Below are 72,089 nucleotides of genomic sequence, written 5' to 3'. Positions count from 1 at the left end.
GGAGATTTCACCTTCAGTTATTATCTGCCAAAGTACGCAAGTAATTTCTTGGTTTATTAAGGAAAAATGCATCAAGGTTTGTCACTTCCTTGCCCTTTTATTATGACTTGACCTTTCTGAATGTTAGAATTATACTTGTGTTTCTCAAATAATCTAGACAAATATAGAGGACACAAATTATTTATTGTTAGAATCATTGGAATTAAAATACTTCTGCCAAGGTCAAGGGATATGTATTCTCCCTTTTACTACTCTATTTTATTTCTCTTTTATTCTTGCTATGTAGCCCCCTATCTTCACATGCTATTTGATGAACTTAGCTCTACAGCATTCAAGCACCAGATTGCCTTGTTCACTGCATTGATTGGTAATTCCTTGTTTTCTAAAATTGATGAACAGCTTTAGCAAAAGTGAAAGGTTTAAAATGCATTCAGAGCAGTGGTGGGTTTCAAATTTTTTTAGAACCTCTTCTGTAGGTGTGGCCTATTTCGTGGGAGTGCCTTGCTGGCCATGTGACTGGGTGGGCATGGCCAACTTATAAAATGTGGTGAAACTCACTTAACAACGCTCTTGCTTAACAACCAAAATGTTGGCTCAGAAACTCTGGCATTGAAGTGTGCAAGTCTTAAAGCTGTCAAGTTACAAGACCCTTGTACCCCCTAACCCTTTAGGAAAAAACCCCCAGGGGTGTTCCAACTTGGCAGCTTTAAGACTTGTGGACTTCAACTCCCAGAATTCCTCCTCTCGCTCTTCATCTTGAAGATGTGCGGATGGGTGGTGGGGAGGGAGCTGGAACTGGTTCTAAACGGCACTGTAGATTTGTGGAACCTCTTCTATAGAAGAGGTTAGAACTGGCAGGAACCCACCCCTGATTCAGAGGAAGGAATAACAGGAATTTGAGCAGATATTCGTTGGTCCTTGTTGGAAACTTTTGTTGTCTTATTAAATTCATATTCTATTTCCTAATTGGACCTAAAATGCAGAGGGTTTGAAAGCCAGAAGTGATGAGTTCTGTCAAATTAACTTTGCTTTAGTATAAAGAAGACGTTCTTCTCAGTTCAGGGAACAGATAACAAATGAAGCAGTATTCAGAGGAATGCGCTGGGCTGCCTGTGTAAGAACTAGCCTTTGGATTAATGGAGGAATGTTGCTTTTAAGCTTTCTTAAGAATGGTGATGATGCCTCATGTCTCTTGTATTGTTACTTGTGTCTGTGAACCATACAAACCATAGGTCACTTTATATGCTTTCCGGTTTTTCATGATCTATGTTGCAACTAGTCTTACAATTGTGCATTGATTGTTTATGCTCTCCAATTAGAAAGGAAAAGTATTAATGAAAATATACACTGCTGATAGACTGGACCAATATCCTAATCTGTTATTCTGACTTTGCTATAATTTTGAACAACTCATTTAGATTAGTATTGTCAACATTCCGTTACCAAATATCAGTGTAAAAATGAGTCCCTTCAAAATTCCTTTAAACCTGCAATGTCAGTGGTGGGTTTCAAATTTTTTTAGGACCTCTTCTGTAGGTGTGGCCTGCTTTGTGAGAATGGCTTGCCGGCCATGTGGGTGGGAATGGCTTGCCGGCCATGTGATTGGGTGGGAGTGGCTTACCAGCCATGTGACTGGGTGGGTGTGGCCAACTTGTAAAATGTGGTGAAACTCACTTAACAATGCTCTTGCTTAGCAACCAAAATGTTGGCTCACAAACTCTAGCATATGAAACACAAAAGTCTTAAAGCTGTCAAGTTACAATACTCTTGCACCCCTAACCCTTTAGAAAAAAAAACTCAGGGGTGTTCAAATTTGACAGCTTTAAGACTTGTGGACTTCAACTCCCAAAATTCCTCCTCCAGTCATGTTGGCTCAGGAACTCTGGCATTGAAGTGTGCAAGTCTTAAAGCTGTCAAGTTACAAGACTCTTGCACCCCTAACCCTTTATAAAAGAAACCCTATGGGTGTTCAAACTTGTGGACTTCAACTCCCAGAATTCCTCCTCTTGCTCTTCATCTTGATGATGTGCAGATGGGCGGGGGGGGGGGAGGGAGCTGGAACTGGTTCTAAATGGCACTGTAGATTTGTGGAACCTCTTCCATAGAAGACGTTAGAACTGGCAGGAACCCACCCCTGCGTGATGTGGTTAGATCTGACCCATGGGGCTGCCTTGGAGACAGTAAGAAGCTGCCCCCCACTACCTCAGCCTCTCCCCAGCCTGGCCAGGCAGAGGAGGAGGCAAGGGTGGGGGAGACTGGTGTCCTAGTGAAAGGGAAGTGCTCACCACAAAGTTGTTGTAGATTGGCATGTAGAGCCCCAGGAGCAGCACTGGACATGCCATCAATGCCTCTGCTGCCTCCATAGCCCACAGCCAGCAAATGCTCCCCTTTCAATGGGATGGCCCCCACCCTTACATGACTAAGCCATAGTCACCGGCAACACTGCCATCCTCTTCCCCTTCCCTCGTTTCTTCTTGGGTGTGGAGAGAGGGAGGAAGGAATGGAAGGAGGGAAGAAGGGAGGAAGGAGATGGGAATGATGAGGAGGGAGAAAAGGAAGGTGGGAGAGAGGATCTGAGGGAAATTCTGTCTTAGCACTTGGCCACCCAAAATCCTGCTGCCCTATTGCCATCCCCTTGCCCCCTCCTCCTGGCCTCTCCTGGTGGTCTCCCTGTCAACTCTGAACCAAACCTGGCTGAAGCTGTTTTTTGCCTTTCACTTTGCTGCTTCATAGTTGCCAAATATTCTGAGTGGAGGGAGGGAATAGATGGAATGTTTTGTAGACATAACAAAGGGGATCTTACATGGGAATCAAGGTAATCCCCACAGGTAATATTTAAAGGAGGAGGAGAGTGACTAAGGAGAATGCCAACTACTTTAATTGGGCAATCTGACCTGTGATATCTGGGGATGGAAACATTTTCTCTTTTAATTATGCTACAACTTCAGGAAACGTTAGAGTTGGTCTTCACTGAGCCATGCCAATACGATGTATCCAATAAACATGTTCTTTGATGACCCTGACTGCCTCTGGGTTCTGCTTTCTTTGGATGCATTACTTGGAAGACTGACACTCCCATCTTATCGCTGAAGATGCTTTTCTTATAAAGCTGGGTCTCCTTGCATGGAAAGAGGGTGGTCCTCCCTCTGACCCATGCACTTTGCACTACTACACCCATCATGAGGAACCTGGCCAAGGAGAGTGAGCACAGCAGCAGCAACCTCAAAGAGGTTATGCACAGCTGGGCACCTCCTTGGGGAAGTGGGACTGGGGTGTGGGGGTCTCCAATGCCCTGTGAGCTCAAGGTTTGGGCTGAGTGCTTGCCCTCCACTGCTTGGGGCTCCGGGCAACCCATGCCACTGTCTGGGGTCCTCCACATGGCCTGAGAGTGAAGGCAAGGCTCCTATGGTGGATGAGACTTTGACGCCTCTGGATCCCCCCTCCCATCCTTACCTGGCCCTCCACAGGAGGCAGAGGACAACGCTGCTGCATGTGGAAGCAAGGAGTAGGATGTTTGCAGAAGCAATTTCCTTCAAGTCTAACTTCTGCCTTGATAGATCTCTAGAGAGGAGGAGGGGGTGTCAGAGGAGTTGTGTGAGGAAGGCTGCCCTAACAAGCCAGCATCCTTACCACACATGATTGGAAACAGCCATTCCCTTTCAAGAAGGTCCGGCCTCCCTCGTGCCTGTTATTTTATACTACTACACTTTATCATTTGAAATGTGGCTTCATTCTAAACCTTTCAACTAAAATAATTCATTTATGAATTAAAGCTAGCTTCCATAAATTCAATAGTGAACATTTAATTGACTGGCTTTCTAATCAAGCCAACTGAAGTTTGAAATCTCTCCTTGGTTAAAATGAAACAGACACGTTTTATCTTCTATGTACTTTGTATTTCATTATCTCATTAATTTTGGGAATTAACCAATACATAAGCAAGTTGCAACTTTGCATGTTATGCAAATCAGTTACATAACTCTACCCATTGACTACAGTTGCTGATGACTCAGGATGAAGTCCAACCAGATTTTCAGTAAATTGTATCAACTCAAAACACCTAACCACAAAAATTTAAAATTTTAAAAATGCAAAAATTGATATAGACGAATCATTGAAATCAAACATTTATATTAATATGTTCTTATCCATTACTATTAAGAACATCTCATTAACATGCTACCCAGCATCTAACCTCTGTATTTTCCGTTTAATAAATGAAAGGATTTCCTAGTTTTGCTATGGTACCAAAGTGACAGAGGGCATGTGATTGGGGCAATAATTACACAGCCTATCTCAGCCTGTTGTCAAATATCAAGCATGTTTCTAAAAACTAAATGTTGGTACCAATTAATCTTAGACCTTTATTTTCTAAGGCTTTTGCAGGTAGTCCTGATTATTTAATAGCAGCAGTATATTGTAAAAAGAGAAAGCACATAGGTAAGCTATACTTGAACAAAGATATTGTCACATAGAAAAGTGTTAACCAAAAGCATAATTATTCTAAAAATAGATTCTTAAAGCCCAAAATGTGCTTGGGAAAATTTAGATTTTGAATGACAACTTCAAGTCAAAATTAAGCATAATGTAACATAAGTACGAAGGGTGGATATGCTTAAGAAAAGTTATTCCAAAGCATAATAGGTTATATATATGGCTATCTAAACAGATTCTAAGAGAATGGATCAAAATGTGGGTTAGAATGAACATAATGATAAGAATATTGAAGAAATGTGCAACAGTGAGAAAGGCAGTCTTGAAGTCATTGATGGATAGAAAGTAATCAGCCTATTGATACCTACAAAAGCCTGCAGCAGATATTGTATTTCTAACTTAAGTTGAATAGCATTGCTCTCTAAAAGATTCTCTACCAGAGCTATTTTTGTATGGCTTTCTCATTCTGTATTGCAGAAGAACTTTTAAAACTTAGTACCATATCACAGGGCAAAGCAAATATGCCAATTGCCTTGGCATTTTGAGTTTCCGTCTCAACACAGTTGAAGGTTGCTAAGTTGAAGAATGATGAATTAAGTTAAAAAAAATGGGTTAGATCAATGAGCTAGACTAACCAAATCTCTTTTGTCAGACAGATTTTGTTGACAAATTTTCACTATTCCCAGCAATATTTGAAATGATTGCTTTATTAGGGAGAGTGTGAAGTCAAAGGGAGGAAATATTATTGTTAGCCATAAGGATAAAGCAGGAAACCAAATAGTGGGAAATATGCATATGTATGTACGTTATAAATGTGTGACTAGAAAAAAAATCTTAAAATACCAAGTTCTACTTTCTTTACACAAAGCTGCATATTTATTTTGAGATTGATTTGATTTATGCAATATGTATTTGCCAATACATTTCTTTCCCTTCCTGCTTTAAAGCTTCAGTTCCACAACTATGTTTTTAATCCTATTACTGCTAATTGGGTGAGGCCTGAAATCTCTTCTACTTAGGATAAATTCAAATTGTAATTGGGAAAATGTGTTTGTGTTGGTGTGTATGTGTGGAGAGAAAGTAACAAAGCAATTATATTGCTTTGAAATGTTTAAAAATGATTTTATTTTAAAAAATTGAAAATAAAGTTTGGAAATGTGAAACCTTGACAGGAAAGCATGGATTGGATGCATATATCAGGATGGTAAAATGAACCATCATACTTATTTGAAGAGCATATATAATCATAAAGACTCAAAATATCTTTTTCACTATACTCATTTTTTTTTCAAAAGTACAATAGACATTTTAGGTGGTTTTCTTATATGGACCCACTATATCTTAAATTTATTTATAAGCATTTTAAAACTATTTCTATCTTGTGTATATTTTTACATACATTATTAATTCATAGCTTTAAGAGAAAAAACAAAAAACATAGTAGTTTAAGGCCAATTTTGCTGTATATCGTGTCCTAGGGCTCTACTTAAATGCAAGATAAAGCGAATGTAAGCATATTTATTTCCTTTTGGCTTATAGCTGGTATGTCTGGATGGGGACATCTGTTTACAGACCCTAGTAATTCAATATACTTTATTACTCCTAAAATAACCTTAAACTTGATATTAATTGTGTTGCTATTGGAAAATCTAAAACTGATACTACAATTAAAAAAAAAACCTTTTACCTATACATTCAATTAAGAATTTTTAAAAACTTGTATCTCTGTGTCTATTATTTAGTTAAGTAATGGAAAAAGATGGTAACATCCCACAGTGTTGTGCTACATCTCTGTGGTTAATGGCTTTTCTTGCATAACACTACAATTTCTTTTTAAAAATATGACCATTCTCCACATACAAAAGCCACCTTCACTGATTATGCACCATGAGAAGAAGAATGTACAAATAATGCTTGTCTGTGTTGAATTTCTGCCAAGATATTACTCTTTAAAAAAACAAATGCATAAGGAAAATATCCATAGGAAGAAGTAGTCTTTAGCTGCCTGCTCTTGACCATATTCATGTTGACATCATGCAATGTTATGAAATATATCATACAGAGGTAACTCTAAGGGTTGTACACCTACACCTGTCTATATGAACTTATGGATGTTAAGGATTTATTTATTACACTTCCTCAAGTTTCCTCAGTTTATTTTTTTTTAAAAAATGATGATATTCAACTGAGAAATTGTAATGATAATTACATGTAGATCAGGACTGTCAAACTCCCGGCCCACGGGCCCGATGTGTCATGTGCTGGCCACTCCCACGCCCGATTTAGCAAAGAAGAAAAAAGTCCCAATATGTCACTAGAGGCCTTCGTGACAACGTGAGGTTGACACCCCTGTTGAGATGATAGCAGTTCTTCTTCCTCAGAAGTAATCTTCTATGTAGAACCTCCTTTTCTTGCCTCCACACTTAGGAAGAAGAAGGGGCAAAGGAAAAAAAGGAAAAATGCCTTTGTTTTATCTACCCATTTCCTATTCTTTGCTTCATCGTACCCATTGATATAGATGATTGTAGCAGTTTATAATTCTGTGTCTTTTTACTTACTGCTTCTTTATTTATTACATTTATGTTTCAGCTTTCATTCATTAACAGACCACCAGAAAGCAACATGAAAAGGAAGGTGTACTATATCATAAATACAATATAAGCTGAAGGCAATGCTCTTGTGCTTTTTCCTCTCAATTTTTCTCACAAAACATTTGTAAGTCACTAGCTGAGTGTGACTTGTAATCTGGATCTCCTTGCTCCAAGGCCAACATGTTAACCACTGCATTCTACTGGAATTCGTTTAAATTGATGTTTACTTGTGCTTGAAATGTTGAAGGATTCCAGATATCTGATTGTTTCTTGTTAAGTTTACTGTGCAACTTGTTGACTCGTTCCACTAAATGTTAAAGCTCCTTTAATCGACTTGAATTATTGAATTATTACCATGATTGCTTTTGGGTTGGTGCATATTGGATTTCATGTGCCAAGTTGCAAATGGAAGTTTATAAACTGTGTTAAATAGAAAACCTGTCTTTAAACTTTTGAACATACACTTGTAACATTGCCTATTTTCCTCTCCAATAATTTCTAAGCTTTAGAGTCATTAAATCTGAGCAGGGGATTGGATTCAGTGGTCTAAATAACCCTTTGAATGTATGATTCTAAGTCATGCATCTGTATCTACTGTGAAATACTAGCTGGATATAAGCAAATATTTGTATATGGGAACATTTCCTTGCCATTCTGTCAGCTCTTATTACTCACATAAAATCTATGTTACAGATTATAGAACATTACAAAAGACTCTGGATAGAGTTGCTGATTGAAAATTTACTACTTGATTTAATGGATATGGAATAGGTAGGATATACGTATGTATACATAAATAGTATGTATCAAGTCCCTGCATCAGCTCACATCCAAGAAATCTAGATTCTCATAATTATTAAACATTGAAAAAGTAAAATGGAAAATTGTTATAGGAATTTTGACAATTGGATGTATTCATTTTAGAACCACTTTTATAACTTAAAAAAAAAAAAGAATGATAACTCCTTGCTCTTCTAGCTACCCATTTGTTGATAACTTCATATTTTCCACTAGTTTACATATTTTCCTGATAAAGGAGAGATGTGAGATGTTCTAAACTTGTGATACACAAACAATCCTTTTTTTCTTGTTCTCAGAAATCCATGGCTGGGGCTAAAGGAAGTCGCAGGTTAAGAATGAGTTATGTTCCTAACTCTATCTTCAAATTGAATATGTGTGTAAATTGGAACATGTATCTAAAAACAGACTACCTATTACTGGAAATGTGGATAGTATTATCCTACCTCAAGCCATTGAACTACTGAACCCGTGCAAAGCTTTCAAGAACTACTGAAAACCGCTGATATCAGACTGTATAGGAAAAAGGGCATGGTGGTTCCTGAAAGCATTGCATGTTTCATCAGTTCAAGGAAGGAGACGAATGCCATATGCCATTTTTAGCCATAGGCAGCCCATTTGTATATAAGGGTTGTACTTAAGTCAGACATGTTTAATCTGGGGATTGCCTGCATAGACTTGGCTGGAAAACTGAAAAAGCATTCTGGAAGAAGACAATGCAAACCACTTTCACAATGCTACCAAGAATATTACATGGTTTTGTTTCTGAAGATTTTATGTACAGTGTGTATGTATGTACGTGTGTGTATATATTTGAAGACAAAAGGAATATTTGATTGTGTACCTATTCCTATGATTAAGAAATAGTATTAATTCTCAGATATGTATAAACATATAGCATAAATTTGGAAGGCAATGCCACCAGATGTTTTTGATGAGGATGTTGAAAAAAACTAATCATGTTTTTATATATATAGTAACACACTATTTAATTACTAGTGCCTGAAAGGTCTTTGTAAATAGGTTAATATTTAAATATGATGCATCTCATGATATCTCAATATACACTGGTCTTTTATTGCTAATTCATTTAGGAGCTGAGGTGGCGCAGTGGTTAGGGTGTAGTACTGCAGGCCACTTCAGCTGGCTGTTATCTGCAGTTCAGCGGTTCTAATCTCACCAGCTCAAGGTTGACTCAGCCTTCCATCCTTCCAAGGTGGGTGAAATGAGGACCCAGACTGTGGGGGTGATGGGCTGACTCTGTAAACCGCTTAGAGAGGGCTGAAAGCCCTATGAAGCGGTATATAAGTCTAACTGCTATTGCTATTGCTATTACAGCTCAATATTTAAATATGTGAAAGTGTTATGTAATGATGAACAGTTCATTGATATTTGTATGTATACATAATTTCCAAATCAGAGAAAAATGAACACTGTTAAAACTGTCAATGTATTCAAGATCTTAGAAAATATTGCAGTGTGTAGTTTAGAAGCTGTACTATATTATTTGAATTGTGAATTCCAGAGCTCTAGCCTTTTGGAGCCCAATCAAATCTCCTGAAGTAGTTTGGCATCTTGATGATCCAGTCAATTCTTTAAACATCTTGTCCTTATGATTGGTAAATGAGAAAACATTTTAGGCATAACTTTAAAAGGAACCTGGAAGGTTGTACAAATGCCAGAAATGGGATTAATTGGCATAATACAAGGTAGCTGGGCACAGTTGGGAAAGTGTCAGTGTAAGGAGAATCCCCACCAAGTAAAACTGTTTGAGCAATTAGCTATCTGAACTCTAACCCTTCCAGAATAATTAATGAATAACAGAGAGGATCAAGACAAAGACACAAAGTGATTTGGTGTGTGCTAGCAAGTAATACATCAAAGAATGCTGGTAATTGGCCCTGTGGCTTTCATTCTTTGCCCTATTTCTTTCAATTCATTGACTCAAAATAATGGGTTCAGGTTCATTATCAACAGGTTTTAGCTGTAAGAGTACAACACTTTAACAAAGCTAACATTGTAGCACTCCTGATGGCTTGGTAAAAAAGTTTAGTCTGGAGCACACTCCCTTGATAGGGACAAAAGTGGGGCTGGGAGTAACTTTGCAGTTAATGAAAAAGTGGGTATTCAAAGTTTTTCTGAGTTTTCTCAGGTTTGGCTGTGCTTGCTGTTAGAATGCTGGAATACAACTGGTATGGGCAGGTATGTATAAATCCAATTAAAGCTCTCATATTAGAGCAGTGAGAAAGCCATATCTAGCATGACTTCCAATATATGGTTGAATGCTTGGCGCCAAGTGCCTCAAGGAAAAGCCAGTTTTTGCAGTAAATGTCACTTGATTAGCAGATTTATTGGCTGAAACCACCTTCTGATTATTGAAGGACTCTTTTGCGCTAAACAGATGATTGCAAAATTTCATCCTCATTGTTATTGTGGTACTATTGTTATCATCATCATCATTATCCTATCTAATTAGTGCTGGTTAAGTTTTTTTCCATCTAGCTTTGGGAAATATAAGGAAATATGGCTAGGGTTACAGTTAGCTGCCAAAACATTCTGATTATTGATTGAGTAAAGTTTGAAAAAAAAACAAGGATATGATACATACTTCAAATTTTTTTAACCTGTGTGGAAGGAAATGATTTATCAGCAGTGGTAACATAATATTTTTAGACCTGAATATTTTCTTAATTTTATCTGTTTGCATGATGACTGCATTAAGTGCAATACCGGGCTTGAAAGATGTTTATGATTTTGAGAAAAAAATTGTCCAACATTTGAATGTTAATACAAGAAGGAAAATGGCAATGCAATAATCTTTAGATGTTGACATTTTTGTCAGAATATGTTTTTTTTTTTGTAATTTACAGAAAGGAGGAATTTTGAAATGTGAATGTGTCACATACAAAAGCAGTTATCGTTTACATACTGTGGGATACATAACATTTATATTTAATTAAATTAGTCAAGCTACAATCTTCAGGTATATATTTATTACCCCAAAGAAAACTTCATCACCTATATTTATACTTACTTTTGGATGTCAAAGTCATTAATATTTTATGAGACTGGAGTACAGATATTGAACAAGATTCTTAGTATGTGAATGCTTAATACTCATTCTTAAATAAATAATATCTACTGCTTTTCAATAGATTGGACAGGATAGCTATTAGCACAATGCTTTGCTGTTGAACAACACTGTATTATGCAGATTATGAATGTAAATAATGCCAAAGATTGGCCTCGTTCCAAACCATCTTTGTTATTTTCCTGTGAATTCTGGAATGGTTCAATTATTTTAAAGGATATAAAAACATTAATAAATTTTAATCAGAGTTTTTTAGATGCTCCTCTGAACATCAGTCAATGTTGAATGATAACAAGAAAAATCAATACTTGCAATGGTTATCTTGATCTGGTGAATGTACTGTTTATAATATTTGCTATCTATATTTTAACAATCAACATCATCCTCTTTACTCAGTAATCAATTTTATAATTACATAATTCAGTGTTTATCAGTAGAAGCTAGCAACATCTTGATAATTTGCATGTATAAATATGAGAGTATAAATTTAGATGATCTTATACGCCCCACTGTCTGCTAGCCAAAAGTACTGTAAGTTGTCAGACATTCTGAAATCAGGTAATATATCTTGATTGATCTGTTTAATTTTTAAATTGATTATTTTTCATTTTCTCAAATGTCTGCTTATTGACAATTGTGTGTCAAAGTAATGTCATTATTCTTGTCCCACATATAAGCAACATTGGACATCAAAACAACTGTTTTGTAGCTGCTCTCCTAGGGACAGATATCAAGGTTTTCATTGTAAAATGCATACAATATACAGAATTATATTTCTCTTTGTGTAAAACTTTTGGTTCATCTCAATTCTGGAAATGATTTGACCTTTTAAATTAAATTCTAAGTTTCACATTTATTTTATTTTGTGCTAGGAGCAACAGTAAAAATTTAAAACTAAATTTTCAAGGGTTAAGACTACTTATAGTCTTAAGCCTTGGAAATTTATAGCCTTTAGACTATAAAGTTGGAAAGTTATAGTTTTCTGAAGTATTCATTAAACTTTATGATTAGTTCTGTTTTTCACCTGTACACCTATTGAGTTTGACTATATTTTTATAGTCATGAGAAAAACCTTATGACTAAACTATATGTAATACAAAATACTTAATTAAGATACCATGTTTTTTTTTGTGTGTTAATGTGTGGAAAAAAATCCCTTCTTGCAGAAAGCATTCTTTGTTTTAGAACAAGTGTTTCTGATCAGACAGGCAATTAATTTTTTAAAAGGTTCAAAAGAGATTTCTAATGATATATTTAACACCATATTCAATCTAGACCTTAGTTCTCAAAACCTGGGTGACACAGATGAAACAGATTAAAACTGTGGGGAGCCCTCCTCAATTTACCCTATGGCATTCTGGCATAGCTAGACAGAGAGTGGTCATTCTCCAGAACCACAATCTTTAGGACGCCCCACCATGGCCCCTACTGCCTAGAACTGCTGAGAAATGTCATTTCAACAATAGAGGACCACAGTTTTTCCAACTCTGTGCTAAGATCTTTCTTGACCACTCTTGTATGGGCATGCACATTTACCATTCTCCATAAAAATTTCTTTATGAAAATAGAGGCATTTCAAAGGTATTCAAGAAGTAAGTTAAAATGTGACTATCCCAGAAGGCTTTTAAGTCCTTAGTCATAGGCACCAATTATAGATAGTAAATAATAAATTAATTATTATCAGCGATTGTTTTAAATTGATTGTATATCAGGATTGCTGGTTGCCTGTACTGTAATCCAGACAGCTGGAGGCAGCCAATAAGTACTATTAGCAAATTAAAAAATAAATGTCTACTAAACTCCTTTACGTATCTAAATGTACACAGGAGTACGAGAGACTAGATAATGCCAATAATATTTTAGCATGGTAAAAAATACTTTTATGTTACCTAAATTTAATAGAAGTTTACATTCTGTACTGGATTGAATAGTGTCTTAATTATAACAAATAGGCATAATTTCAGTAATATCATTGTGCATTAAGGACTTTTGCATATATGGGCTTCTTAATCTCAGTCTGAGATAAACATTCCTGCATCACCTAATTGGTTTGCCCTTTTAAATACGCAAAACCTTGATCCATATTCAGGACAGTGATTTTTTTCTACTTTCTTTGAACTTTCCTGCTGTGATGAAAGAGTCATCGCATCCTGTATTGATTTCGTCCATTATCTTGAATATGATTATATTATTACTTCTGAAGACATATTCTCAGCATGCCTCTGAATTTTCTCAATTGAAAGTAATATTTATAATTTATTATTATAATATATTATATTATAATAATGTCTTAAATACAGTGAACCTGCATAGATTTTGATTGTTTTATATTTTAATGAATTTTGGCTCCTAAATTTCAATATTTAATATGCAGGAGTGTGTGTGTGTGTGTGTGTGTGTGTGTGTGTGTGTCTGTCTGTCTGTCTGGATGGATGGATGGATGGATGGATGGATGGATAGATAGATAGATAGATAGATAGATAGATAGATAGATAGATAGATAGATGATAGATGATAGATGATAGATAGATAGATAGATGATAGATGATAGATGATAGATGATAGATGATAGATAGATAGATAGATGATAGATAGATAGATAGATAGATAGATAGATAGATAGATAGATGATAGATAGATAGATGTAGGCAATGAATCTCATTTTCACTCATTTTCTAGTCAGTGAGTTACTTGCGGTAGCCATAAATTATTATTTAATTTTAAGAGTAAAGGAACAATGACATTTCATATCTTGCTCTTTCAAAAAAAAAAGAAAAGTGCCCCCATTAGTTTTTTATTTTGCATTGTAAAAAGTGTGCCTCCTTGAAAGTCGATTACATTATACTTTGAGTGAGAACTCAGAAAGAATTTCAGAAGAAAATGAAAAAGGAGGAAGACTCTTTTCCCCCCTTTCCGCACAATGCACCAATTGTTGGAGGGGGATTAAATTTTTTAGGTCAATTTCTTCTCCTTTAGCTATGTAGGCAATGAAAGGTGGAATTGGCCTCTTTTTATCTATAGTATTTGTTGTCCTGACCTACAGCTGAGGAACCTGCAGCATTCATCCAGGGGCCTGAATTCCTGACAGCATGTAGGAATAAGTTCTTTTAACAGATTTTTCAGGGTTTTTGCAGGGAGGAAAAACAGAATTGCTCTGAGCTCAAGGTGTTTTTTTTCTTTTACATATTTCACAAAAAATGCCAGTCAGGTCTTCCAAGTATCCTCCAATTGTGTTGTTCTGCAAACTTAAATAATATTTATTTACTTGGGTTCATATTTTCTCAGTAACTCTTTAATATGATACTCTTAATGGAAGCATCAATTTAGCGATGGTTGGTCTGGCACCAGAGATTATCTATGAAACTTTTCTTCATGGCTTACCTCCTTTGACCATAAAGTCTGATTTTTCTTGGGTGTACACTGAACTACACTCATGCCTCCAGTGCAACCAATATTTCTAATACTGCTACATTCCACTTTATTACTACTTAACACTTTCTCTCTTCTTCATTTGTTACTATGGGTCACTTCTGCCCATAAACCTGCTTTCTCTCTGCTTTCTGCATCATTTCAAGCCAAAAGTGTCTTCCATAATCAAACAGGCCTGAAGTGTTGGTATCAGTGGAAATCTATGTTTTTGCTCAGAAACCCAATTGATAAATAGATGTGTGATTGTCAATGGGCACTGGTAATGAGGAGTAATTATTGAGTAAGTCTACCATACTCAAGAAAATTGTATTGTAGTAAGGTTGAAAAACAAAATAAGAATGCTCATCTAGAATTCCTTTTGAGTAGCCAACATTATACATTACCTCCATTGGGGAATTCAGCAATCAATTTCATATACATGTTCTTGCCATAATAAAATTTAGAGTTCTTGCTATAAAATATGAAATGATTAATTAATACAACATATTATTACTGAACCAATTAGATAACTACAATTACCACCATTGGTCATGTGCTGACACCCTTGGTTCAATTATTATACTGAACCAATTAGATAACTACAATTATCACTCTTTAAAATTCAACAACTTTCACAGACAATAATTTTTCAGACAGGTATATAAACACTGATAATTTGAAATACATAACAAAGATCACATAATTTGGGAGCATTTCCAAAATTCAGGACTGTTAAGCCCGGTACGAATGCTAAACATAATGAAAAAGATCACACTAACAAATCCCTGATCATATAATATCAAACAGGTTTCAGATGAAAGTCTGAATCAGGGTGCAATACAAAGACAGCATTGGCCATGCATGTTGATGACCTGTGGTGGCATCAGAATAGGATAGTACATAATGGTGCTACTTGAGCTTTCAGTAATGTTGATCATGGTATTTTGTTTGGTGGTTGGGAATTAGAGACATCATTTTGTAGGGGTTCTCATTTGTCTATAGAAATTCAATCTGTATTAATTGGGAAGACAAAAGCTTGTTCCCCGTTATTTGTGAAGTACCATAGGATATGACTCTTTCTCCTCTTGTCTAACATCTAAATGAAATCTCTGGGTGAAGTCATCCTTTGATTTGGGTTTGTAACAGTAGTGGGATTCAGCCAGTTCGCACCTATTCGGGAGAACCGGTTGGTAACTTTCTAAGCAGTTCGGAGAACTGGTTGAAAGAAATCTGGTTGAAAGAAATCTCATTTTGTTTTTTTCCACTTTACAGGGCTAATCCTGTAAGGAAGGCAGGAGGGAAACATTCTGGTGTTGTTTCTAGCCTAATCTTTATTGCCCTGCTTACAGAAACTGCCTCTCTGGTTAACCCTTATTACATTGTAACAGCTAAGACGAAGCACCCATCGACCTGAGTGATGTTGAATTGGCCATGCCCACCCAGTCACATGACTACTGAGCCACACCTAATTAGTTGGTCATTAGGACAGAGAACCTGTTGTTAAATTATTTGAATCCCACCACTGGTTTGTAACAACCAATAAGCTGATGATACCCAGTTATATACCTCTAACCTGAAGCTATCAAGGAGTGCTTTTGAAGGCCCTGTTTAGACTCAGGTTCAATTTTGACAAAATCAAGTGGTTCTGTTTGTTGGATTCCCCAGTTCTGAGAGGGTTACATACAAAACTTATTTGTAATCTGGAATTTTTCTGAACTCACGGCTATTGGTAAATAAACAGGTTGCATGATAGCTGAAGGCCTTTAAACAAGTTCATCTGGTGCAACAGTGGCACCTGTTCCTGAACCAGGAGACTCTTGGAGCAGTAACCTATGACCTGGCTGCTAATTGTATTACTGCAACATTTTCTACATGTGACTATCGTTGAAAACCACCTGGAAGTTATAACTGGTTCAGAATGGTGTAGTATAGGCAGTAATGGATGTGTTACATATGATCATGAGTCCTATTGTTTCATGAGCTGCTCTGGTTACCAATCAGGTTACAGATGCACTTCAAAGTCTTGGTTATCATCTATAAAGTTGTTTATGGCACAAGACCTAGTGATTGAGGAACTGTCTGATTTTTTAAATGTATGTGTCTGGCCTGAAGCCATATTCCTTTTGGATCTTTGGTCTGTCACACTTTCTATTATTCTACTATGCTGTTTCTATTGTGGGAAAATGGGAAGGGGAATGATACGGAGTTAAATGCTATGTAGCCAAAATAAAAAGGGCTCTGCGTGGGGAGCCAAAAAGGGCATACAATCATAGGATTGTTTGGTGCCTTGACAACCCTCTCTTTGCCTTTCTTAACTAATCTGTAACATGAATTAATATTTCTTGCCTTCTTAAAAATATAATTTTTAAAATTATAAATTTTAAAATTTTAACTCTAATTTTAATTTTTACATACTGTTTTATATTGTGAAGTTTTATTGTGCATCACCCACAGTCCCTCACTGAGGAAGATGAGTGGTTCAAAAATGTAAAAAAAAAGCATACTTAACGCTCCTTCTTCCTCATTTCCCCCTCAACAACAATCCTCTGAAGTGCAGGGGTGGGTTCCTGCCAGTTCTAACCTCTTCTATAGAAGACGTTCCACAAATCTACAGTGCCATTTAGAACCGGTTCCAGCTCCCTCCTCCCGCCCATCCGCACATCATCAAGATGAAGAGCAAGAGGAGGAATTCTGGGAGTTGAATTCCACAAGTCTTAAACTGTCAAGTGTGAACACCCCTGGGTTTTTTTCTTCTAAAGGGTTAGGGGTGCAAGGGTCTTGTAACTTGACAGCTTTAAGATGCACATTTCAATGCCAGAGTTCCTAAGCCAACATTTTGGTTGCTAAGCAAGAGCGTTGTTAAGTGAGTTTCACCACATTTTACAAGTTGGCCCCGCCCACCCAATCACATGGCTAGCAAGCCACTCCCACCCAGTCACATGGCTGGCAAGCCGCTCCCACAAAGCAGGCCACACCTACAGAAGAGGTTCTAAAAAAATTGAAACCCACCACTGCTGAGATGGATTAGGTTGAGAGAGAGTGAGGACCCAGACTCACCCAGCTCACCTTCATGCCTAAGGTAGGACAATAACTCACAACCTTCTGGTTTCTAGGCCAGTATCTTAACCACTAAACCAAACTGTTGTCTAGCTTAGGGTTCTATTTTAAAATAACCAGAGGGTGCAGGCTTATATTCTTATTATTAGCAGAGTATAAAAGAGGGATTGCAAAAAAGCCACTGTTAACATCTTCCCATCAGATGGTCCAAGGACTATGAAAGGATTTCCCCCCACACTCCAATAATTTCCATGAAGATACTAAAATAAGTCCATAATAAGAGGTATATTTTATTAATTAGACATAGTCCTATTTGCATTACTAATTAAATATAAAGAAAATATTATGTTATCCTCAGATTTAGAGAAATTCCTTGGAAATAAAAAAATGAGGAAAAATCATTACTGGAGTTTCCTCTTATATACAATTAAATTAAGTAATCTGAAATAATATTGCATACAGTAATGTGGTCATGGCCATAATTCATTCCATAACTTTGGTCGCAACCCGATTTTGTCGTGAACCGAACCTAACCAAAATTAATGCAAAATTAATGCGGTGGCCACAAGAAGTTGCTGTTGTTTGGCGCTTACAAAAAAACTGGTGTGGAAAGGGAAATCAGCCGTGGGCATGTTTAATCACCATAATGTTTAATCACCATCAATGTTCATGACCATTCAAAAATTTTGTGAATTTTTTGGTCACAACCCGATTTGGTTGTGGTCAGAAGCATTCGTGACCAGAGGTTCTACTGTAATTAGGTTAAAGATGTGGAAATGTCTGCTTAATAGTAATGATCATGATTCATTTTTTTTCATTTTGGGGTTAAATTTCATTACAGTTATCTCTAAATTATTTTAATTTATTTATTATATAATATTTAGTTGGGAACTTTACTTAAAAAAGTCTGAATATAGGAATAATATTTATGACTCTGGGCAACTGAAATACACCCAACCTCAAAGCTTAGCATATTTGTCCTAACTCTATAGCTAATAATAAATTCATACACCAAACAAATATTTATCATAACATATTTGTTTTGCTGCAGCTTCCTTTTTTTCAACATCAAAATATGCGGTTCAGTTTATTTATGGTGGAAAAATAAATGTTATTAAAGAAAGATTTTTTCTGCCTGAGCAAGAACAGAAGATATTACTTTCCTTGCTTCCTTCTCTATTCCCCTGGGAACTTTGAGGGATGTGAGGGACTTTGGAAGTTTGGAAGATTAGAAGTTGCAGTTAAGTGCTGGTAAATGAAATAGGTTAGGCAGCACCAAGAGATCTGGAAGTTTTAATGAAACTATTTATGTATGTATTTATTTATCACATTTATATGACTACCCATCTCACACTCTGGACTGTGCAAAATAAATCTATTAAAATGTAAAAACCAGTTAGAACAATTACATCGTTAATATATGTAAAAACAAAATTGTAAGACAGTTAAATTAAGATGCTATATGCTATATACACATGCATTTTATGTTGCCAGGGGTTTCCCAGGCTTGATGAAAAAAAGCATATTTTGAGGCTTTCTGAGAGGCAAAATAAGTTGGGGCTAATCTCAACTCCAGGGGGCTGATGTTAAAGACAACAGGGGCTACAGTAGAAGAGGCTCATCTTCTAGGTCCCATCAGATGAAACTCCTTAGGAGATGGGACCTGCAACATGACTTTCCTACTGGACCTGATGGGAAGGGTAGAAGTAATTGGGGAGAAGAGGTTCCTCATATAACCTGGCCATCAACTAAGATCTAAGGGGGGATATATTTTCAATGGCACCTAAACTATCTGGGGATTCTCTGTTTCAGAGAGACCATTCTCAAACAAGCACCATAATTGTAGACTTCCTTCTTTGTTAAGTTTCACTGGATGCTCAGTTACGGTCTAGTGGTTAAGGCACCAGGCTAGAAAATGGGAGGAAGTGAGTTCAAGTTCCACCTTATCCAATAAAGCCAGCTGGCTAACTTTGGGCCAGAAACTCTCTCTAAACAACAACCTCACAGGGTTGTTGATGTGGGAAAAATAGAAGGAAGATGTATTGAATGAGTTCACTGCCCTGAATTATTTGTAAAATTAACAAAAGTAGGAAATAAATAAATACATAAATGTAAATCTGCCAATTCTATGCATTCAAACTTTTTGTCAGCTATGCTTTTTGCTGTGTCATACAGGTAGTCCTCAATTTATGAAAGTCCATTTTATGACTGTTAGCAGTCACAGTAGTCTTGGATTTCCGTCATAAAACATTGCACTGCTCCGAGTCATATGACCACATTTTGGGTGTTTTGCAATCTGTTTGCCTCTACGTTTGCCAAATGCCCTACAATCATATGATAAGCACTTGCAGTCTTTTCTGATTGGGGTATTGTTTACTTGATTGCTGGTCTGATGTTAACCTTGAAGTTAATCTATGCTAATCTGGGTGCTGATTGCTGGTGGAGGGGTGCTTGGGTCTTTTTGTTCCTTTTTGGGCTGGATCTGTTTTAGGTTGTGAATATTGAAGGCTGATTTCTCTATTGATGGTTGATTTGTCAGAGTGCCAGGCTTCTAGAGATTCCCAAGTATTTTTGGACTTGACTTGATTTAGGATGGTCAAGAGCCGAGGTGGCACAGTGGTTAGGGTGCAGTACTGCAGGCCACTTCAGCTGACTGTTATCTGCAGTTCAGCGGTTCAAATCTCACCGGCTCAAGGTTGACTCAGCCTTCCATCCTTCCGAGGTGGGTGAAATGAGGACCCAGACTGTGGGGGCAATAAGCTGACTCTGTAAACCGCTTAGAGAGGGCTGAAAGCCCTATGAAGCGGTATATAAGTCTAACTGCTATTTTCCCAATTGAAACTATGGTTACATCTGTCTATAGGTTGTGAAATTAAAGAATTTTCCTCATGTCTTCTGACTGGTGGTTGCGTTTGTGGATGTGTTCCGCCAATCTTCTGCCTATTTGTCCTATATAGTGACTGTTGTTTTTTGTTCTGGGATTGTTGGGTCTTTTGGCCTGCTTAGGATGTTTTGAAGGACTTTAGTTGGCTTGTGTGCTATGCTGATTGCATATGGTTGAAGTACTCTGTTGATGCTTTCTGAGATATTCTTGATATATGGCAATGTAATTCCTCCTGGTGGCCAACCAGCCTCTCTGTGCCCTGCTCGGAGTCGGCACCCTGTCCAGGGTCCTCCAAATCCTCCAAAGCCGACTCATAGGGCCCCTCGCTGTCGGAGTCTGGTGGCAGCTTCAACGGCTCCTGCTGAGCCACAACAGGGTAATATTAGGACCACCCCCCAAAAAATTAGGGTTGAGCTTATTATTGGGGTGGGTTGTGTTTTCAGAGAAACGCGGTATATTACATTAGAAGAAAAAATATAATATAAAAAGTGAGCCTTTCCTTCCTCCCTCCCTCCCTCCCTCCCTCCCTCCCTCCTTCCCTCTCTTCCTTCCAGAAGCTGAGTATATAAATGGTCAAGCCTCTATTTTATTCGTCAGAAAAATGAAAACAATATATTTGTTGTACTGGTGTGCCAAAATGATTTCTCTACCATTTCTATATCCTAATGCAAGTTTAATAAATCAAGTGCAATTCAGTTATTTTGCATCATAATCTGAATTCTAATAATCTCTATCTCCCGAGTATGCTTCTCAGGGTTTATTATAGTTGTGAACTAAAATATATTTACAAATATATAACCTAATCCCTTTAATGTATTGATCAAGGCTTTATAGCAAGGGTGAGGAATCAATTTTCCCAAAGAGCCACATGAGAAACAAGAATTGTTATTGTTCTGTCCTCACTACACATTACTCTGTGTGCAGCTGACATGCAGCTAAACCAGTGGTGGGATTCAAATAATTAACAACCGGTTCTCTGCCCTAATTATCAGAGGAGGGGCTCGGTGGTCATGTGACTGGGTGGGCGTGGCCAACTCAAGGTCACTCAGGTCAATGGATGGGTTAACCAGAGAGGCAGTTTCTGTAAGCAGGGCAATAAAGATTAGGCTAGAAACAACACTAGAATGTTTCCTGTTAAGTCCTCAGACTTACAAATGACAGCTCGGCAACAGCCAGGCGCGCCGGAACCAATCAGGTGCGACCTGCCATTGCCAGGCTGTCAAACGCACAGCTATTGGTCTCCCTGCTTGACAGCTCCGTATAAATAGCTGTCAAGCAGGGAGGGGGTGCCAGTCTACTTGCATTTGCTTGTAAAAGCCCTATTAATAAAACAGTTGTGTTTAACTCACCTCAGAGGCCTCCTGCCTCATCCTTCTAGGGGATTTAACATTTCCTTCCTGCCTTCCTTACAGGATTAGCCCTGTGAAGTGGAAAAAAACAAAAGGAGATTTCTTCCAACAATTGGTTCTCTGAACTACTTAGAAAGTTACCAACCGGTTCTCCCGAATAGGTGCGAACTGGCTGAATCCCACCACTGAGCTAAACCCACATAACCTCCAATGAAATAGACTAGGTGCATAAATTCAAATGCTTTATTAAAAGAACAGGGTGGTGAAATTGAGAAAAATAGAAACACATGTTATAAGAACCCAATACAAAATAAGCAATGTTGAGTGAGCATAACAATTAAGAAATACAGATAACTCTAAAACTCACCAGTGATGCTCTGTGTATGAGATGCAGATTTTTGTCCTCAGATGAACAAGTTCCACAGATTAGACTGTATTCTTCCTGGTGCTTCTGTTTCCTCTAAATGCTAAATGAAATTGAGTCTGGCTTCCCAGGATGCACTTGTTTTTTGGAATGAGGAATGCTGGGAAGATTACTCTTAAAGGGCCAGGTCAGATTCCAAACAATACAGATTGGTATTTGTCTCCAGCCACTAGCCAGAGCCAGAGAACAACAACATATACACAAATTATATATGGGGGCATGTCAGTTGTGTAGGACTGCTGTACCCCTCCACCATCCCCCACTGTACCCTTCCAGCCCCCAGTCCCCCATTACTTTGTTTCCATCCTCAATCCCTACATTGCTGTTGCTACCTCCTGCCACTGCTGCTTCCCCCAACAAAGGGTCAAACGTGCCCCATGGGCAGTAAAATGTCCAGGTGTGCATTATAGTGTACCACTCAGCTGAATGTGGTGGAGTTTATGTTGCTCCATTCAGCAAAGCCATCAATCTTGTAGATTTTCTATAGTTAACTAAAATTCTTTTTGGCAGGACAAAGTAAAGTTGTTTTGCCTTCAATCATGTATAATGTAAAATGTGATCTCCAGGGAACATTAACATTTTGGACTATATGATTTAATATGTGTCTTAATCTCATCATGAAGCACTCATGAATCCATCACTTATGAGAATGACCTCAAGATGCATAAGGAAGCTTTAACTAATAACAGCAAGACTGGAAAAGACATTAAAACGAAACCAAGTAAAAATGTTTTACTTGTAGACTTTAAATGTAGACCTTAAAATAGTTATACAAATGGAACATAAGGTTTTTTTTAAAATACAGTTTGTATATAATATTATGACAATGTTTACAAATTGTTGGGGAGACAGCAGGGGAAGCATGTTATCTGTTAATCCTGACTTTAATTCTTCTATTCAATAGCATATACTGGAAATTGTTTTCTTGTGGTTAAATTAAAGATAGATCTTGGAGCAGAATACTTATTGTATAGGAAGAATTAGATTTATATTCCTGCTGTGGCTTGCTTATGAATTATATTCAGGAATGTTACCTTAATACTAAGTTTAGTGCAACCTTTCAACAAAACTAATGCCTGCGATTTAGTGACCTGTAGAAGAAGCCCCAGTAGTTGCACCATAGTAGATTTGAAGGTAGAAATTCATATGCTGTAAATGATAACTACACATTGTCACCTGTCTTATCTTAAAATGATGTTGTCTTTCATGGTCACCATAGCTATCTACAGTTGCTTTTTATTTAAATAAATCTCATTGCTTAGTGCTATCTAGAATTAAGCTGTTATTACTCTTTTTTCTAAACAGAAGATTGTTGACTATTCAAACAAATAGTGACATTATTCCATGAGTGATACTGAAATGTGTATGAATAAATCTTTGAAAAGATTGTCTTGGCCTCTGTTGGATATCTGCACAAAAGCATATAAAAATAGGACTTCCTGGGAGCATTTTAAGTGTGTGTAGGAGGAGATAATTAATGATTCAAGCCTTCCTGTGTTTATTGTTAACTTTCTTAACTCAGTGTGATCTGGTATATGTTTTGTCAAAAGAGAAGATATTTGTGAGATAGAAGCTGGACTGTTTCTTAAGTATATAAATATACATTTTTTTTAAAAAAGGAAAGGAAAAGAAAGAAAAGGAACACCTTAAGCCCTTACTGTAGCTTCATTAAAAACAATTCTTTGATGGATTTGCTCATATTACTGAATTGCACTGTGTGCTGACCATTAGTGACACACTTAACATTACAAAAATGACAGTTGAACTGCAGGGATGGGACACAGATATTTGCATCTTTGAAAGTTGGTTTCACTTCAGCAAGGTTACCTCAATACCCAATTTTGTATTCTTCCCAGCTGATATTCTCAAGTGTCCCTTGTTATTTTTTGTATAAAAACAGTGTGGGTTTATAGGATCCAAAAGCCAGATGGTACAAAAGCCTATACTTATTTATAAAATTTGTTGTTCTAAAAAGGTGACATCAGACTCCTTCTTTTACTGGGCAAACAAATATTAATCCTTATTATATTCTTCATTTTAATTTATATTTTGAACTTTTATATTGCCAGCCCCACTACATGATCAGGAAATCATCTCTATGAGAAAGCTAAAATTACTTTTATTGAGATTGGCTGTGATAACAATCTTGCACGTTGATTGTGCTGTGCTTTTCTGTTCTTATAGTGCAATGAATTAGAGAAGCATCTCTCTGAATCCCATCTTTAAAATCTGGACTTTGAAAAATGCTTCTTTTTGCCAGTCCTGTATATCTCCATCATTCTTACTCTTTACAACCTTCTCTTTTTATTTTAAATGTTGGTTGTCACCATGAGGGCTTCCCAAAGAGACATGTTTTTAAAAATGTTTTTAATGTTTTAATTGTAATATACTTTTGAATCGTAAGCCACCCAGAGTCATTGACTGAAATCAGCAGCAAAATTGAATGAATGAATGATATAAATCAAATAAAATCTAATAAAAATAAATAGCATACCATTTTTAATTAAAATACCCTGTATAGATTTTTTGTTTCATTAACATGATGATGATGATGATGATGATGATGATGATGATGATGATGATATCCATTCAGCTGAGTCTAATTTTTGGTTATTATATGGGCCAGGTCCATCTACACAGCAATAGCACTTAGACTTATATACAGCTTTACAGTGCTTTACAACCCTCTCTAAGTGGTTTACTGAGTCAGCATATTGCCCCCAACAATCTGGATCCTCAATTTACCCATCTGGGAAGGATGGAAGGCTGAGTCAACCTTGAGCCTAGTGAGATTTGAACTGCCATGCTGACCACTGGACCACCACAGGTCATAATCTTGCACATCTTCCAATCTTGCACTATTTCTTTGAATTTTTCTATGTTCTGGCTGGTGTCAGCTTTCATAGTGTCCAGCCACCGTGTTCCTTGATGGCCTTATTTCCTTTTACTGCTCACTCTTCTAAACACTACTCTTAAACTAGCTTAGAAGACTGTCATTTTGCCATTCAATTAGAATGTATATAAAAGTTGCCAATGACAACTTTTTCATATGGGACAGCAACATTTTGAATAGTCCACAAGATTTGTTAAAAAAAAAATCTATTTTATGTGTTCTCCCAATTAGAAATACTGGGCTGGAATAGGCATTGTTTTCTTGCTACAGTATATATATATATATATATATATATATATATATATATATATACTGGAACAGGCATTGTTTTCTTGCTACAGTAAGAAAACAATGCCTGTTCCAGCCCAGTATATTGTATAAAAATAACTGCACTTACCTCTGATATACAGAGTATCAAATCAAATGAATATTTACAGACTTAGGTTTAATGCACTTTTCACATAATGACAAAGCAAGGTCAGGATCTCTTGGTATCCAAGGCAGGAAATACAAATGACATTTCTCTAAGTTGAAAAATATACAGTAGTAAATAAAACAAATGAATATCTGTTGCTCCTTTTGGCATTCTTAAATTTTATTTGATGTTAGGTTAGCCTTATAGCCTCCTTAGTGTTCTAGTTGATCACTGCAGAAAGTAATGTGCTACAAGTAAAACAGATTTATGCTTTGTCTTCTTAAATTCTTAACATGACGGAGCACAAGAAATGTTTACAAAGCAAATGTTGGTTTTACATCCATGTTTTAATTCAAAAATAAGCTTGTTCAGAGAAGTGGGAGATCTGTCTTCTTGCTTGGTTTCAGAGATGACCATCAGTCATTTCTCCTGTGCTTATCAAAAACCCTTCCTAATTTTTACCTCAGTTTTATAATATTTCTATTAACTTCCCATGCTTTCTAGCATTTGGGGCCTCTGATCTCAAAACTGAATACACCAATTTGATATTTGGGAATATTCTGGGATGAAATCAGGTTAAGGAAAAACTAATGAAACACAGACATCCAGTAAAAAACCTATAGTGATTAAAAAAGGAATATTATTGCAACATTCCTGCAAATGATATAAATCCTGCAAATGCCAATGGATTGAAATAGTAGTGGAATTGTAATGCTATTGGTGGTAGAAGCATGTTTTTAAAATATTGGGTCTTAAAGTTTATTGGAAATTTTGTTCAGTTTTTCTTCATGTATATTTTTGGGAATATTTGTAATATTCTACCAACAATCATGTAGATGTAGATTCAATAGAGCAAAATGGCTGCCATGGGAGCCACAAATGGCTGTCATGGGAAAAAGTTTTTCTTATTCATAAAATCGCTGTCATAATTTGCATTGGTTATCACAATATTCATCTTTGCTGTTTTTCTAAGGAGATGGGCACATTTTCAGCTAAAGCACCCGTCTATAGCAATCCACCGTTTTTCTTTTTTTAAAAAGTCAACAAAGTAGACCCAAAGGGCATTCTTGAAAAGATAACTGTGTAGGGTGGTCCTTTGCTTTGCAGTATGTCAGCTTCCTATTTAATTAAACTTAAATTAAAACAATAGTTACTGGTTAGGATTCCTCCAGAAAAATATCCACAGCAACATTAATGCATAGGTTAGAGACACCAGTCCAAATTGGATTCAGGGTTTTTATTATTTTGACATGTTGCATTGTTGTTTAATTTCGTGTATGTATTCATTCATATATTATACAATTTCATATGCTTTTTTCTATATATATCATTTTACTAGCTTGCAGGCAGTGTTAAAATGATCTGCACAACTGTTGGTACAGATACATGCAAATAAATATATAAATATAAATAAATAATAGCAATACCAGTATCAATATATACCTTGATAAAATATGTTTTCTGTTTCTCCCATATTTCCTTAACTATTAGGGAAGCATAGGTAATATTTTGTTATTGGCTCCTTGTATTTTAAGTATATTCCTAATGTTGATATTCTTATTGTAATGCAACCTTTAATATTCCTTTGGGGTTATGCCTTAAATTTTCTCCTTCTTTCTTTCCTTGAGTCATAGCTTTGTCCATTCAACATAATATTGATATAAAGTATTGCTTTATAAATGCTAGTATGCTCTTTTGTGTTTTTAAAATAGATTATACAATGTCTTGAATACAAATACATTTTAAAGGATGCATTTAGACTTCAAAGGTCTATATTAGGAAGATGAAAGGCAAGGAAATATTTGTTGTAATCTATGCTGCAAGTTGTACGAAAAATTGTACGAAAAGAAGCATTTTAGTTGAAGAAAATTTAAACCTCATTTTTACAAGATCATATTTTCCATTGTAATATTTAAATGGGTTCTGGGTTGATAAACAAAGCATACATGTAAATCTTGTACATACTAATATTAATCAAATATACTGCTGAGTTAGTAGTCCTGTCATATGTGAGCTACCTATATTGTTACTTTAATGTATTCTCTTACTACTTTGATAAAAGCCTTAAGATGTTGTGACAGGTGCTTTGATATTTTCTTCTGATGTTACTGTGTTCCTTTCTTCTCTTCCTTCTTCTTCCAAATTTTCTATTTTGCATAAACATGAGCAGGCATGACAGTTTTAGTTAAGGGGGAAATCATCATGTTTTATCAGTTAAAAGGGAGTGGGCAAGAAAGGCATGCTCTCTCTTTTAGCTAAAATATAAACTCAATGGAAGGTATCTGTAACTGTTTACATTTGATAAACAGTAAATGCCATCTTATATCATGCACATAATAAGGACATATTGATACACATTTAATCTCAACAACTTTATTTTTGAGAACGTTTCAGAATGAAACATTTTATATATACCATTTATATTAGGAAATTCGTAGACAATAGAACCTTAAGAGAAATTCTAGGAAGTATATCTATCGTTTTGTAAAGAAGTTCACAAGGAGAAAAAACCAACAAAAATATGAAAATAATAATAATAGACATACCTTCTACATTTTAATGACCAAATAGGAAGGAATTATAATGGCATGGGAGAATATCAGCAAAGGGACAAGGTATAAGATTTGAAATATCACCTATAATATTTTTACAACTCACATCATTTCTGATATCAATTGTATGAATGTGAATGATGGAAGTCAAGTTACTATAATCCTTGAATTCATGATTTACCTAAGGAGGCAACAATGTACATATAATTTGTACATTGTACAAAAAGATAATTCTGTTTTTTGGGGAGGGATGGGTCTGAATTTTTTTTACATTCAGTAGTTTTTCTTTTATTTATATTATAATCTTATTCTATGTGTTCATTAAATGTTCTGTTTTGATGTATCGTGTGATTTAATACAAATATCTTATTTCTATTTTTAATGTATGAGAATTCAGTAGATTTCATTTACTTTAGTCCATTTCCCCCCTTAAGATTCAGATTTCTTATATGCATAAATGCAAAACACATTTTCATCTGTAATGGATGATTCATGCTTTCAATGTATTTTAATAGTGCTTACAGTATTTATATTTATAGATAACCTGGTTGGATGGAAATAAAAGGTGGTAATTAACTGAAAGACAATGGCAATTTGCATATGCTTGGTTGTATTGAAAAGTCCAAAAAGCAAAAATAAATTTCTAATGTATCTCTACAATTTTACATATACCCCCCATCTGGTAATCCCATAAACATCTTTAACCAACAGGAGAGAATATTTGCAGGTCATTTCCAAATAAAGTTATTTGGACATCAATTCAGGTACTATGAACTGTGCAGAATTTCAGTTTTAATCTTTCTCTTCACCACAAATCAAGAGTTCCTATTATTTATTTCATTAAATCAAAGATCAGGAAAGATTTGCTAGGAAATTTGATTATGATTAAGTCCAAATCAATGGTGGCTCAGGTTCCATTTCTATTACTCTTCCTTTTTGTTCAGGGTTTATGAAGCTTTCCACAGATAGGAGGTGAAATGGTTTGGTGTGAGAGTTCATCTCAATCTATTCACTCTCTTGTCAAACATAAATGTCAAATCAGCAGTACTGAAATGGTTTAGGAAGGGAGGGAAAGGAAAGTCTAGTGTAATGTGATGAGGTCCTTCAGAAGTGAAAATGAAACTTCAATAGTTAACATGAAAGACAGGTTTGAGGATTTGAAAATATAGGTTAAATTTTGCTAGCCTGGAGACTGACGTGTTAATGTTTAACTTGTGAGGATGTCAATTTTTTATGTAGAAGAATCAGTTCTACAAGTTACAATTCGGAGAAGTGAGATTTCGTTATCTTTGAGGATGCACAGCTTTGTGCTATATTTCAAATGCTTATGATTGGAGGCACATTATGTTTCTTTTATTTATATGCAGTTCTTATCTTAGGATGGTATGTAGGTTACCTCTTCTCCACTAGGTTGTTCTAAGAATTGATAATTTGAGCACAAAGGCCTCTTCTACACCTGAAGTCGTATCTCCCTAGTCCAAGCCCAATACTTTACTAGGGAGACTTTTTATATGTCACTGGTCTACAGCAAGTATAACCATGATCTAATTTGGCTTCTCAAAAGAATAAAAGGCTTGTTTAGAAAAGAATTGATAAAAGTGGCAAACAAGTGGGAGTTGTATATTTATTGAATGTACAAAGCTATGTATATAATCATATAGTTGGGGGGAGGAAGGTATCCTGAAACTGGTACTATGAAATGCATTAGGATTTTTTATATGTACTGTAAGTCTGCAAAGTGTGGTTCAAATGTCATGTGAAGATATACATACATACATACATACATACATACATATATATATATACACACACATACATACATATTACACACACACACAGAGAGACACAGACACACACACAGACACAGACACACACAGACACACACAGACACAGACACAGACACACACACACACACACACACACACACACACACACATATATATATGAAATAAGTCTAGCAGAAAATAAAAATGAAACCCCAATTTTTAAACAAAAATACGTCCTTTCATGATTCTATGTATAAAGCTAGTGATGACAATGCAGATTAATAGAGAGGACTCCAAAAACTTCATCTAAAAATACCGGATTGTGAATTAATATGACTTTTAAAAAAGGAAGGAAAAGAGAAATGCTAGTCAATGAACTAAAGGAGTAGTTATTTGAAAAATAAGTAAGACAAAAATAGAAACAATTTGTGTCTATTGCCCTTTTGGTGATATTTGTGCATTAGAATTGGTGGAAATTCAAATGTTTCTTTTCCCTTCATGTTAGGTTGCTTGGAAAAAATCTTTGTACATTTGTCTGCTAATTTTTCATTCATAATGATCTGTGATAATGAAGAAACTTCATTATAGTTATAAAACAGTATTGTCATTTGCAGAGAGGGGTGAAGTATATTCACTCAGATCTACTTAGCCTTGAGGATATAATGTAAATTTTAACACCAAACACAGGAAGTATTTATGCATTTGAGGACATGTGGGGCCATGGTTTATGCTTAGCCATCTTTTAGCTCTTCTTGCTTAGTTCCACTTTGAGCTAATGAAGTCTGAATCTTCAAAAATGAATGATTATGCCAAACAGCTTTTTTATTTCATATAATTAGTTTTCATAAATAATTTACTCTAAATTTTTACTTTAATCAAAGTACATATCATTTTAAACTTCTTTTTGTCAGAGAATTATATTGCACCAATAGAAGTGAATATTTGTAACTCAGAATCAAACACCATAATGCTCTCTGAGCTTAATTGTTTTCATGCAGGTGTTTCATTAACACTGGTAATGAAATATCTGCAAGAAAACAACCAAGCTTAAATGACACCCAGGGTACCTACAACTATATTGCAAAAGGTATAATATTCAGAAAAAAAACATAAATATAAAAGGGTAAATGTTCTATGTATATTACAGCCTAAATGTAGGTATACCAAATCTACATTTCAGTTCACATAACTGATGGAACTGAACTTCAAGTCCCATAATGTTTTACCTTTAGCCTGGCTGGTAGACAATTGTGTGAGTTGAAGTTTAATTTACTTGATTATGATAATTCTATTTTCTATTTAAATAATTTATCTTAGTGTTTGCCTATTTCTAGATATACCCTTAAATATACTTTTAAGCTTTTATTTCAGTAAGTAACATGAAATGTTTTTATCTTTAAAAATGCCTTGTCACTTCTGCTTTATCCAAAATTTCATTTCATATTAAGGAAGTATACAAATATACCACTTTGCTCTCTCTTTCTCTAGAAAAAACTTTTCTAAATTTACACAAAGTAATTAGCCATACATTATTCATTGTCAAATATTTAACACATTATTCCTTGCTCTCTTGTCATTAGCAAGCAGCTTTCATTCCAGTAACAGTGATCTCTGAGATTGGGTTGCATAATAGGGCTGGTTATATAAATTGCTAAAATCCAATCAATCCAACCCTAACCAGCTAGGATCTTCTGCATATTGTTGTATACTAAAATGACCAAACCCATTTATCAATTTCTTCTTTTTAAAACACAGCATCTTATTGTATTGCTAAGTAATTTTGAGAAGTAACATTTTATGTATATTTTAATGAATATGGCTTACTCATAAGGCTGATTGAATTCTTATATATTATATTTATTTTAAGGAGTATGTGATTTTAATGTGTATTAAGATGTTAGTTTGTTTTCACAATTGTAATATGGGAATGCAGCAATGTGTTCTAATGTATGTGCAAAAAGATTTTAAAAGATCATATGAATACAATCATCATCATTTTAGCTATTGTCTATCCATTGCAAAATGAAGGCCTCATCTGCATGTTTCCAACCAATATGGTCCTCAGCTTTCTTTTACCAACTAGGCCGGCAATACTTGCTGATGTATGCTAGGTTATTTAATTATTAAAACAAAATACATATTTCTATTTTGATAATATTGCATTAGCTAAGCTTGATTTTTTTCCAACAAATTACTTTTTTTCTTTTTAACAGTTATTTTAAAAATGAATACTAATTTTATGCTTTCTTACCCCAAGATTATAATCTTGAAGTCTTGAACGAAAGTTCTCATGCATTTATCACCCCCCTTCCAGCTGTTCCCAAATAACAGAACCTTACCTACTAGTTTAATGTAGGTGATACTCAAGTTAAACAGTGTATAGTAGCAATAATACTGATATTAAATTTGCCTAAATGAGAATGAGAATGAAGTAAACAGTTAAAACTATCTGTAATGCAGACTTCATTTTTAAGTAGTAATGCATAAAATCACTCTTCTAGATTTCTTTCACTCTGCACAAGTGGTGCCAAAAGGAATTCACTGCTGATGTGATTATTGTGATTGATTGTCTTAAACCATTTAAATCAGGTGAATAGACAATGATGACCAAAGTGCAACTTGTAGGTTCTTCTGACCTTGTCAATAGCTTTTGCTATAGTATTTGGAAAGGGGAGAGCTTTGTGCTGAAGTGGTGCTATGCCTAATCAAATAGAAGATGCTCCTGGGAGAATCTTGTATTACTCTACTACCAGTGCTAGAAAGCAAGAATATCTGCAGGAGGGAGGTCAACAGTGATGAGCTAAATCTATACCATTTGTCTCTAGCATCAATATTAAATCTAACAGAGTTGCAAACCAGGAAGTCTTAGCTTGGATATTATGTTTGCATTAAGTCTCTAGATGATTAAGTCACCCATTTATATTATTTTTTGGCTCTATGCATCTGTCTGAATATTAGTTGGAGTATGTATTTTTTACAGATGAAAACAGATGAATAGCTATTTTATAATCCTACTTTCCCATCTTTCAAGATACAGCATTGTTCACAGAGAACTTTATATTCTTTTCTTTTCTTTTTGCTGTATGTTGTCCAGAGTCACATTGGGTTGAAATGAGAGGTCTTTGTTGCTCTCTGAGATTGGTTGTTTTCTTGCAGATGTGCTGATGATGTTACTTAATTTGAGTAATGAAATGTCTGCAAAAAAACAACCAGGCTCAGAGAGCACCAAGGACCCCTCATTAGATTACTATTAGATTCACTCTCTGGAGATTTGATATAATTGATCATGGGATTTTTCTGGATTAACTGCAATGACTGGAAGTAAAAGTGTTGTAGTAGCTCTTCTTTCTATGTATCTGAATTCACTTGGTTTTGACGGGAGAAGTGATGGGAGAACCCAAAGCTCATGATTTTCCAAATAATCTAAATGGTTCCATGACATGAAACATTGTTATTGCTATAGTAGTGTAGCAATAAAATGTGCTATGTTTTACTATATAGACTTCCGGACAGATCCTTTTTAGATGTATTTCAGTCAGGGTTCCAAGAAACACCCCAACGAAAGAAAACTCCAAGGTTTGAGTTTCCTCCAAGTTCCACTTTATTAGAGATGTTGTGTTGGCACATCTGGGAAAACCTGAATCTGAAAGCTTCCAGGTTTCCCACCCAATTGAAAGTTCAAGACCCTGCCCCAATACCCACAAGTCTATCACATGGTCCAATCCTCCACAAAGAAAGATTCGTCCCATCCACATCCATCCAGGTGGAGGGACAAAGTGACATTGACTTTTTGAGAAAGAATGTTATTATGGCTACACATCACACATACTCTGTATCAGTGTTGAAATCTAATCCCCTCCCACTGGTCCTGTGGGCATGGCTTGGGGGAGTCATGTGACTTGGTGGGCATGGCCAACTTTATTTTCACTTTCAGTTATTTTTTTTAGCTTTTTAAAGCATTTTGTCCCTGTCACACGATCCTCAAAAAGCTTTTCTTTTACTACCAGTTTGCAGAACCAAGGACAATTGTCCCTACCAGTTTGGCTGAACCAGGCCGAACCAGAGGATTTTTTATGCACCTCTGCTCTGCATAATCCCCCCTCCCATTTTCCAACAGTAGAAAGTATGGCAGGCCTGAAATCCAAAAAGTAAAAGATGGCTTCCAGGTCTGACATGGACTTTTAAGAATTTGTTCAAAATAAAATAGCAAAATACCTGGGAAAATATAATAGAAAATATTTCCTTTACCTTTATACATTTGCCCTGTGCATTTATGAGCCTAATTCTAAAATAGAATTATTTGAAAACCCATATCAAATTTTGAAATTGGACATCTGATTAATTCTCTTTTTCTTTATCTCCTGGGAAAATTTGTATGGAAAAACAATTTTGGGGTATATTCTCTCTGCCTTTTGAAACAAGTAGTTACTATACTAGAGCTTCTCCTTGAACAAGTGAGTACACCAACTGAATACAACTTGTAAAACAAATTGTCTTATATAATACTATAATATATCAATAGAAGCAGGTACAAATATATAAAAATAAGATTATTTCTTTTTTAAAAAAAGTTGTAACACAATAGATTCATTCATCCCTTATGGTAAAATCATTTGTATAAATAGATTGGAAAATGTATTTTCCCTGCATAGACATTTTAAGTTGTTAAAGCGGTCTCTATTTTTGGGTTGGTGGAAATTGAAATTATTGAAATTAGGCTTTGGTTTCTAATTCCTTTGTAAACTCCAAATAGTAGCTGTTGCTAGCTTAAATTACATCATAAGGCTAAGATTTTAGTTAAAGAGCTATGTACAAGGGAGGAAAGGTTTGTGAATAAAATATTGTAGGATGTGTCTGTTAACCAGTTTATTTGCTTTACTGCACTAATCAAGCACAAATTTGAATCTGGTTATTAGTTCATATTGAAATGGAGATGAGTGCTACCCCCTATAGTTGGCAATGCTAGTGGAGTAAAATCCTCAAGGATTCCTTTTCTCCTTCCTTCCTATTAGTTCATATTGCTTTTCTGATTAAATCTTAGGTTTGGTCTGTATTAATTTTGTAATTTCAATTATTTTTCTTATAAATCACTCTGGGATACATGATGGAAGGGGTAAATAAATCCATGTTGTATCTAGAAAATACTGTATATCTGGTCCATCAATATCTATTCAGCTCAGGACTTTGAACACAGGTTCCCTTCAACCAAGTTGAACATTACATTATTTAACTATTCTGGCTTCAAATTGGCTTACTGGCATGTCAGTCTTAATGTTATAACATTGCAAGGAATTCAGGGTCTAAAGATAGTTCCTTCAACTATGATACAAGAAGATTTAATAATGCCCAACAGCTATGATAAAGAAGTGCATACAGAAAGAGAGAAACCAGAACTATTTTTAGATTTTTGACACTAAAATAGACAGCTCAATAATGCCATTTGAGCAGCCTGTGTTGTAGCAGGAACCATGAAAATAGTTGTTACTTCAGTTTCTTTCATTTCACTCAAAGTTTGTTGAAGATTATGATGTCAAAAGGTTAATATAAATAACTATTTAATGTCATGTGAATGTTTTGTTTAAACTTCAAAGCTTTTACACACAATAACCTTTATTGTGAACAGGACAGAATAAAATGTAGCTATTGATGAAGAGGAATATAAAAAAGATTCTATTTTCAGGGTTCAGAGAAAAAAAATCTCAGCAATAATATTTGCAATCTGACCATATAAACTGATAGGCATCCTTAGCTAACCTCAGGGACCACATGAACATGACCATATAGTTTTCTACTTGGTATCAAAATAGAAATAATCAGAATGTTGGGATTTTATTTTTTTATTTTTATTTTCCAGGCTTGTTTTCAGCCCTGGGCTTTTTTTAAAATATTGTCTAATTCAAGAATGAACTGTAATTGCCCCTGCTTAGCCTTTTTCTTAACCAGTGGAGATTTTGCCAACTGCTGTGAAGTCAATAACTATTTCAATGTGGAAAGTTTGAAAACTCAAGGGAACCTTTAACTTTACCATGTAGAGCAGCAGATAGCAGCAGATAGACGATCTTAGTATTTGCTGTATGTCTCCTAAAAGTGGACAATCTTTTCTCTTGCCTTTGAAAATCAGAAACAGAGAAGCAAAACCCTAAGTGCCTTCCCCTCTGCTTTCACAATGCCAAAAGCATCAGAGCAGCTCTTCCATCTTGATAAAATGAAAGAAGGGTTGTCTTATTATTAACTAGCTGATAATCTGGTACTGCCCGGGTGTTTATTTATCCCAATTCTGTATTTTCTCTCAATCTTCCCCACGGGTGAATCCAGCCTTGAGCAAGCAATATAAAGCTGTCCTCTCATAGTGATGTCAAGGGCCTCAAAAGCTTTCTTGTGAGCCATGCTACTTTCATCCCATATGATTCATTTACATGCCTTGACCATCTGCACCCAACTACTTGCCTTGCTTTTGTTGCAGGTAGGATTTTCCTGCCTGGCGATGTCAAGTGGTAACATAGTGCTCCTCAAGAATAGGAGGAACACATTTGTCCTCAAGAATAATCAAAGCCTTGTTGAAAATATCAAATGTAATTTCTCATGTTGGATTTTCCCCCTTACCAGAGGGAGCCCCCTTGTGGAGTACTGTGAAGCCATTACCATGGCAACTCCACTGCGCTGTACAGTAGAAGCCATTTACAGCAGTACCGTAGGAGTCATTTGAAGGCACAATAGGCTGTATTTTAACAGGACACACACACCGAGGGGTATTAGAGTTGTCTTACCCAGACAGTATTTTTTTCCAGAGAGTAAGTAATCTGTGTACCAAGTTTGGTTAAAATTGCTCGAAGCATTCCAGAGTTATGCTGGAACACACACACACACACACACACACACACACACACACACACACACACACACACACACTTTTATATATAGAGATAACCAAGGGATTGGACCAAAGGTGCTGGACTTTCTGATTTTTCTTGACATTTCACTTTCATCCAAGACACTGAAAAAGCTTCTTGAATGAGAAGCGAAATGTCAAGAAAAATTAGAAAGTCCAGTTGCTTCCTGAAAAAGCACCTTTGGCACAACCATGACTTGGATGACTGACAATCTCCATAGACAAGGGACTGGACCTTTCCTAGCAATCTATGTTCAAATCCCAAGATGACCAAAGAAATTAAACATTTCTTCCACAAAAGGGTGAAACCAATTCTTCATGTATGAAGATTCTCATGATGCAGATGCTTTTAGTTTTCAAGTTAAACTCTGATATGATGTTCTCTGAAGGTCATATTTATAAGAATATTAGAGGAATCAAATGTGGTTTAAGGTAGCCATTTCATCAGTGTAACATTCTATATGGTTTGATATTGTACGCTTACTACTTACTATTAGTTCTGGTGAGTCAGTTGCCCTTCAAAAAGATCACTTAAATTTCTTTGATATAAATGAAATGCTATGCAGAGATAAAAATGAATTTAGGAAGGCTGCATAGAATGATATAGTAGGATACTCTTGAAACATAATTGTTAATGTTAAATTGAAAATAAATTTAATATTTAGTCAGCATTTTATTTCACAATACAAATAGGTTACAGTTATATTAATGAATAAAAATCTATAAAGATGCATGGATCTATTTCCAAGTAAACATCTAGATATAATCCAGAAGATTATTTCAGACCAGACTGAATAATAAGCACTGAAAAATAATTGTCTGATTTCAGATGCTGAATATTACATGTTTTCTCTTGGGAAATATTTTTAACTCAAAGATTGAATGCACATATAAAAATTAGTTTAAAACAGCCATGGTTTGTTTATGTGACTATATAAAATATACAATGAACATTCCAATTGTAATTGTGAATCAGTTACAGCTTCACTGGCTGCATGATTCAGTCAAATTGAAGTGCTGAAGCATCACTAAAATAAAATCGAAATATTTTTGGCTGAATTTTACATAAATATATACATACTGTACATACATACGTACATACATGCATACATACATACATATATACATACATACATACCTATAATGGGTTAGAACTTGAAAAAAAGTAAAAGCAAGATGAAATAACCATAGGATTTCTGGGGAAGCAATCGGTATGTAGAGGATTAGTATAAGAATGTGAGTTTGTGATCCTCTTAAATTTGCTTGAAAAATCATTACAAAATCATTACAAAACTAGAATTAGAACTGCATACTGCATTTAGTGTTAGAAGTAAATTAAAATATAATACACAAAAGCTTCACTATTATTTAAAACTTAAGAAACATTGGAAGAAAATTAGAAGAAATTTATCTTTAGTCATACTAAAGTATTTCAAGAAAGCCAGAGGCTGAATGTAACAGTACATATTTGTATAGCCTATATCCTTGAAGTAGATAAATAGTAGGAATGTGGAGAGGCTCTAAAATGGGTGTTATTTGAAGTTGTGGCTGTCAATCTGCACAATCAAAGGATGGACTGTAAATTAGCCATTTAGGACATGACCACTAACTTTATAATGCCTCTTTGGTTGTGCAAAATTTTCTCAGTCTCAAAGCAAAGCACTGAGAACACTCTGTTGGTCAAGTCATACTTTCATCATCTAATATACTTTCCTGGATAACCTGTGATAAATCTGAAAATGCCTCATTTGACAGATTGCTCTTGCTATCAGGTGAGCTAATTTTTAAAAAGATGCTTAATGTTTAATTACTTTGTTAATGGAATGCCCATTTTTTTTAGAATGTTGGCTATTGGGATATAACTGTGTAGATAGATTTCATTTCAGGCAAGTTTTTAAAACAGGGTTGCATGCTAATTATATATCAAATAATGCCTATATATCTTTTCTAAATATTTATTCCCACCAATAGTGGGATGAATAGTGATTGAAAACTGGAAAATTTAATAAGGAAAAATGGTTTGAAATACCAGCAGTTTTTATTGGCTTGTGAATGTAGTATAGATAATTCTGATGCAAGCAATACCAATAATAATCTACTTGTATTAGCATTCAAAGGATATAGATTTCAAGTGGAAATATAACTTGTCACACTGCTATCAAATTTCTGTATCAGAAATTTGTATATCAGGCTTTCAAAGGAAATATAACATTTCAGGATTTTTTCCTGTTCTTTTCAGGTTCAAGCCCACCTGGAAAATCCAATGAGGTATCACATTCAGCAAATTCCACAGCATCAAATGAAACCATTCCTGACCCTGGATACCAAGTTATCTAACCACTCTCTATCACTGCCTCATTCCCAATCTGTATCTTCTTCAGGATCTACACCTATAATAAAGAGTGGTCATTTGCCACCTACTACTAATATCAGCATTCCTGAAAATCCAGTAACCAAGATACTAACTCTTGGAGGAGAACATGAAAATGGGGTATGATTTATAATTGTGAGATTGGTTCAGAGAAGGCTACCATACTAAATGGATTTGACAAAGAAAACAATTCTCCAGTTTGTTCAGCTCTTGTTGTTTAAATGAGATAGGGTTAAGGAAGGATGACTTCAGACATTAGTTTTATTGATTGCACCTCAATCAAGCTTGCATATTAAAAAAATCATAACTTCATTGTGTATCCAACTTCCTCTGGACATCAACAAGCAATGCATCATCATTAAGTCTTTGATTATCATATGATTTGTATATGATGTGCTAAAAAAAATTATTTTAATTTTTTTCAAGCTTTCTAACCATAGCTGAACAACCTATGTGAAAGGGAAAAATGTTGGGACTGATGTTTGTTATTGGAGGTTGAAAAGTAAGGTAGGGGAATAAAAACCCAACATCCCTTATTTGATCCCATATTTTTATTTGAGACTTCCTTTCCATTTCAAAGAAAAAATAGCCTTTTTTTCATGTAAATATACTATAAGTATTTCTTGTTTCAGCAAGTAAGGCTTGTAGAACTATTGCATTCTATAGAACAATTAATCAGTTGAACAACTTGCCTCTAGAGGTTGTGAATGCTCCAACACTGGAAATGTTGGATAACTATTTGTCTGAAGTGGTGTAGGGTCTTCTGCCTAGGCAGGGAATTGGACTAGAAGACCTCCAAGGTACCTTCCAACTCTGCTATTCTATTCTATTCTATTCTATTCTATTCTATTCTATTCTATTCTATTCCATTCCACTCCACTCCACTCCACTCCACTCCACTCCACTCCACTCCACTCTACTCTACTCTACTCTACTCTACTCTACTCTACTCTTTATAAGCATATTATTTAACAATATAACAGCTCATATTCTGCAAATGTAGATCATAGGGTTGTCCAGATCTTTAAAGAGGTAGGTTGGTTTGGACAGAGACTGAAATGAATCATTTCTTGGAAATGGTTGTATAAAGCAGTAGGTTCCTTCACTTCTAGGAGTAAACCAATAATATGTGTTCTTCTTCATTTTCAAGCTCCATGCCTTTTACTATGGAACAATTTTTGACCAATTTGAAGCTATTTCAATTGTTGGGATTCTCATGCCTTAGCTTCATGATATTCCCGGGATAGAAAGTTGTTCTCAAATCCTTTAAGTTCATTCAGTTATTTTTAAAATGTTTAGAACCATTATTTCTGCCATCTAGTCTACCTACTCTTATTTACTATTTCTCTTGTCACTGTAAATTAGTCACATAAATGATTCTAGCTAATAAGAGGTCAATAAATAGTTAATAAGGCATTATTATCCTAAGCAGCAGTATAGTTTTGGCTATGTGATGTGTATCTCATTGAGAGAGGGGGAAATACATTTTGGATTAGTCATGTGAATGATTCTAGTTAATTAGAGATAATAAGGAAATAGGGTAAAATCAGTAAATAACTGAAATCAGTTTGATTGGCTGAAGACAAATCATATTTCAGAGACTTGGACTTCATTGTCTATTTCCTCAAATGGGTATTCTGATTACCCCCCCCTCCACCCCCCAATCAACAAATAACCATTTGGGTAAGTGGTAGATTTTCCTTTTTTTCTGTTCTTTCTTCAAAGAACTCAGAAGGTCTTACATATTGCTTCCAGGTGATCTTTAAACCACCATTCCAGTTAATTGTAAAAGGATCATGACATTGTGCTCTTTGAGACCATTCTGAGGAGATAGGTTTACCAAATATTAGTTTTTATTTTGGTTTTGCTCTTAAGTTATTATTTTTGAGATTGCAGTCCTCTACTTCATTCAGTGTATGTATCATTGATCTTCGTTTGTCATAAACCTGTATAGGATTGTACTGTAAGTTTCTCTATTAACTATTCATTTTCACTCATTAGCAATTCTTGTTATATTAGATGGAAGACGTTATTGATGATATAATCAACATGGAATCAAATTTTAATGATGAAGGGATAAGTCCTATTGAAACACCACTGCTCATGCCAAGAGTGGTAAGTAATTGGCATACTTTTTCATAAGAACAATTGAGAATGTGGATCAGAAAATTGTAGTTTGGAATTATAATCAAGTAGAATGTGTTATTTGCACTCTTTTGTCAAACTATCCTTTGCAATTACAAATTGTAAATGTGTGCCATAGAAAGCTGTATTGTTTAAAGTTGTAACCCTATATTATAATCAGTGAGGCTGTGGATTCATCTTTTGGCTAGAATACCTTTAATATTTTTATTTTCTTCACAAGTTTGTAGTCACTTTTTTCAGAAAAAGTTCATACAGAACAACATGTATGATTCAAATTCCTTAGCATTTGTTTTATTTTTATTTTAAAGGATAGCATTTATTAAGACAATTTTCTATGAAAATATAAATGATTGCCAAGAGAATATATGCTCTACTATTTTAGTATTGATTGATTTTAATTATTTAAGTATTCTGTAGGTATGAAAAAATATGAACAAGAATTGTATATAGTATATATATATACAATTTACAAACTTAACGATTGTTGTTGAAACTTACTGTTGAAATACAATTTCCTATATATAAATCACAATTAAGTATAACACTTTATTAAAAGTTCTCTCTATCCAACTTTTCAACATTTATTAACAATTATTAAAAATAAAGATTGTATCTTCTCCTCTCACCAGAAATTGAAGTCTAGCTGTTTTAAACTCCTACACTCAAATATTCATTTAGATCTTTATGGCACCTGAAATAATGTTGTTGATATGAACAATTTCTAGCAATAATTACCATGATAATACTGGTACATAATATTAGCATTAAAGTTAGTACATATTTTAAGGGAAATGAGCTGACTAAATTTTGACACCTCTATCACTAATTTTAGATGACTGGAAAAGGCTGCACAAGACATCAAGGCAAATGACTTTGTCAAGCACATTTTACATTAGATCAGGCATAAATTCAAAAGAGAAATCAAAGGTTATTTGATATATCAGCTTCAGCAACTGTCAGTATGTCATGAGTACTAGCTTGACAAAAAACAAAAATTAATAAGAAAAACAAGATCAAATTATTTAAAGTATCCATGATCATTATTATTTTAAAATAACCATTTACTTAGTTAAGCATAATTAATGCTATATAGTATGATTCAATAGGGCTGAGTAATGAAAATGGAAGAGTTGGCTTTGGTATACCATTAAGTGTGTCCCTTTGATGAAAAGGTTTAAGGTAAACTTCCCCAGAGAGAAAATTGGATATAAGATGGGTGGCAAATAAATTTCCTAAATAAATAAATATGAAAAATATAAATTTATCATTTATATAAGCTGTTTCCCCCAAACGTGCTGCAATTAACTATTTCTAGCAAATAAGAAGAAAAGTTGTACCTTTTAGTGTTGTTGGTAAATGTTCTGAACTTTCAAGTTGATCTGATAATTGCTAAATGCACTAATACTGAGAAAGAAACAGTGCGTCCATATGTTGTGCATAGTTGATCATTATCAGCAATGGAAAGCAAAGTTTTCCCCTCAGTTCAGTTCAGTTTCTGCTGAAATATAGCTGGGAAGAATGTGGAAAGACATTGTATATTGAATGTGTGCCATCTACAGCACACATGGAATCCATTTTGACAAGATTATTGTGCATTATTTCCTTCTCTCTTGCCAAAGCTTTCTGTGTCATTTGGTATAACATTCATAAGCACAGTGAGACATATGCAGATAAGCATTTTAAGAAATGCCCCCTAATCTGTAACATGCAAAATGACTTCATTTTTCTTTTATTTTAATAGGAGGTGGTTTCAAGTAGAACTATCTTTTGATACCATCTTTCTGGTTAAGTAAGATATAATTGTGTAATTTTCTGGTGAGGATGTGATTTCATAGAGCTGTTATATTTCAGTGTGGTCTGTTTCCTCTTGCTGACATCTAGTGTATTCCTAGATCGATCTGTATAATAATATTTGTTCAGAAGTAACTAGGCTTTTGAAACAATTCAGCTGCCATGGTGTTTTGTTCTGCCTAATTTGTACACAAAATATTTATACAACATTTTTGTTTGAGATAAAACTTGTCATAAATTGGAATTTAGTTGGTAAATGCTTGCTTGCTATGTAAAGAACAAACTACTAGGTCACCTCATTTCTTTTAAATCAATACTATTTATTTCAGCATAGAATGCCTGCCTGTCCAACCTGACATTCACTGTGCTTCCCCTTTGCCCCCATGCAAAGATTTTGGAGTGATCTTTGTTTGTGTTTCTTCATCATGGCATCTTAGCATCTTATAGATATTCGACTTTTTACTTTGCATTTATTGCTGATAAAAACAAGATATATTTCTTGTTGCTTATTTCTACACACATTATTAAAATATGTTTCTCAGTATCATAGGAGTTGGCATGACATCATTAGCAATCTTGGTAGTTGCTGGAAGTATCCATTTTTCCTTATTAACATTTAATACATTTAATTTATATTGTACCCAAAATATATCCTCGTATTTTACAAATTGGGTAAGTTATAAAGTTTCTAACTTGAAGGCTGAGTGCAATAAAAGGGAATAAGGTTCAATCAATATGATATTCTGCAGGTTGAATATGTCTGGAAGATCCATTTTAATATGATGTGAAAGTGGTGTCTGCAAATGACCTACCACATGAATAAATGTATACCTGGCATTCAAATGATCATTATACAAATTGTATAGCAATTACAATCACATGCAGCAGGAACCGTTGAAGCTGCCACCAGACTCCGACAGCGAGGGGTCCTATGAGTTGGCTCTGGAGGATGTGGAGGACCCTGGACAGGGTTCTGACTCTGAGCAGAGCGCAGAGAGGCTGGTTGGCCACCAGGAGGCGCCTGAGCATTGGAGCAGTGGGGAGGAGCCAAGGGAGTTGTTCCTGGATGTCCGGCACCGAAGAGCTGATAGGCGTAAGGAACAGTTACAGTTACAGGAGATAATTGCACTCAGCTGCTGGTAATTAGGCTCCTCTCAAGACTATAAGAGGAATGCTTGTGCACACACCCCATTACATTGACTAAAAGTTGGAGAACTATTGTAACTAGCTTGGCAGGCTGGATTGCTGCCAAGGCTTGTCTGTGCTTGATTGCTGCCAAGGCTTGTCTGCACTGGATTGTTACCAAGGCTGGTCTGTCTGTTAATAAATTCCTTAAAGTATCTTTGGCTCAGGGTGCTTTGGTGTGGGACGAGGGGGGGTCAGAACAATCACATATAGAAAAACCCACTGTTAATGGTAGAATTTCTTTTGAAAAGGATTGATATCAATCCAACTAGGTAGACCATTCCAGGAAATCAACTCCACAGAAAGACTAAAACTATACTTTGTTGGGATTGGCTATAATAACAGATTCTTGCAAGCCTGTTTGTTCTTTACCTCCTTTTATTTTATATCTTTGTTATTTTCTATATATTTGTCCTTTGGACAGCCCCTAGACATTTCTTCTGTGGAAGCATTGAAACCTTAAGATATATTTAAAAAAGAATGGACGGAGGAGAGGAAACATTTGAACATTAAATCTTTTGGGCATTATTATTATTATTATTTTATTTAGCGTATGGCAAATACATGGACTTATAGTAGTTCAAATGTTAATGTCCAGTCCACCCATAATGTCCATTCAAGGACAGGATTGTCTATGTTAAAAAAATCAGACATTGGGCTGTTGTAAGCTCTTGATGGACATTAGGACACAATGTGGTGGATATTTTGTCAAGGAGCACCACAGTCACACCGAGGGGTAAAGACAAGACCCTACTTAAATAATAAGTCTTGGCAGACACCATGTTGGGCACAGATCCTATTCAGAGTTGACCAATGCTGGTGAGGAAGGTCAAAACCTGTCACCTTTTGTGTAGGATCATCTGTGTAACTCCCTGTATCTGGGTGTCCAGCAGCCCATTTGGCTTTCCATTTTGTATTGATGTCAAAGTTGTTAGACAACTGTTGAGCGAGTGCCAGAGAAGGCTTCCTGGATTTAAGCCTGCCCATTGATAGATGAGGAGGATCAGTGTGCACAGGAAGAAGTGGGTTTTTCATAATTTTATTGTACTCTTTTACTAAGACTTCCTGCCTTCGTAGGGTTGGTGGTGCAATGTGGCTCAAGATGGGGAGCCAGCAAGTTGGAATAGATTTTGAACATTAATGACACACTGCTAATTTATTATCATGCCATTTTAGAAGGATTTTGCTTTGCTTTATTTTGCTATCATGTCCTTTAAAAATTAACCTCTATGAACAATTATTTGAAATGTGAGTTTTAATGTGGATTGAATGCTGCATTTTTTTTTTAGAATGAGAGAAGTCCCACATTGGCAAGAGGCAGACTTCTCATTGCAGTAAATATTTAGATCATTGTAGTATAGTGGTTAAGATGTTAGTGGATTGCCTGTGAGGTGAGGTCAAAAAAGCCAAGAGGACAGCCACAACAGTCTTGGGTTAATCACTCCCAAGTTTCTTTATATTCCGCTATAGAATTGTTCTCAATAAATAACCACAAGCTGCTAGTTGAGAAGATACCTTAAAGTCTGTCTTAAGGAAAGATCTTGTTTTACACCATGAGAGGCATGCATAAGCGCACCATCGTGCCTATCATCCCTGTCCTACTGTCCCCATTTATTCATACCCATTTCATTCATACTTAAGTTTATTCTTATACCTATTATCTTGTAAACGATTGACAAATCAAAATAAATAAACTAGGAGAAATTCCTGTCTAGTGGTGGGATTCAAATAATTTAACAACCGATTCTCTGACCTAATGAACAGCTGGGTAGGTGAGACTCGGTGGTCATGTGACTGGGTGGGTGTGGCCAACTCAACATTACTCAGGTCAACATGCACTTCACCCTAGCTGTTACAATGTAATAAGAGTTAATCAGAGAGGCAGTTTCTGTAAGTAGGGCAATAAAGATTAGAAACAACACCAGAATGTTCCCTTCCTGCCTTCCTTACAGGATTAGCCCTGTAAAGTGGGAAAAACAAAATAAGATTTCTTCCTACAACCAGTTCTCCTAACTGCTTAGAAAGTTAACAGTCGGTTATCCCGAATAGGTGAGAACTGGCTGAATCCCCCACTGGTCCTATCCCAAAATAGATATATTCTACTGGAAATTAGCTAAAAACGCATGTGATCAGAAATCTAGCACTGAAATGGATATTGTGGCATTGAGTGTTCTAATCTGAATCTTACTTGAAGAAAAGGATCACAGCATAATTACATATCAACTGTTGACCTATTCCTTGAAAGGTTTTCTAGTTAATACTGCTGCTATGTTTCCATTATCTAGCTTGAACACTATTCTCCTTGGATGTTCTGCTTTTCCAATATTGTCTGCCTCATCCATCTGCTTACTATATAATCAAACTCAGCATTTTTGCTTGCCTGGTACAAAGACAAGTGTTACCTTGAAGATAAAAGGTCTTGTAGATGGGCAGTTAAATCACAGAGAATTGAATATAAACAATTAAAGTTATTTCAAGGTCATTTCTGTGGTTTGCAACTAATAAGATTCTGAGCCTGTTTATGAACAGACAATATAGGCTGGGCCAAATAGAATACACAAAGCTGTGCTGTTTCCTCTCCAATTTAGGAGGAGAAATATATTTTAATAGTTTTGTTTCATTGTGTAGGTAGTTGCATTAGAGGAAGTGGATCAGTTTGCATTAAAAGGTCCAAAATCAATGCATATTCGATCATTCATCTGCAAAGTCATGAACATGTTGGTTAGTTAAATTGAATAAATCTAAAGATAAAATAATAAAAAATGAAATAAACATTGAACAAATTCTATTTTAGTTAATTAAAATGAATGACAAAATGCATTTTTCTATCATATGCATTGTTAATGAAAATACCATTACATTCTTAAACTTTTGAAGCACTGTCATTGATGGCTGCATTTTAAATCAGTGTGTCTGAGGTTTAAATTGAAGACCTATTTTTTTAATTTTCTCCTTGGAAATTAGCAGAAAATTAAGTATTTTGTCACCACCTATGCCCCATACTTTCTAATTAATTATAGGATAAAATGGGTTCTGGGTGCTGCTCTGTTGAGACAAACTGTAACCAATAACTAATTACATTAGAAGCAGTTAAAATAACAGGTGAACAAATTAAACAAGTAAACAAGTTTAAATTTTGAATTAATTGAACGTAGAGAGGATTTTCAGTGAATCCTGGACAGATATCAATCATGATTTTAACATGGTCCAGACAGGATTGATTTCACAAATAAGTACAAAGTAGTTCTTAATATAGAACATCTGGTTATTTATAACTGTCTGTATGAATTTATGAGGGGAATGTGATGTATCTGTAGATTCAATGTCTGACAGCTGTTTCAGGTATGTTGCCTTAAGATGATAGAAGTATAAAGATAAGCATGGATAATAGTGGCTGCTACATTAAACCAAGTGGGCAGAGATTGGGAAAGCAGATTACAAATAGGTTCATAGAAAGAATAAACATATTAGGCTGTAGATAAGTATGACTACCTAATGAACAAAACATTAAGGGAAGACATGACAGCAACCTTCCAATATAGGAAGGTGTCACAGGAAAAAAGGTGTGTCTTTAGTCTCTATGATATGCTAGAATAGCACAACAGAAGGAAGCTTTACAGAGACAAATTCAAATTCAAGAAGTAATTTTCCAATTGCTAGAGCTATTAAGCAGTAGAACAGCATGTCTCCTGGAATGTGGCCCATCTCTAAAGGTTTTCAAACAACATTTGGACAGCCTGTCAATAGATCAAACCATTTGTAGTAAAATGCCTTCTGAGCCTGGTAAACTAGCAAAATCCAATATAGGGAAATGTAACAGTTATAATAGAATCAAAGTGATAGTCCAAAAGCTGGCCCAAATGTCATGATAGGAAGTTACTTATTCAAAAAACAAGCCATGTTTTTTTCTGGAAAATGCATGCTAGAAAGAAGTGTGTGTGTGTGGGGGGGGTAAACTCCCAATATACATCACCCTAGACTGGACAGATATCGCTAAATGAGTTATGTGTTCTAAGATCAAAGTCTGATCCTAAGTGTCCAAACTGGGCAGTCAAGATCAGACAGATTCTTCAATGGCCATCCTTCTTCATGGCAGAAAAAAAGGAAAGAACTATTTACACTCTTTATCTTTTATCAATTTTGTTATTCAAGGTAGAGTGAAAGCCATTAATTTACATGGTTTGATACCATAAGAATATATATAGCTACTAATCATAATAGCTAGGAATTAAAGTCTTAAAGGTATTAAAGACTTAGAGACTGGCAGCTGCAGGGGAAAAGATCGATCTTTGGCTTGATCCAGCAGAGTTCTTATATCTTAAATAGGATAAATATACACATGCAGAAGAATAAAGTCACTGGGACTATTTCATAAAATTATTGAAAAATTGGCCACTGTTTTTGCATCTTATCTACTTCACTAAAAGCCTTATAAAATTATGCTAAGGGACCAAAAGAGTCACATTGAATTTTTTTGAGAATCAGTTTGGTCCAGAGGTTAAGGCACCAGGTGACCATGCATTTTAGTTCTTCCTTTTAGTATGAAACACAGCTGGGCAACTTTAGGCCAGAATTCTCTCTCAGCCCATCTGACTTCACAGGGTTGTTGTTGTTGTGAGGAAAATAGAAGGAGGATATATTTGTCACCTTGTTGAATTATTTATAAAAATAATAAAAGCAGGACAATTTTTTAAAAGTGATGATAATGAGAAGAATGACAAAAAAATCACCACCTCCTAACCCCAACTGTATATATTTAAAAAAACCTCCAAATTTCAATCAAATAAAACACAAACCAATGTTCAATTTATTATTTCAATTGGATACTACCAGAGCATATCTGAAATTTAATTTGGTTAGTGAGTTCTTCATGTTTCTGCAGTTGCATTGTCTAAAGATATCTGGTTAACTATTTGCTGTGTTAAACAATATCAAAATAAAACTTTCCTGGATTGAAGGCCTGCACCATGTATTATTCCAGCTGCAGCAAGTCAGACTGCAAAAGAAGGCTGTAGCAGATGCTGCTACCATTCGGCGCTCAGCATGGTATTTACTTTCAGTGAAATGATAATCCAGACACTCTTGTGTTCGGATGACATTCAAGAGAGAAGAGCTGGTGTGCAAAAGATCATTGACTTGAGGGGTGCAGATGAGGACGCACTGGGAGATTTTTCTGTACATGCAAGAAAAACGCCTTTATTCAGTGCCAAAGCATCCACTCTCCTGGAGCTGATTGACTGGTCTGAAGATGTTTATGAGCCACCTTTGACGTGCAAACTGACTACAGTAGAAATAAAGAAGTTCATTGATGAACAAATGCAAGTACCACAGTGGCCCTGTCATGTCCAATCAATAGAGAGATGTGTTGAACAGGTCACAGAGGCAGCAAACAGAATGTATAGATATGAGAAACGTGAGGGTTATATCAGAGGCCAAGAAGCAAGTTGGCGGATGATGTTGAAGAGTAAGTCAAAACAAGACTTGATGAAATTCGCTTCAACATGTTTGTCACTCGGATAATTGCTTTCTGATGTTAAATTATAATTGCATGGATTATTGTTTGCTTAGCTAGATAAGATTCAGGCAGAAAAAAACTTTATTTTTTTGTAGAACAAGGTGGATAACAAGAGACTTTTGAGAGGTATATGATCAGATGTGGATTTACAATACCAAGCTAAATGTGCAATTGCAAAAATAACAACAGATTTGAATTATTGCTGTAAAAACTTTAGAACCCTTTTATTTTTAGAACCCTTCACTGAAAAAAATTGCAAAGACTAATTTTCATCCAATTAAATGACAAGCTCACTCAGACTCACAAATGTATGGTAAACATTTAGTGAAACTCTAATATGTATGGTAGTTATTAACAAATTAACCTTCCAGTGATAATGTTAACTTTATAATCAGCACTGCCTTCTTAATGGTTACTGTATCCTTTTCTCCTTTCATATAACTTCATATTTGCTTTCTATTCTTTTGTAATTATCCTGATTCCTTCAGCATCACAACATTATACATATTATTGATAATTTAGGGCAATACTTACTGTAGCTGATGGAATATATGCTAGTCCGTTACAACTAATTCCATCAAAATTTCCAAGATTCTCCACATTTTTTATATTTCCACTGAAGTTCAAAAATACAGTACATTGGAACTGAGCAAGTGTTTACCTAGACTAGGGTATTTTCAGCCATCTCAGGAAAACCAGGCATGAAACAAGACTAGACAGTGGTGGGATTCAAATAATTTAACAACCGGTTCTCTGCCCTAATGACCATCTGGGTAGGTGGGGTTCAGTGGTCCTGTGACTGGGTGGGTGTGGCCAACTCAAGGTCACTCAGGTCGATGGACGCTTCACCTTAGCTGTTACAATGTAATAAGAGGTAACCGGAGAGGCAGTTTCTGTAAGCAGGTCAATAAAGATTAGGCTAGAAACAACACCAGAATGTTTCCTTCCTGCCTTCCTTACAGGATTAGTCCTGTAAAGTGGAAAAAAACAAAAGGAGATTTCTTCCAACAACCGGTTCTCCAAACTGCTTAGAAAGTTAATAACTGGTTCTCCCGAATAGGTGCCAACTGGCTGAATCCCACCACTGAGATTAGATGACCTAATTCTGCTTTATTTTAAAGCTACTTTAACAGAAACTAACACTGATCATATGTGAAAGTTTTGAATGAAAACAGATGATTTTTATTATTCAAAAAAAATCTGCTAAACAAACTGCTGTGAAAACTGAAAACAGATGAATCAAGACATATAATGGACAAGATTTGTTGAATAAATTGTATACAAAACTGCATGTTTCAAATTCAGGATAGAAAATGCATACATGCATAGAGGAAGAATCTGGTAGTTATTCAATAAAACTGATTGGAGCAAAGGTTGGGACAAAGAAAGGACCTTCCATACATATGTGAAGTCTGCTGCTAAAAATAGGCATCCATGAAAGTATCACAGTGCAACAGTGTTTTTATTATTTTAATAAAAACATCAGTTCTTGCAAATACATCTGATAAAATTGTAATGTTAATTGGTTTTTAAGTTTACATTTACTGTGGATGTAGTGTTAAATACTCCAGTTTACTGATATTATGGATTATGATGCAGTTAGACATTTGATTATTTTGATTCGTTTCATCTGTTTTCTGATATCTTATTGTACTGTTTTGGGTTGGTTTGGTGTTTTTTGATGCCTTTGAATTAGTCTTGACTCCTGGTAACGGACTGGACAAGTCCCTTGGCAAACAGTTCGCCATTGCTTACTTCTTAAAGGGTGGCTCAAGATCACACAACTGGCCTTGTGCCTAAGACAGGGCTAAAATTCAGTCTCCTGGTTTCTAGCCTGGTGCTAGAATCTTTCTCTCATTACTCCTTACTTGCTTTCTGTAAGAGTTCCATGTAGCTATAGAAGAAATAGGACAAAACAATTAGTTGTTGTGCACTGATCTTGGAAAGAATAAAAAACACTCTTGGGGCTATACATTGGCATCCTTCATTTTATCTGCCGTTGGGGCATAGAGCCCTCTTCCACCTTCAAAACCATTGACCGTCTTCTCCTGTAACCCTGGACAGGGGCCCTTACAAGGTGCTACCAGCCAGGCCAGTTGGACCAAGTTTTTTTTTAAGGAGGTGTTACTCCTCCATCACTCACCCTTTGTCCAGGCTTCTGACAGGCAGAGCCTGGCTTCCCAAACATTGGGCCCAGGATGGCGGGTTTTGGGGGCTATAGAATCTTAATGAAACTTAAACTTTATCTAGGGCACTAGGTAAGAGCATATGAAGGTCAATTGTATGCCCACTGGGTAGCCAGCCAATATCTAGCAAGTTAAAATCCTGGAAACAGTCCCCTTTCCAAATCATGTAGTATCTATCTATGGGGGGAAATTGCAAGCACAGAAAAAGTAATCTGTATGAATCAACTGTTCATATTGAATGAGGTTCTATCAATCAAGGGCATTACAAATTTGAAAGTTATTTTAAAAATTCCAACAAAACGCAAGCTTAATTTTATGTTTGGAAGAATTTTATATTAAAGATCAGAAATGAATCAAATAGCAGTTTATAAAAATTATGTCTGCATAGCAGATAGAGAATTAATTACCTAATGTCTCCTAATGCCCTTGCAAGACAATTGCCCATAACATGATCTCATATGCTCTATCCAGGTCTATTTTAAGATGCTTTGCATAGCTGCATCTTTTTTGTATGCTGTACAAAGCACAAACAATTTAGGAATTGAGTTCAGGGAGATAGTTAAAAATTCACTTGGGTCTCAGGTAAGATCAGCAAGGTTATTTTCCTTTCAACTTAACTCATATTTGAAGTGTAGTAACAGTAATCCTGTTATTGGAAAATATGCTATGGCATTAATTCAAAATTAGACATTAGGGGCCATAACCAGGCATCATTCTGCATATAAAACTCAAATCAATCTCCTTCTAGTTTCTGCATATGGAACAATGACAATTTTGACCCTTAACATTTTATTTTATTTTATAGATGATAAGAGCAAAATGTGTTTTTAGATGAGCATTTGCAGTTCCCATTGAGATTAAGACATGAATACACATCTGAAATGGAATTTTGTTCTTAAGTACCTATATATGCTTCTCCTATAACAAAATCATGAATTTATTTTTATTCTCCCATATCTAATTTTATGTCTTTTTCTTTTACTCTCCCTGTGTTCTTCAAAGCTTTCAAGTAGCATTCTGGATATGTACAACAGTGACCAAGGAATGACGGCTGCCAATATGGGTCTTACCAATACTTCCTGTCCTCCTAATTTGCCAGTTAAAATTGAAATCACAGGTAATGCAGCTTTGAGATTTTTGGCAGACTAAAAAGCTTGTTTAAACAAAGGCTGAAGCATCTATCTGTTTGTAGAACAAATGTAACCACACAGATATAAAATATAGTAGAAGTGATTTAAATACACATTGGACACCTTCATAGTGTATTGTTTCTATTCTCTAATTCCTTATTAGCTGGTTTTAGACCATCCATGTGATTGTGTTTACTCTTGGTAATGAATTATGAAATGTGGAGAACAGGTAAGGAACACGGTTAGCCATTTAGCATTCTATTTCTAGATGACCAGTAGCCTCCCTGAATCAGAATCTTCTGGTTCAAAACATTTTTCTCTCTTTGTTCTGAAGTGAATATCCCTAACAATAAAAGTCATGGTAGTCCTTGCTGATCCTTATAACTAGACACATGCAGCTAATGGCTGTAATTACTGTAGGATACATAATTGATCTGCACACATTTTGACTTCTGGCCCATGATATAAATAAATTATCATTCATTACATTTGTTCCAGGTCATCATAAGTGACTCTCTTAAAGGTTCACAATACAGCCATTCACCACATTAATGAATTAACATCTTTCAGACTTTCATTCAATTAATCTAAAGAATGTTAACAACCATACAGTTTATCAGTGCAACTTAAGGAACAAAGAGATTATTTTCTTCCTCTTTCTCCAACATACAAATCTGATTATGCCTGGCAAGATAATAGGAACTCAAATTCACTTTAAAGTATTATAAAGTTTTCTATCGCCACAATGTAAAGTACAACAAATTGGATACTGCTTCCTTAGAATTTTAAAAATTAAAAATGCATGATATTTTTTTAAAAAAAATCTCAGCACATACTGTAAACAACAAGTAAGGAAGTAGCAAGTAGCAAAAAGAATTAGGAAGTCTGAGATGGTAAACTTTTCTTAAAACCTTGTTTGTAAGAAGTTTACTGTTCACATAAATAATCCATAAACTGTTTAGTTAGACTTTGCTTTCTATCACAGATACACACAGAATCACAAAAGAGAGACTAAAAAAGGACAACCATAACCTCAGTGAGTACATTTAACACTTTCCAAATATTTATTATTGTTAGTAGACTGTGGAAATAACTCCTTGCTTTAGAGTTATTGTTGAAGAAAGACTGAACAAACTTTTTTTGTATGTGAAGGGATCTGAAAAAATTGACATGGACAATAAACCAACTCTTTCAATTTTTCAGCAAAAATCATATCTTTAATTTCTTTTTTTAAATGTCCTAGTTGTAAGCCATTGCCAGATTTCATCTTGATCTATTTTCCCCTTGATCTTTTATAGAAATTGACCATGTAATGCTATTTCATGCCAGTATTCTGTTCTTGCTTTTATTATATTATTTTGTTTCCTACACATTCAATAAGTTTCAATTTTAAACTTGCATCAGTGCCTGTTCTTCCTGTCTCTTATGCAATTATTTTCTTGTTTGACAATTTGTTTGATTGAAGTAAACTTTTTCCTCCATTTCTGTGGGGAAGACACCATCTATTAATATTTCTATGGAAATGTAATGTATAGTGAATCATCATTTACTTTATTGGTCTTACTCCAAATTGGCCAGTTCAGGGTGTGTCCAAATCATATAATTCCAGCAGTGTATTATATCATAGGTATGGCCCAGGTATGGGTGCATTTTATGGTGTTTCCATCACTATTTTTATACCTAGCTCTTTTCTCTTTTTTCGTTTTTTGTATGTGTTGCTTAATAATCACATTTTAAACTTGTCCATATCTGATGTTATTCAACTATAATGGCTCCTGCTGGTTTGGCCATTTAGCAATAGCAATAGTATTCATTGTGCTCTACAGCACTTTCTAGGCAGTTTACTGAGTCAGCATATTGATGACAATCTGAGTCTCATTTTACTGACCTTGGGAAGATGTGAGTCTGAATCAAACTTCTTGCAGTGGGCAGAGTTAGCCGGCAATACTGCATTCTAACCACTGTGTTACCATGGCTCCTTTGGCATTTCAATTTTCATATATTGTTTTTGATTTTACCCCAAATTATTAAATATTAATAATACCACATTTTTGGCCCTCAATGCCTGGGGTTAATCTAGATATGTTGCCTATTGCTGTGTGTATAGAAGAAAATCCTGAAATGTCCAGAAATTGATTTTTAGGAGAAAGAACTAGAATACTCAATTTGCAGAGATTGTCTGTGGGGCCCATATCATCTTATAAATTGTAATAACTTGTGCCATAAGTATTCGCTCACCCATTCGCATAATCAGAATCAGTTGTAAGCAAATACTTTTGGCAATATAGTGTATTTTCTTACCCAGTTTAAACTAAGTAACCAACATCCCCACTTCACTTAATACCCTTGTATTGAATTATGCAAGAATTGGTGAGGTTAACTTAATTGGAGTGTATTTTATTTCCATTGTTTCTGTGCAATTTATATGCCTCATGCTTCATGGGCATCGTAAAATGAAAATGCATATTCCAAATAAATTATGTCTGTGTGTCAAATAATTTGAACAATATTCTAGTTAACTTGATATTTTTACGTCTGAATAATCATTTTGGTGACAATGACCACTAACTGTGCTGTAACATTCTATAATAATATGAAGCAAGTGGATGGCTGCATTCAACGAGCAGATATTAAATGTAAAAATGTTGGGTGTGAAAGATCAAATTCGCACACGAAGGTCAAATTAACCTGATTTAATTATACACATCCCTATGCACAGGAATATTCTCACCTGCTAACATTTAAATAAGGATTAACAGAATTAAAGGAGATTGGATTTCTGCTTGTGGCCACATAGAGATTCCAGGCTGATCCCTGTTTTAACTCCACCCTCTGGCCCTCCTTCCTCTACACAATATTTTACAATGAAAAAGTGACTCATACTGTTTGTTTAAAAAAACCATTTGTAAAGTAATTAAAAAACTTAAAGTATATTAGTTATGTACTATTGAGCAGGGTTTTTTTTAACCAAATTTTCAAGCATGAATCAAGATTTACAATTTGTGAAAGAACAAAGCATACATTTTAAAGATCAAAGCTAGACCTTCCTTAAAGTAAACATGGATGAAATTGTAAAGTAAATATTTTCATTCAAATGAAAGCAAACACATGATGGTATTATCACCTCTTTGCAGCCTTTCAAAATAACTTGTCTGATATGATAAAAGCACTGATTCATGAGCACCAATTCAGAATTTTAGTTCATTGTCAAACCAAATGAGAATCACAATTTGAACATACAGCCTTAATATAAGAGCCAAGGTGGCGCAGTGGTTAAATGCAGCATTGCAGGCTACTGCTAGATCAGCAGGTCAGCGGTTCAAATCTCACCGGCTCAGGGTTGACTCAGCCTTCCATCCTTCCGAGGTGGGTAAAATGAGGACCCAGATTGTTGGGGGCAATATGCTGACTCTCTGTAAACCGCTTAGAGAGGCCTGAAAGGCCTATGAAGCGGTATATAAGTCTACTGCTATTGCTATTGCTATTGCTACATTGTTATATCTATTTTATACGTTAAATCCCTATAAAAGCTTTGTTAGTTGCATAGTTTAAATGAAGAGTTAGGTGTTCTTTCATTAAAAATAAATATTTTTTCCTTCTTTTTCCCCTTTTAAAATAAGTTGTCTCCAGGATAGTTAAACTAGCTGTTTAATGGTTTTCACAGATTAAACATTTTCAACATTTACAAATACTGTGACATTTTGAAATATGGTGTTTTGTAACAGAACAACTGCATTGCTGTTTGTTAACAAATTATATCTTTTCCGTTATATTCTGCTATTATTAAGATATCTTGTTTTATAGTTGAAAGAAGACGGAGGTATAACATTAATTATCGGATCAAAGAGCTTGGCACCCTTATTCCAAAGTCTAATGATCCGTGAGTTCACCTGTCATTTTTATCATTGTATTTAGAATTTAAATTTAAACAAAATAGAAAAAATGGAGCAGAGTATGAAACAGGAATTTTCGATGTGATATTTAGTGTGGACATTTTGTCCAAAGTGGCAGATTGCTAGAGTCAATTTTTGTGTCAGTTGATGGATAATTTCAGATTCCAATTTAACTGATAATTACGCATAATATATTGGTCCACACAGTAAGGTATTTTTAACATGATACTTGAAATAGCATATAAGATAAATGACATTTGGGGCTAAGTATCTCCTTATTAACAGTGACAAATCATATTAGCATAGATATACAAAGCACTTTCATATAGTATTTTATATAAAAGTCTGTTTTAGTTTGTTTTAATCATACAGGTTTTAAAATATGATATGGAATTGTTGCTAAAACTAAACTATGATTTTAGTGTATTATTAACACTGAGTATCAAAATTAGATAAAGCCTTTTATTCAAATAAGAATAAAAGCATGTTCATTAGAAGATCAGGTGAAAAGACTTATACATTTTAAATTATATTCAGAAATTTACGCTTAAATTGTCAGTAATATATGGTTCCTAGTTCATTAATGGAGTTCTACACATAGATTTTAATCAGAGCTAATAACAAAAGCATTTTTACTAAAAATATAAAGACTATAAAAATAGAATCATGAATCTGCATTTAGATCTTACACAAAAAGGCACTTTATTACGTTCTTTTGACACTTATTTTCATTCTGGGATTAATTTTAATATATAAGGGCTTTTTAACTATTCTATTAAAATTTCCATTCAGAAGCAATAATATCTAAGAGTGAATAATGGTCATGTAAATCATTATTTCATATTAATATAAAAGATTTTGTACATTTTTATGAATTTTGCTGACATGCACAATTGTGAAAAGGTTATCATTACTTTCTACAGTGATATGCGCTGGAATAAAGGAACTATTTTAAAGGCATCAGTGGAGTATATCAAGTGGTTACAGAAAGAACAACAGAAAGCTCAAGAATTAGAGCAGAGGCAGAAGAAATTAGAGCAGGCTAATAGGAGACTGTTGCTACGAATTCAGGTTTGTATAGAAAAATGCTCATTCAAAGCCAATCTCTTCCTTCCTCCATCTTTTGATTTTGCTACAGCTTTTACATGATCAAACTGTATTCACTGATTATAAAACACATACACATAGATCTACATTATAAGGGGGAAATCTATATTACTTGGAGACTTAAGATACATTTTGAAAAATATTTCTTATCTTGTTTTACTTTGGGGTACATTGTCCAACATGCAATTAAGCAGCATATAATTTTCTGGTCACTTCCTATAATAGACTGTGATTGATCTACAGAATGTTTAATTTGGTAAAGATCGTGCACAGGTTCTAGATAGCATTCCTAAATATTGTAAGAGGATTAGTGGGCGAACAGAGGCATTTTAAAGTATTTAGTGCAAAACCTATGGGCCTGTTTCATTTTCAGAGGTAAATAGTGCAACCAGAATCAAATGAATAATCTCAGTCACAATAATGCAGACAAGTCCCTGAAATTTTCTTGGAAAGATTTCAGAAGTGGTTTGCCATAACTTAAATTAAATTAAAATCAAATAGACATGTCTAGGACTGTGTTGTAAGGTACGGTGATGTTAGATAACAGAGTATTAAAGCTCTAGTAAAATTGATAGGACTTCCACATCTAAGTAACACAGCACTAAAGAACACTCTGAAATTACAGGGTTTGAAAATACGTTATCTAGAATATGCATAACATGGTAAATAGATGTTTACTGAATCAATCATTGTTTCTATAAAAACAATCAAAGTGAAACATGTGAAAATGTGGGCATTTTAAAATTCTGAGAGTGCACTGTCCCCCACTTTGATTATTTTTGGTCCAATGAACTCAAGAACCAAGACAGTGGGAATTTGTGGAGAATTTCTAATAGAATATCTATTAGGATCATACTTCAACTGATTAGTTTTTCTGACATGAATTAAAAACGTGATCTTGATCATTTCAAATAATTTAATTTCTTGGGAGATGAACCTAATATGAGTTAAGCCCAGGCAATTGCCTCCATAGTATCACTGCTTCCCCATAATTAAAAAGCCCTGCTAAACAGTTACATTAAGCAACCATTCTTTATTCATACATTAGATCTCCCTCATTTTCCCAGTATCGTATCTGACCTCTGTCTTCTTCAGATGTCACCTGTATCATGGAGGATATTAAGAATTCATTCTACCAGCAGAATTGCATCTATAAGCAAAATAGGAAGACCATATCATAATATTTTAGATTATTAAAATATTTATATGTTAATATTCTAAAATAATTTAAAATTATTAATTTTGTTATCAATCTTCTTATAATATTAGTTTTGTTTACTACATTATACTATTTTATTTGTTATGTACACAACACCACAAAGGTTTCCAATCTCAGCTGTCATAAGTAACAAAGGATAAGCCTGGGTATTTAATATTTCTGAAGCAAGGAAAGAAAAATGTTTTTGTTTTGCTTTGAAAATTTTGGAGAAAAATGGAATGTTTTTATTTATATAGTTATTTTTAGCACTCTATACAGTTATTTAGTTCAGTACTCATTATGATACTTATTCAGATATGACTTTCTTTCTCTCTTTTTCTTTCTTTTGTTTCTTTTCTTGTTCCTTCCTTCCCTTTCCCTCCCTCTCTCTTTTCTTTTTTTCCTTTTGCTTTCTTTCTCTCTTTCTCTTTTGATTTCTAGGATACTAAAGTGAAAATATACTTTTATGAGAGAACAATTTTAACTTTAACTGAATTTATTTTTAAGAAATATTTTACTGCAAATGCATATGCAAAATGCTTAGCTTTAAAATGAAGCATTCTTCAATTTTGCTTATTTGAAGAAGCTAATAGGGAAAAAATGATCCTGTAAACAGAAAGAATTGTCAATTTTATATCTGTGTTTATGTGTATTCTGGATGCAGAAAGCACTGATTTTCCAGAAAAATTGTGAAGAAGCTCAGATTATTTTGTCTCAAAGGCAATGTATAAAGAATTTTTTTCAGAATCTGAATCTCCTTCTCAACAGTTTTAATTTCTTCTAAGCCTTTATTTTTATCATTCTATTATAAAATAATAATTTTATTATATTATTGTTTTATGAACTTTTGGAAATGTAGCGATTTTTCATTAATATCATTTTTATCATTTTGTATCTTGATTTTCAATCATAGATTAATGTCTTTTGCAACTTGGTCATTTTATATACCATTTTATGTATCATTACAAAATAAAGTAATATGAAATATCTCATAATCTGTTTTCCATTTTTCAGAAGAAAAATGCCTTAGATTTTTTTTATTCCTGATTTTTTGTTCCTGAACTGAAACTGAGGCATTTATATTTGTGCTTGAAACTTAGACTCCCAAATCATACCAAGGCACCAGGGTTCATCATTATGGCTATTATGTAGTCTCTATATGGCTTTATGAAAACATAAAAAACTGTCAGACTAGATTTCAGAACTGCACCAGAGATACTACTGTGTTGAATGGAATCCCAATGATTTTTTTGTAAATCCTGCTCTCTAAATATTTTGTTTTCTCACGCAGGAGCTAGAAATACAAGCACATGCCCATGGACTACCCACCATGTCTTCAGTCAGCGTGGTTGACTTAGCATCCAGGGTCATGAGACAACAGGCATATCCAGAAGAGAATTCAATAGACTATATTCAACATCTAGCCATGGCTCATGAGCAACATGCTGATCTACATGACCCAGTTGCAGCCTTTTCTGATCCCCTCTCCCATTTTACAGACTTGTCTTTTAGTGCTGCCTTAAAAGAACAGAGACTAGAAGAAATATTACTAGATGATACAATATCGCCACTTGGGATAGACCCTCTTTTATCTTCTGTGTCTCCTGCTGTATCAAAAGGAAGCAGCCGAAGGAGCAGTTGCAGTTCAGGTGATGACGTATAACATAGAAGAATATTCCATAGATAGAATAAAAGGAATTCTCCCTTGTTTTACTGGTGCTATATTTATGTTACTGCTTATTTCAGCACAATCAGGTTGGTTGCTGATAGAATGTGTTTTAGAAAGGATTGAGTATGAAATAAAAAATAAGAAAATGTTCCAACTATATAGAGAGTAGTAAGATTTTACTCTTAGGCAAGACAAGTGGGGCACATTTTCAAGGAGAACATTACTTTTTCATACACACAGGGCAAACATTTTGAACGACAGTTTAATTTATTCATTACAAATTCTCTGAATCATGAAAAGAAGTTTGAGATAACTCTTTGGCCTCTGTGCATGGAAGTTAATATATAGAAGGCCTACCGTACCTTTTTATGTAGAAACATGTGTAAAATATACTTATTTCCATAACTCTCTTGTTTGGAAGTGATGACTCAAACCATCAGACATTTTGTATCATTCTTATTTATTTACCAGGAATGCTGTACATACATTACCTTACAATTTTATTCCACTATTGTGTTGAAGCAGGTTGATGCTAGAGAATGTTGGGGTCAAAGGTAGCGCATTGCATATCAATCTAAAACTAGAGGGTATGTGTTCTAATAGTTCAATATTACTATAGTTCAAGGATGCTTCAACTATTGAACATGAGAAGCAAGAGCCTAAAATAGATATTGGAAACAGGAACCTAAAATAGATATCTGGCAACTTCTAGAAATTATTCTAGGTATCATAGTGGATCCATAATAGCTTACAAAGATTCAAGTTCAGAGAATGTACTTCACATCCTGGAATTCTTGACATTGATCATGAAAATATTTCCTACCAATTTAAATTATTTACTAACCAGGAATGAATCCTAGTGGGTCGTAAACCTAACAGCATAGAAAGTGTGCACTAGGGATATAAAACTGTATTGCATGTGGGAAGACTATCTTCACATAATTGGACAGCCTATATTCCCCATAAACAGGTTATAGTGCCCAGCAGTATCACTTGAAGGTGAATTATATGATTACAAATTGGTGTATTTTGTCCCAGTGCATTTTGGGGATAAAATCACCCAGTGGTTATAAAAAGTCTAGGCCATATAAAGAAAGGCCTAGGTTGATGCAGTCTAATACTTAAAAATTATAAAAGACCGTTATGAATGTTAATTGTTCCAATCACTAAAGAAGAGACATTTTATTTGAATGGAGAAATTGTACTACAGGAGTACAGCTTCTGGAAACTATACCCCATTAAAGTCAGGAAACATGTTGCGGAATTCATTGTGAATATTATTTGAAATGAAATATAAATGTTAGGTATGAAAAAGGAATAGATGGATAGATAGGAACCAAGGTCAAAGAGATTGAAGAACTCAGAATTTTTGCCATTGGAATATTTCATATATACCATACTACTTAGAAAGTGTCTGTTTATATTACACACACACACACACACACACACACACACACACACACACACTTTATAAAGATTTACCATCCAAAGGTGAAACTTGTTGACTTTGGGATAATCTTGAAAATTGGCTTAAGGATGTAGATGTCCACAAAACATAGATTGATAATGAAAAAAGAAGTTTAGTAGACATGGGTTACCTCAATTTTGGCTATATGACACTCTGGAGAATAGCATGAAAAGAAGAAGAAGAACCATACAACAAAATAGGACTGCCAAAGAATCTAGGAAATTTCAAAATAACCTTATGCTGAAAACTTTCCTAATGAATATATTGAAATTAAATGGATTATATGTCCATTATAAGTTAGATTCTATTGAGGTGCTTGCTATTTTTTTTTAATCTTGCATTTTCATCTGCAATATAATTTTATTGATGATGTTACAATATACATGCATTTGTGTTTTAAATCTCAATTTAAAATTTTTAACAAAGGAACTTGTATATTTTATGTCTCTCCCTCACTTCTAAAAAAATAAATGCACTTCATGCAAAGAAGACATTAGAGCAATTTGCACAGTTCTCTCTCTCTCTCTCTCTCTCTCTCACTCTCTCTCTCTTTCTCTCAGAGCATGAGAGACAGAGAGAAGAGAGAAGAGAGAAGAGAGAGAGAGAGAGTGAGTGAGAGAGAGAGAGAGAACTGTGCAAATTACTCTAATGTCTTCTTTGCATGAAGTGCATTTTTTTTTTAACCAATATTTGAAATATAAGATCAAGTATTGAAAGGTCTTTATTGTGTCCTTTATGCAAATAAAGTAGGATTTGCCTTCGTACCGTGTTCTCATACATGGGGAAGACCAAATAATTATTTGAGTATTTGTTCAAATATGTTTGAAACCCAAAACCCCAAAAGCTTTTAAAGAACTTAGTCAAGACTCGGTAATAAATATGTAATTTTCATGTGATGAAGGTCCTAGGAATTTACAACTAAATTACTCATTGGAAGAGAAACTTTGGATTTTTTTTTAATCTCTTTTTTTCTAGTAAGAGATATTCAAAATTCTCTAATTTGTTTAATCAGAATGAACAGTAAAATTAAGAAAAATTATTAATTATTTAATTAATACAGTAAATGTAGGTACTAATGAGATAAAATTCAAACCTAAGCCTTAGGATATCTTAGAGCAGAGATAAGATTCTACAAAAACTGAAAAAATGAAAAAGAAAAAAATGCTATGGCTTTATATCACTGTAATAATTACATCACTTAAAATTAAGAATATTGTTATAGATCATTTGATTATAATAGGGCTATGTTTATAAAAAAAGATTATTGTAATTTAAAATTATGTGAAGTCTTGTAGATTATTTGAATTTACTGTTACTGTTATAAAAATAATTGTTATTTTTATAACAATTACTATTTTTAATATTAATACAATCACTTGTTTTTAAGCAACTGCATGCAAAAGAATATGCTTTTTTACCAAATCTGATTCAATCTTTATTAAAGTAGTTTTAATAAATGCTTATATTTTATTTATTTAAAGTATGCAATTACAACATAAGTAAAATAGATCTTTTTATAACTTGCATGAGTTCAGAATGGCACTAAGCAATATATCCAGTGACACAAAATAATAATCCCAGTTAAGCATGCTTACTGAGGAGACTATGTTGAACAATAAATACACAATGCTATTCTAAATCATGTTCATGTTGCTATGTACTATGTCCTTAATATAATCCTGTCTTTTTTGTTTTATTCATGTTCTTAAAGTTTTGGAAACAATTTAAAATGCTATAGTAATAGCTGGTAGGCAAGATGATACTGAATAATTAATAAAGAAGCTGTACCAACCTTTTAAGTATATTAAAACTTCCTCTTCAGACAGTTTAAGAGAAACAGCATATTTTATCTCAGCAAGTAATACATTGGAAATCATTGATAATTACACAACATTGTGTCATTCAAAAGATATCTATGTTTCATGAATTTAAGAAAGAATTTTACCATTTAAAATTCCCAGTACTAAGTGTGTGTTTTTCTAGAATATATTTAAATAATTATGCATATGATAAAATGGTACATTGTGATTAAATAGAGTACAATGCTAGCAATAGCTTTGTAGCAGCCTTGCATAATTTAAAATTCACAGTCTTTAAAAAGGCTATTTAGCATGGCATGTGAGTGTACATATACTGATTTATTTGCTTTGGACTTATTTAATTATAACTCTTAATTATTTTGTTGTACACAGTGGGACTAATTAACACTTGTAATTTAATTAATTTTGAATTTGATGAACTAGAAAAGGATATTTAACATGGGAGCCGATGATGCAAAAGCTTTAGTGTGCTTGAAGTCACAGAATGATCTGTACGTAAGCAGAGTTGGGTCACTCTGTTAATTCAGTTAAATAGCATGAGAAAATGGAATCATAATATACAGATTACAAAAACACAGTCTGCTATCTACTTAATTAGAGACAATGATATTAACAAAAGACTTCCAATCAAATTCAGTGTCAGCATCATTTGTATAGAAAGACAATGTCGATTAGAAGCAAACTTGGGGAGATTTGATGCTAATCAGTGTCAAGTCTGCCAACCAAATCAAGGATGCACCAGTTGTGAAGTATGCCAAGCAATGTTGGTAAATCACTGATACCCATCAACTTAAATATACATCAGTTTCATTAATTGGCAACTACAAGACAAGTGTCGAATGCTCAGGATAGCAAGGATTCTGATACGATCCACCACAATGTGGTTAAGTATATGATTCATGTAATAAGAAAAAGGTGCCTGCAGGCTATTGTTCCTAGCATGGATTAAAATTTGCATATTGCCTCTCCTTATGTCAAAACATCTGGTGTCTGCAAATGCTAACATTTCGTTAAAAAGTTTCATGAGCACGGAAAAGTAGCCTAGAAATATTGCATGTGACTCATTCAAGCATTATAATTGAATAAGAGGCAGGGCTAGGGAGAGAAAGGCTGATGGAAAACAACTGTATAGGGAGAATTATGGGAGGGTATATATTGTAAAGAGACAGGAACAATGTTCATATTATACAAACATTTTCTTCCAGGTGTCATTAAAAATGACAATTATTCTGATTGAAATTAGCTGTGATGCTAGAATGTCACTATTAAAATAATATTAATATATTAATTTCTATCTGGAATGGGGATAAGGAGAATGCTTTATTCAGCTGGCATTCTTAATACAATTTTAAAAAATCTTACTGTTATTCATATCTTTCTAAACATACATGTGTTCATATATTGTGAGATGGAGTGAGATATTTTAAACATTCTTCTTAGTAATTTGTGTGGTTCCAAGATTGTACTAGGTATTAGAAGTATTCTAATATTTGCAGGTGTGAGTATATAGCCAACCTTTTCTGAAAGTTCAGGAATGGAGATACCTGGTTAAGGCTTGAAGGGAAAGGTTGTTGGTTTTTTTAGAATCCAAAGGGTGTAACTAGATTAAGAAGTTCAAAGAAATATCCTAGAAGAAGACAATAGCAAATCACTTCTATGGTTTTGCCAAGAAAACTGCTTGGATGAATTGAGCTGAGATTGATTCAATATTATCTGTGATATTTGTACCTTACAAAGAAGGCACAAAAGGTTTTTTGAATGTCTCATTGATAAATATCATACAGGTTTTACAGCCACAGAAAGTCAAGAAATTCCTCCCTCTCTCAATGAGGCTATAAAAGATTCCATTGTATATTTCATATTTACTAACTTACAGACTCTTTTTAAAAAGCAGTGCTGACATGCATTTTATATTTCACATTCAATACACCATGCTTGTTTATATATTTGTAAGTAATCCTAATTAGCTGCAATAAACTATGAAGAAACAAAAATAAGAAAAGCCGAGGTGGCGCAGTGGTTAAATGCAGCACTGCAGGCTACTTCAGCTGACTGCAGGTCTGCAGTTCGACTGTTCAAATCTCACCGGCTCAGGGTTGACTCAGCCTTCCATCCTTCTGAGGTGGGTAAAATGAGGACCCGGATTGTTGTTGGGGGCAATATGTTGACTCTGTAAACCACTTAGAGAGGGCTGAAAGCCCTATGAAGCGGTATATAAGTCTAACTGCTATTGCTATTGCTAAAAAGCCAATAATGCAGTAAATAATATCCCTAACATATGCTCAACATGATGTTCCCCAATCATTCATTTTTGAGTCAAACATAAAATGGAATAATATTATATGTTCTAGCTCCTTGTGAAATGCAACAAAAGTTTAGAAGTTTAGAGTGAATGAGCTGGAAGGGACCTTGGAGGTCTTCTAGTCCATCTCTCTGTTCAAGCAGCAGAAACTATACTATTTCGGATAAGTGACTGTCTAGAATCTTCTTAAAAATATCCAGTGATGGAGTGTCCACAATTTCTGGAAACAAAAGAAAAAGGCAAAGAATATCTTTTGGAGAATTGTGTCCCAATGGGCTTATCAGAGAATGCATCCATCTACTTCTTCAAGCTTGGGAGGTATTTTAGCAGGCCATCTTTAAATAGGCAAGGCTGCGCCTGATTAAACCTAATGCTGTGTCATTAAAGGTTTTAAAAACGATAACCAACATTTGAAGTGAATTGAGAAACCTACTGGGATCCATTGGGTGACCTAAGAATTGCTACTGATGCAGTTGTCCCGCCAGCCATTCTGGCCATTGCATTCTTGACCAATTTTATCTTCTAAATTGTCTTCTGAAGAAAATCAGTGGGCACTTGGCTACAGTAGTACGTTTTGATTCAATATATGTCTAGCCAGAACCATGTACAAGTATATTTGATTTGATTAGAGCTCAGTTAAGTTCTGGGGAAAAAAACCTTATCTGTACATACATTCCTTCTTGATCTTGTTTTGCATCTGTACAGAACAGAGCCTGCAAGTATAGTCCTTTTTTCAATACATTTTTTTTGTAATGTATGAACACCCAGGATAGGATTAAATCAAGAGTGTCAAACTCAACTTCATTGAGGGACGCATCAAGGTTGTGTTTGACTTTGGGGCCGGGGGGGGGCATGACCATGGTAGTTGTGGTCAGCTCAATGTCACTAGTGTAAGGGGCTCCTGTGGTGGTCCGAGTGCTCTGCAAGTGAAAACGGGCTCCCGAGCTCCATTTTTGGCTGTGACTGCCTCTCCACCAGTGAAAACGGAGCTCAGGAGGGCCACCCTCCCAAGCTCCATTTTCACTGGTAGAGGCACTGTGAACCACTCCTTCCCTGTTTCCAGGGCGGCCCTGCGGGCCAGATCTAAGCACCCAGGAGGCCACATCTGCCCCCGGGCCTTGAGTTTGACACCCCTGGATTAAATTAACTAGCTTGTTCCATTCTTGTGATCAATTTTCCTTGGAAATCAGAAAATCAGTTGCTTCTTGGAGTGAAATGGGTGCCATATAAATTTAAATTTAAATAAATAAGGGTAGCAGGAGAAACCATAATGTCTCTAGCTCTTCCTTAAAATTAGTGATGAAAATCAGCATTTCCATCAAAGTGGAAATGCAGAAAGATATAATAAAATTCATTCATATTAGGATAAGTTCCTAACTTCTTTAAGTTAATTTTTGCTTGTATAACTTGTAAAACAGTCTGCATCTTTTGGTACCTTTCAATATACCTTTTCTAAATGTAGGTATTTGTCAAGACACAACATTTAAATACATGAAAAATATCCATTTAGTTCTGATAATGATTCGTATGTAGGATGTATGGCTAATTTATGGCAGAGACGGAGATTTTCATTTAATAGATTTTTGTTTGATAGCATACTGTTGTGGCCCAGCAGGAGCCGTTGGAGCTGCCACCAGAGTCCGACAGCGAGGGGCCCTATGAGTTGGCTCTGGAGGATGTGGAGGACCCTGGACAGGGTTCTGACTCCAAGCAGGGTGCAGAGAGGCTGGTTGGCCACCAGGAGGCCCCTGAGCCTTGGACCAGTGGGGAGGAGACAAGGGAGTGTGATCCTGACGTCAGCAGTGAGTTGTTCCTGGATGCTCGGCACCGGAGAGCTAATAGGCATAAAGAACAGTTGCGCAGTTACAGGAGGTAATTGCACTCAGCTGCTGGTAATTAGGCTCCTCTCCAGACTATAAAAGGAATGCTTGTGCACACACCCCTTTTGCAGAAGTGAACGCATGAACTAATGTTGGAGAACATTACTGTGAGCCTGGCAGGCTGGATTGCTGCCGAGGCTTATCTGTGTTGGATTGCTGCCAAGGACTTCTCTGTCTGTTAATAAATTCTCATAAAGTATCTTTGGCTTGGAGTGTGTTGGTGTGGGACGAGGGGGGTCAGAACAGCATACTATAATTCTTTCATTTTCTTCATTATTTACTTTCTAGAAAACTTTGCATATATGTAATGAAAATGCTATAGTCTTACAGCTTTCAGGCTAATTAATTAGTCCTCCTGTAGCATCTGATTTTGGTTTGAAACACCTGGCATACAGGAAATCAATTGGTAAAAATATCTTTGTGCATGAGTCAGAAAATTCCAAACAGTTTTCCTCACTCCTGAAATCAGCAAGGCTTCTCTTAAGTAGTTGTCCATAACTATTACTTTCTATACTTCCTAATAAACAAAATCCTAGCATTCTTTTCTTCCTCAGAGGGAAAGCTGATTTATCCTAAAGCACTTTTACATTTTTAAAAAATACCAGCTGTTAGAAAAACCCTGCACTTTCATGCCAACATAAAACAACCACAATAAAGAAATTGTTGAATTGTCTAGTTTCAACCCATTCTATAATACTGATAGAAGCTTAAAAATAGAGAAATGTAGTTTGAAGGAAATCTGTAGTCAACATTTGCTTGAGCTTGAATATTGATCTATACAGAATCCATGCCTTAATAAAAAGGATTTAAATTGTCTAAAGAATGGATATTTTTTTTCCAGAACTCAGACAGAAGCTAGAATTGTATGCATGGCCCCATTTTTACCATTTCATTGTTACAAGCCTATTATCTAACCCATGCTGTTGAAGCTATAACTGTTCATGACTTAATTGTGCTGCTCAACTTTTGACAACTATAGATCAGTGCCCATATTATATGTGGACACATTGTCAGAAAATTTGTAGCCTTAAGTAAAAAAAAAGAGAAAGAAATCAAGATGGATTCTTTCCTATTTACTGTGCAAATTAGGGGACAGCTGAACTTTCCCCAAAGATTCTTACATAATAAGATTACAGGTCTAGATACAAAGACATTTTGCAAGTAAAATTACATAATTTTAACAATTATCAATTATTAATTCAGATTCAGAATATGGATGGAGAACCATTAAATAATGCTTTTTTAAGTATGGCATCTCACAATTATACCATATGGACAATTGAATAGCGATAACATTTTTTTACTAATTATGATTCATTAATAGATCCAGTTAATAACATACATTTTACTCTTGAAAAGCATACTACAATAAATGTTTTTGAACATGAAAATGAGACTGGGAAAATGTCATCATCTAAATTCTAAATCCAAAATTTATCCAAAAGTTATTTTTGATGGTATGTTAATATCAATTCTACTTGAAAAAAATGTAATTAGTAACTTTTCTAAATAGGTTTTCACTTATGCATTACTAGAGTTTTTTGCACAAATACCCTTGTTGACTTTTTCTCCTCTCTTTCTTCTCTGTTTTGCCAGGCTTAATTTTAGTGGTGTCATATTTCCTTACAGTAAAATAAATAAGATGTATATCAGTGAAAATGAGTCATTCTGATATGGAAACTGGAAACATCCCAATGGCTTTTTGATGTCTCCTTCGTTTAATATTTACCTGTAGGCATATGTGAATTCCTTCCATTGAGATATCTAGGTACAATTTATGGAATGACACTAATACGGGCATTCTATCTTAAACTCACAAAACTCAGATATTCTCTTAATTTTACTCTAAGGAATTTTAAATTGACTCTGTTAAAGCCAAGGTTATTTGCCTTGGGGATGCCTAATGGAAGGAGCATTATAGCACTGGCCACAAATAGGTATCTGGAGAGATCCAAGTGCATGGTGCTTCATTGACAGTTAATAGATTGCACTATTGCTGTAGCACAGTGATCTCTGAGGCCAAGGGTCATACCTTTCCCTTAATATTTAAATAAAGATACTCGACTAGAGCAGAAAACAGCTTATTGCCGGTTATAGCGCCTGCTCAATTTCCAAAAACCTTTACAAAGTCATGCTAATTCTTGGCCTCTTTAGAATGCACGATAACCTTTCATAAATCTATCTTTTCCAGATGTCCTTGGAAATGACAGTTATAAAACTACAAATGATTTGTAATGCAAAACAGGGAATGGCAGACTTAGAGATTACTTCTTCATGCACTAAAATGACTGAAGAGTGTAACTAAGCAAGGTTCAAAATGCATTAATGGGAAGCTTTTGACTGTCTTAAAGATATTTAAGAGGTACTGTTGTGAAGAGAAGGGAGGGGCTTTGAACTGTTTTTTATAAAATTAGGAAGCAATCTTAGGATCCTGTAGCAGAATTGCTGTGAATCCTGCTAAACAGTTATATACCACAAATGGAATGCTATCCCTTCTCAAGCTCCAAGAATTTAAAATGGATTATCTCTTCTGATTTTTTTTCTTTCTGTACATACTGAAATTGATATATCATTCTTGCATAGATTTCCCAGCATTTACCATTTTCAAATTGAAAAATCCCTTTTTGGTCATACTGTTACCTCATATATATGGTTTGGGATTTTTTCCCCCTTTTAACATAGTAAAACAAAACCTCATTGGAGGATTTGAAATACAACAAGCCATAGTTAACTCAATGTCATTTGATGTACATTTGTATAATTCTATAATTTATGACATTGTCATTTGCATATTGACAAAAATGTAATTAGATTACTTGTATAACTATACAAATTACTTTGTACAAATGAAGTTAAATCTGTCAAATGTATGAATTCAGATTTAAAGAACATTCAAATTTATTAGATATCTCTTTCCTCAAATTGAGATTCTATTGTGTATACCCTTGATACCCAAAGTGATAAAACTGGGGACTAGGCGTAATTTGACAGCAGTGTTCCAATATCTAAGGGGCTGCCATAAAGAAGGGCAGTCTATTCTTCAAGCGTCTGAAGGCAGGACAAGAAGCAATGGATGGAAAGTAATCAAGGAGAGAAGCAATGTAGAATGAAATTTCCTAACAGAACAACTAATCAGTGGAATGATTGCCTGTAGAAGTTGTGGGTGCTCCATCGCTGGAGATTTTAAGAAGGAATTGGACAACAATTTGTCTGAAATGGTTTCCTGCTTGAACAAGGGGTTGGACTAGAAGACCCCCAATGTTCCTTCCAACTCTGTTGTTCTGTTAAAAGAGGAAGTAAAGACTATAAAAAAGGAATTTTTTGTAGGCAAAAGTATTTTATATTTTTCTGCATATTTTAGATCTGAAAATTAGTGGAGCTACCTAAAAATTATGGTGAAACCCTTTTTTTTCCATCCCACAGTTAAGTAAATAAAACTAGGGAAGAGTAGCAGCTGAATGGTAGAACGGGATCTTTTTAGGAGCAAGGCCTGTAGGTTTTCTGTACAAATTCCTTATTTGCTACTCAAAATGCATAGTATTTGATGAGCAGTGGTCCATTTTTGTGTAAAGAAATATTTTGTGTGTCATGGTAGAATCAGCACCATCTACTAGAAGCTTTACATTAGAGCCAAAAGCTCTGCTGATATGACTTAAACCAAAGAAACTCAAAGTGCTTTTTCTTCTTGAAAATCCTTGCCCATTCAACTGAATCAGCAATATAAACTTTTGTTATACTATCTTTTGTAATATGAATAAGGGGAATCTAGAAGATTTGGCATCTGGAAAATTTGATGTTTTTGTCAAAGTGGTGATAGTAGATCACACCAGGCACTTCATCCCTTTCAAAGCTGTGTATTATGTCATGATGCCCGTATG

At 34.9% G+C, this 72,089-nt stretch overlaps 1 protein-coding gene across 1 annotated transcript; it reads left to right on the top strand.

Annotated features, from left to right (window-relative positions):
• Nucleotides 1-38,290: 38,290 nt before the first annotated feature.
• On the top strand, nt 38,291-61,238 carry TFEC (transcription factor EC). Its single transcript, XM_032221656.1, has 8 exons — nt 38,291-38,323; nt 38,791-39,042; nt 40,942-41,037; nt 52,747-52,861; nt 53,860-53,910; nt 56,679-56,754; nt 57,691-57,838; nt 60,364-61,238. Exons 1-8 carry the CDS (start codon nt 38,291-38,293, stop codon nt 60,733-60,735), a joined length of 1,143 nt encoding a protein of 380 aa, XP_032077547.1. The 3' UTR covers nt 60,736-61,238.
• The last annotated feature ends 10,851 nt before the right edge of the window (nt 61,239-72,089 follow it).

The sequence above is a fragment of the Thamnophis elegans genome, chromosome 7 (assembly GCF_009769535.1).
Source record: "Thamnophis elegans isolate rThaEle1 chromosome 7, rThaEle1.pri, whole genome shotgun sequence".
In the NCBI taxonomy this organism is placed as follows: Eukaryota; Metazoa; Chordata; class Lepidosauria; order Squamata; family Colubridae; genus Thamnophis; species Thamnophis elegans.
This window is presented reverse-complemented; position numbering and strand designations above follow the sequence as displayed.

Excerpts from the sequence above, each read along its gene's own strand:
- TFEC (XM_032221656.1), top strand. The coding sequence starts at position 38,291 with ATGCCTCATTTGACAGATTGCTCTTGCTATCAG. Across the intron at positions 53,911-56,678 it reads AAAGGACAACCATAACCTCA|TTGAAAGAAGACGGAGGTAT; the intron begins GTGAGTACATTT and ends CTTGTTTTATAG. Across the intron at positions 57,839-60,363 it reads GACTGTTGCTACGAATTCAG|GAGCTAGAAATACAAGCACA; the intron begins GTTTGTATAGAA and ends TTTCTCACGCAG.